This window comes from Podarcis muralis, chromosome 10, assembly GCF_964188315.1.
Source record: "Podarcis muralis chromosome 10, rPodMur119.hap1.1, whole genome shotgun sequence".
Classification (NCBI taxonomy): domain Eukaryota; kingdom Metazoa; phylum Chordata; class Lepidosauria; order Squamata; family Lacertidae; genus Podarcis; species Podarcis muralis.
In genome coordinates this window covers 74,193,892-74,264,579 of record NC_135664.1, presented here as the reverse complement: position 1 = coordinate 74,264,579, position 70,688 = coordinate 74,193,892, and the positions used below count along the sequence as shown (strand labels likewise).

The 70,688-nt window shown below is 48.2% G+C and overlaps 3 protein-coding genes across 5 annotated transcripts in view; all 3 read left to right on the top strand.

The window, feature by feature from the left end:
* ARSA (arylsulfatase A) overlaps positions 1-14,755 on the top strand; it is a 16,968-nt gene extending 2,213 nt beyond the window's left edge. For all 3 annotated transcript variants that reach the window (XM_028746737.2, XM_028746740.2, XM_028746739.2), the window contains 8 exons: positions 1,595-2,619; positions 3,237-3,477; positions 5,531-5,749; positions 8,002-8,171; positions 9,652-9,776; positions 11,057-11,184; positions 12,675-12,777; positions 12,884-14,755. In XM_028746737.2, coding sequence (XP_028602570.2) covers positions 2,393-2,619; positions 3,237-3,477; positions 5,531-5,749; positions 8,002-8,171; positions 9,652-9,776; positions 11,057-11,184; positions 12,675-12,777; positions 12,884-13,197 — 1,527 coding nt within the window. In that variant the 5' untranslated portion in view covers positions 1,595-2,392 and the 3' untranslated portion in view covers positions 13,198-14,755. The remainder of the gene's footprint in view (positions 1-1,594; positions 2,620-3,236; positions 3,478-5,530; positions 5,750-8,001; positions 8,172-9,651; positions 9,777-11,056; positions 11,185-12,674; positions 12,778-12,883) is intronic.
* Positions 14,756-16,074: 1,319 nt separating this feature from the next.
* Positions 16,075-54,448, top strand: LOC114604854 (uncharacterized). Its single transcript, XM_077935630.1, has 11 exons — positions 16,075-16,366; positions 24,083-24,284; positions 26,314-26,582; positions 27,703-27,848; positions 30,832-31,117; positions 31,289-31,359; positions 31,456-33,287; positions 39,758-39,961; positions 43,847-44,126; positions 46,698-46,871; positions 52,783-54,448. Exons 1-11 carry the CDS (start codon positions 16,252-16,254, stop codon positions 53,548-53,550), a joined length of 4,347 nt encoding a protein of 1,448 aa, XP_077791756.1. The 5' UTR covers positions 16,075-16,251; the 3' UTR covers positions 53,551-54,448.
* A 7,031-nt stretch (positions 54,449-61,479) lies between these two features.
* Positions 61,480-67,265, top strand: LOC114604853 (acrosin-like). Its single transcript, XM_028745375.2, has 4 exons — positions 61,480-61,724; positions 64,065-64,330; positions 64,790-64,938; positions 66,549-67,265. Exons 1-4 carry the CDS (start codon positions 61,480-61,482, stop codon positions 67,263-67,265), a joined length of 1,377 nt encoding a protein of 458 aa, XP_028601208.2.
* The last annotated feature ends 3,423 nt before the right edge of the window (positions 67,266-70,688 follow it).

The window sequence follows — 70,688 nt, the reverse complement described above, 5'->3', positions numbered from 1 at the left end:
AGGTGATGGGACCAGTGGCCATGATCTTCTTTTTTTGATGTTGAGCTTCAAACCATATTTTGTGCTCTCCTCTTTCACCCTCATTAAAAGGTTATTTAATTCCTACTCACTTTCTGCCATCAAGGTTGTGTCATCTGCATATCTGAGGTTGTTGATATTTCTTCCAGCAATCTTAATTACGGCTAGGGATTCATCTAGCCCAGCCTTTTGCATGATGAATTCTGCATATAAGTTAAATAAGCAGGGAGACAATATACAGCCTTGTCACACTCCTTTCCCAATTTTGAACCAATCTGTTGTTCCATATCCAGTTCTAAGTGTAGCTTCTTGCCCCACATAGAGATTTCTCAGGAGACAGATGTCTTTCTGGAACTCTCTAGCTTTCTCCATAATCCAGCGCATGTTTGCAATTTGGTCTCTGGTTCCTCTGCCTCTTCTAAATCCAGCTTGCACTTCTGGGAGTTCTCGGTCCACATACTGCTTAAGCCTGCCTTGTAGAATTTTAAGCATAACCTTGCTTGCGTGTGAAATGAGTGCAATTGTGCGGTAGTTGGAGCATTCTTTGGCACTGCCCTTCTTTGGGATTGGGATGTAGACTGATCTTCTCCAATCCTCTGGCCACTGCTGAGTTTTCCAAACTTGCTGGCATATTGAGTGTAGCACCTTAACAGCATCACCTTTTAAAATTTTAAATAGTTCAGCTGGAATACCATCACTTCCACTGGCCTTGTTATTTGCAGTGATATCTAAGGCCCATTAGACTTCACTCTCCAGGATGTCTGGCTCAAGGTCAGCTAACCTGTTAAAGAACAGGAATACAAGAGTAGGAATCAGTGGAGAGTTTTGCTGGTGGAGGGGTTTAGAAAGCAGAGCCTCCAAAATCCGAAGTCCCAACCAGTGTTGTTGTTGTTTAAAAAAATGTTCAGAAATAATCTCAAGGAAGGGTTAGCAGTGACGTGGTCCTGCTTCCAGAAAACATCACAATATTCCGTGTGGTCGAAACATAAAATAATTGTGTGTAGTTTCAGAAGGATTTCTCCGAACTGGATGACAACAAAATGGGAGGTATAAGTGTAAATTGATGGAAACTAGGACAGATCCTGAATTCACACAGAGGCTGACAGCGTCTGACCTGGCAGTGACTTACTGAGAATGGGATCTTGGCATTGTGGGATCATTAACCAAGTGTGTATATAAGCAAAAGGCAAATTCCATGCTAGGGTTCCTTAAGAAAAGGATCTAAAACAAAACTGCGGATCATTTGTAATGTGCTCTGCACATCTTTGCTGTGACCGCATCAAAACCTGGTCAGTATATTGCAAAGGGATATTGCAGAGCAGCACACAGGGCAGGAAAGGAGAAGCGGAAATTCTCTGTGTGGAAAAGTTGCAATGTTTGTGGCTTTTTAGATTAGAAAAGCAGTTAGTCACAGGAATGGTGTGGCAAACATGATCATATTCATGGTATGGACATCTGCAGGAGTTCTTCTGGCAGGGGGGAGGGAAGTTAAACACAGAAAGTGTGGAGCTGGCTATAAATCCCTGTGAAAAATGAGAAGAATAGGGCATATGCATTTTTTTGTCTCTCATTACAGGTTCTATGAATGTTGGAAACATGGGTGTAGGGGAAGTGGAAAGAGCAAAGGTTTCTTTCCCCCCTCTTATAATGCTGGAACTCAGAGCCCTTCAGTGGAGCTGAATGTTGGAAGATTTCAGGACAGACGAAACAAAGTCCTACCTCACTCTGTGTATCCTTAAAGAGTGTTGGCTTCCACCTTAAATGGCTTTAAAAGAGGGTTTGGCAGATTCATGGTGGATAAGCGCTAGTTAGCCACGCTGGCTGTGCTCTTCAGAATCAGGACACCAGTTCCTGGGATTCCCAACTGGGGAGAGGAGCTGTTGTGCTTGGATGCTGCTTGGGACTTCCCTACTGGATCATCTGGTTGGCCCTGTGAGAACAGGATCCTGGATTAGATGGGCCTCCTTTGGCTTGATGCAGCAGCGTTCTTCTTTTGTTTTAAGAGAGTCTTCTTTCTTTGGTCTTCATGTTTTGAGTGATGCACTCTTCAATATCTCCATCCCTGCCGAGCTGTCGGTTCTCCTTGCAGACTTGTCTTCTACAGAGCACCTGCCATCTGCCTCAAAGAGGAGGATTATCCGTGACAACCTCCTAGTGCTGTGAATTTGCTATTCTAGAGTGCAGGTAGCTGAGAAGAGGCAATGGTTGTTTTGAGCTGGAGAGGCTAGAATATTTTGGTTCCTGCCCTGTCTCTGTAGTCACTCCAGCAAAGCTTCTTCTGACTGTAGGCCAACAGGCTTCCTGGCACCAACCTTGACATTAAGTACCTGGGCAGCATCCAGGGACGGTCTTTGGGGACACGCCTTCATTAGCCATGCCTTCTCTGGGACTTGCGCTTCTGTGTCTGGTGGTCCTGGCTCCGCTGAGTTCAGCCAGCCAGCCCCCCAACATTGTCCTCATTTTCGCCGATGACCTGGGCTTTGGAGATCTGGGCAGCTATGGGCACCCCACCTCCTCGACACCCAACCTGGACAAGATGGCGGCCGCCGGCCTACGGTTCACTGACTTCTATAGCAGCAGCCCCGTCTGCAGCCCCTCCCGGTACGCCAATCCCCATCTCCCTTTCTTGATCAATTGTTGGGAGCTAGTTAATGTGACATAAGTCACACCAAAGGGGACAGTCATCTTTCCCGGACTCAGTCCCTCCTCCCCACGCCCCAGATATGCAGTTATACAGACTATGCTAACCGTAAAATGTTCTGGACACCAGTACACACACGATGACTGGTTCTTGCATGTTCTATCGCTCCCTTCCCTTAGTCCTTGGGCAGGGGTGGACTTTGGTAATATGGCACCCTGAGCAAGGACAAAATTGGGCACCCCTTCCAACCTTGAGTCATTATTATTGGGTATTATTATTACCGTATTGGCCCGCAAATAAGCCACACCTTTAAAATGGGGGGGGGGGGGAAGGAAAGACAATACCGGAATATAACCTGCTCCCTTAAAATTGGGTTACATGCTGAAAATTCCTGCGTTTGGTAGAATTGTAACTGTCCAGATTGCCCTAAATTTGGCGCTGCCTGGGGCACCTTTCCTTGAGTGGGCAGGTGACTGCATGTTCATTTGGAGTGGGTGGGGTTTGGCTGGAGCTAGGTGACTGCCTGGCTGTTGGCCCAGAAGTCTGGTGTCTTTCCTACCTGCTCTTACCCCTCCAGGGCAGCCCTGCTGACGGGTCGCTACCAGACCCGCTCCGGCGTCTACCCCGGCGTGTTCTACCCTGGCTCCCGAGGAGGCCTCCCCTTGGCCGAGGTGACTCTGGCGGAGCTGCTGAAGGGGCGAGGCTATGCCACCACCATGGTAGGCAAGTGGCACCTGGGCCTTGGACCGAATGGGACGTTCCTGCCCACGCACCAAGGGTTCGACCACTTCCTGGGGGTGCCCTACTCGCATGACCAGGTGAGATGTGGCCCGGTGGGCAAAGCAGGGAGCAGCGCAGGCTCAGAAGGGGGGAGGCTTGGCGTCGCTGCAGGAAAGGAGGACAGCTGGGCTAGGAGACCCTTGTGCTTTAGGCTACAGCTGAAGCAGTTTTGATGAGAAGGTCTAACTCAGATCTGCTTGGGGAGATGCAAGGTTTCCCCCCTCAATTACAGCATTCGCTGTGAATTTGGTGGTTTGTTCATTTTTTTATATAAAAAAAGAAAAGCACTGAATTCAGCAGGTTCGGATTTCAACCTGACTACCTTGGGATGCGGGTGGCACTGTGGGTTAAACCACAGAGCCTAGGACTTGTCGATCAGAAGGTCGGCGGTTTGAATCCCCGCGACGGGGTGAGCTCCCGTTGCTCGGTCCCTGCTCCTGCCAACCTAGCAGTTCAAAAGCACGTCAAAGTGCAAGTAGATAAATAGGTACCGCTCCGGCGGGAAGGTAAACGGCATTTCCATGCGCTGCTCTGATTCGCCAGAAGCGGCTTAGTCCTGCTGGCCACATGACCCAGAAGCTGTACACTGGCTCCCTCAGCCAATAAAGCGAGATGAGTCCTGCAACCCCAGAGTCAGCCACAACTGGACCTAATGGTCAGGGGTTCCTTTACCTTTACCTTGATATTATATTGGCAATACAATATCACTTAATTCTTTGGAAAATGCTTCTCACAAACAAATCACAGAACTGTAGAGTTGAAGGGATACTGAGATTCATCTAGTCCATTCCCCTGCAATGCAGGGATCTTTAAGCATTAAATTAACAACGCCATGAACTTTAAACATTACATTTCAGAATGTGGCCTTGAGCCCTATTTACTGGGAAGCGACAGCAGGAGAAGGCTGTTGCCTTTGGGCCTGGAATTTGGGGGTTTCCTGGGAGCATCTACATAGTTGCCCCTCTTGGGAATGGGCTGCTGGTCTGGACGGGCATTTGGTCTGCTCTGGCAAGGCTCTTGTTAAGTTCTTCGCTGTGAAATGTTGATGAATTGTGTGTGAGAGAGAGAAGTGCCAGATTTACATATAAGCTAAACAAGCTCTAGCTTAGAGCCCCACTCTCCTGGCCCCCCCCCCAAAAAAAATTAAAGGAAAAAAACTTGCATGTACATTTCAAAAATGTAAGATAAAAAACCAATAAAATAAAACCTACATACAGCAACAGTGTTTTGTGTTGTGTAGGCTCCTCTGATGTAAGTCATGGGCCCCGCCTGCTAGCCTGCTGCCTAAAATATCACTAGTTTGTTCCTTTCTATAATAATATTATAATAATTTATTATTTTTACCCTGCCCGTCTGGCTGAGTTTCCCCAGCCACTCTGGGCGGCTCCCAATCGAGTGTTAAAAACAATACAGCATTAAATATTAAAAACGTCCCTAAACAGGGCTGCCTTCAGATGTCTTTTAAAGGCTTATTTCCTTGACATCTGGTGGGAGGGCGTTCCACAGGACGGATGCCACTACTGAGAAGGCCCTCTGCCTGGTTCCCTGTAACCTCACTTCTTGCAATGAGGGAACTGCCAGAAGGCCCTCGGTGCTGGATCTCAGTGTCCGGGCTGGACGATGGGAGTGGAGACATTCCTTCAGGTATATTTCTATATATAGGGTGCCTACATTCTGCGTGGACTAGTTGCATGCCAACATGTGCAAATGGCTTGAGATACCTATGAGGTCCATCAATTACCATATAGCATACAGTCAACACACAAAACAGTGACAATTTGTTGTTGACAAAGGACAGCTGGACATATCAAGGGCCCCATTACCTTCAGTAGCTTAGGGCCTCATCAAACCTAAATCTGGCCGCGTGTTTGTGTGTGTGTGTGAGAGAGAGAGAAATATTAAGGTTAAACTTCATCATTGCCCATATGGGAGTGGTGCTGGTGGAGCTAGAACAATGAGTGGCAACCCTTAAATGGGCTTCTAAGGCAATGAGCGCCTGTGGTTTTGTGTGCATTCTGTGCCTCTGGCATGTTCTGACTGCTCCTCTCTCCTGTGATAACACTGCCTTTCCCCTTCTTCATCCTGTTTCAGGGTCCCTGCCAGAACCTCACCTGCTTCCCCCCGGACACGCCCTGCTTTGGGACCTGCGACCAGGGAGTGGTTCCCGTCCCCCTGTTCTGGAACCAGAGCATCATACAGCAACCTGTGTCCTTCCCACACTTGCAGCCTCTCTACAACAGCTTTGCCCGAGACTTCATTGTCGCTTGCGCACGGCGCAACCAGCCCTTCCTGCTATATTATGCCTCCCATGTAAGTTCCAGAGCTCTTTGTGCAGGCTTGGGGCAAAGAACCCAGGCAGTTAAGTTTTATTCCTGTCCTTCGGATGGGCTGGAGCCTGTTCTCTGGAGTCCAGCAGAGCTCCAGCGCTGCCTGCTGCTGTGTGAGATGTGCTTGTATGCCACACAGGCAAGAATGAGCGGCCACATGGTCTTCCACCTCTCTTGTTGATGGGAATTTTGATGCACCCCGCTCCCCTCTGAAGCTAATATTACTATTTATTACTTATACCCCAACCATCTGGCTGAGTTTCCCCAGCCACTCTGGGCAGCTCCCAACAGAATATTAAAAGCACAATAAAACATCAAACATTAAAAACTTCCCTAAACAGGGCTGCCTTCAGATGTCTTCTAATAGTCAGATAGTTGCTTATTTCCTTGACATCTGATGGGAGGCTGTTCCACAGGGCGGGCGCCACCACTGAGAAGGCCCTCTGCCTGGTTCCCTGTAACCTCATTTCTCACAGGGAGGGGACCTCCAGAAGGCCCTCGGAGCTGGACCTCAGTGTCTAGGCTGAGTGATGGGGGTGGAGACGCTCCTTCAGGTATACTGGACTGAGGCCATTTAGGGCTTTAAAGCACCAGCACTTTGAAGTGTGCTCGGAAACGTACTGGGGGCCAATGTAGGTCTTTCAGGACTGGTGTTACATGGTCTTGGCAGCCACTCCCAGTCACCAGTCCAGCTGCCACATTCTGGATTAGTTGTAGTTTCTGGGTCACCATCAAAGGTAGCCCCACGTAGCGTGTATTGCAGTAGTCCAAGCGGGAGATAACTGCAGCAGGTGTTTCTTCACAAAGAGCAGAACTGCTGCAAGTCTCTTGTCTTGAGCGGCTTTTGAAAAAGGGTTGGGTGCTTTAAAAGAATAGTCTGAGTTCCCCGTATCATGCTTAGCCCCACCCTTGGGTGATGCATCCTGCAAAATAATCACATGTATGCACATTTCTGATGGTCCAGACCCTTCTCAAAACCTCAAGGCTCTTCTGCTGCCAAATAATGATTTTATAAATATAAAATGCTGCATGTTTCTGACCACCAGGTGCGGGCAGTTAAGAGCACTGCTGGGCTGCCCCTGTCTTTAACAAAGAATTGTAAGGGTTGGAAGGGACTCTGAAGGTCCTCTAGCCTAACCCCACACAATGCCGGACTCTTAACTAAAACATACATGGTAGATGGCCATCCGACCTCTACTTTCCTTCCTCCAAGGAAGGAAAGCCCATCATCTGCTATTGTAGATGGTCTGTTCTGCTACTGTTACAGATAGGTAGCCGTGTTGGTCTGCCATAGTCAAAACAAAAAAAATTCCTTCCAGTAGCACCTTAAAGACCAACTAAGTTAGTTCTTGGTATGAGCTTTCGTGTGCATGCACACTTCTTCAGATACCTGAATCTTCAGATACCTGTATCTGAAGAAGTGTGCATGCACACGAAAGCTCATACCAAGAACTAACTTAGTTGGTCTTTAAGGTGCTACTGGAAGGAATTTTTTTGTTTTGTTCTGCTACTGTATGACTTGCGTCATCAGAAAGTTCTTCCTGGTGTTTAGTGGGAACAAAACAAAATAATGAAGTTAAAACACCATTAAAACACTGCAACAAGGCGATTAAACCAGTTAGTAATGCTGCAGCAGCCTTATAATCAGTTCAAAGGCCTGTGAGAAAATGTGTTTCTTTAAGTTGTCTCCTAGAAGTCATGGGGGGGGGGGCATATCTCCAGATGGAAAGACTTATACAGTGGTACCTCTAGTTACAAACTTACCGGTAATTTGTTCCGGAGGTCCGTTCTTACCTGAAACTGTTCTTAGCCAGAGGCATGCTTTCGCTAATGGGGCCTCTTGCTGCCGCTGTAACCTGAAGCATTTGTTACCTGAGGCATTTGTAACTTGAGGTACCACTGTATATAACAAGGGAGCCACCACAGAGAAGCCCCAGCCAGAAAAATGGGAATGGTAGAGATCAACTTTTGGACAAATTAAGCTGGGGGTGGAGCATGGCGGTACACATAGTTTTAATTTCACAGCATCTGTTCTGTCAACTGCAATGAGCCAGGATGCCTAAAGCAGGAGAGAGAGCTAGTCCCTCCTGCATCGTCCTTGCAAGCTCCCCAGAGGTGTCTGGCTGGACCACCTTGGTCACTGGAACCAGCAAGGCTCTTCCGAGGTTTCCTGGTGAAACTATTCTGCTGAAGTTAGGAACATTGACAAGTGCCTTTTTCTCTACTCATCCACAGCACACGCATTACCCCCAGTTTGGGAGCCAAGAATACGCAGGCCGCTCGCCCAGGGGCCCTTTCGGAGATGCCCTCCTTGAGTTTGATGGATCCGTGGGGCACATTTTGCAAGCGCTGCAGGACAGCGGGGTAGCCGAAAACTCCCTGGTGTTCTTCACTGCCGACAACGGGTGAGGCTGCTTCTCATCTCCAAGATATCTAACCCAGAGCTGGGTCTCAAAGGTTTTTTTGCTCGGGAAGCAGGAAAGATTGGCAAAGACTGTTGCGGATTTGATTAGGACGGACAGTGAGTTGCTGACATTGGAGACTAGTTCTGCTGCCTTAATATACTTTTTGACTACGGCCGAGCTCCTGAGCTCCTTGAAGGCAAATTGCTCCATCTGGCCATAAGATATGGCTGCAGAATTTGGGGAGCTTTGAGTTCCAGGCAACTTATGTGCATTGAACACATGCAAGTTCAACTGTATGCGGTTGACATTGCACAAATTAAACACATGGAAGGCAGAGAGCTTAAAAGCTCTTTTTGCACAGGGTTTCCCCAGTGCGGAAAGAGCAATAAAACTCTCAGACTTGCTTACTGGGCTCTGGGAGGCTCTCGTGAGATCTTGCGATGGCCATGCAAAATCTCGCAAGAGCCTCCCAGAGACCAGTAAGTAAACTCAGTGTTTGAAAGCTTTCTTTCCCATTTGTGGTGAGGGGTTAAGACCCTTTTGGCATGCCGGCTCTGGAAGGTAAAGATGATCGCACAGGGGCACTTCCAAGGCGTTGTTTTGACCATACGCAATTTTGGCTTTATACACACAGCCCTGGGACATTAATCCCTGCGTAAGACGCAAGTGATCTGCACCACGTTTGTTAGAAAGGGGATGTTTTAATGGAAAAGGAGCGAGGTCCCAACCAAAGAAGAATGGTAACTTAAACTGATGGAATATATCTAACATATAGAATAAGAAAACAAGAAAAACAAACATTTAAAGAAGACTGGAGAATGTTTACTGAATATATGGGTGAAAATTGTGTTCATTTGAAAACACTGGTAGCATTAAGATAAATTCGACAGTGCAAATAAGATTTGATGGATGTAGCAATTGATTACAGAACGGTTTAGTTCATGTAAAATATGTAGAGATGTAAGGTATGTAAAAGGACACGGGTAGTGCTGTGGGTTAAACCACAGAGCCTAGGGCTTGCCAATCAGAAGGTCAGTGGTTCCCTGCGACGGGGTGAGCTCCCGTTGCTCAGTCCCTGCTCCTGCCAACCTAGCAGTTCGAAAGCACATCAAAGTGCAAGTAGATAAATAGGTACCACTCCGGCGGGAAGGTAAACGGCATTTCTGTGCGCTGCTCTGGCTCGCCAGAAGTGGCTTAGCCCTGCTGGCCACATGACCTAGAAGCTGTACGCCGGCTCCCTCGGCCAGTAAAGCGAGATGAGCGCCACAACCCCAGAGTCGGTATTGACTGGACCTAACGGTCAGGGGTCCCTTTACATTTAAGGTATGTAAAATGAACCATGGAAATAACAAAAGGGAATTTATTGATTTAAGGTTGCTTAAATGAATATTTTGAAATGTAATTTAGAAAATGTTTTAAATGAAAAAGTGGTGGGGTGGGGGAATATTGCATCCTAATGTTCATTTCCTCTCGCTTGCAGCCCTGAAACTATGCGCATGTCCCGAGGAGGCAGCTCTGGCCACCTCAAGTGTGGCAAGGGCACAACGTATGAGGGTGGAGTGAGGGAGCCTGCTGTGGCCTACTGGCCAGGCCGCATTGCCCCAGGTACGTCCGGCCCTTGCGGCCTCAGGGTTGCAGCAACCGCTAGAGCAGGTGCAGTCCTGCATCCAGGGGTGGAGCAAGGTGGGGGCAATGGGGGCGGGCCGCCCCAGGTATCATTACCGAGGGGGGTGACATTCGGCACACTGCATGCCTGCGATTCCCGCCTACTGCAATCTGTCAGGGGAATTGATGGATCTGGGCCACTTTGCCGGCAGCCTCCCCCCCCCCCCCCCGTTTTGACAGCCCCGCGCTCCCTGGCTGCTTTAGGAGGCAGGCAAGCGAACAAGGGCGAAGGGAATAAGAGAAGGAGAATCTCCCTCAACTCAGGACCCAAAGCCTGTAACCCCAAAAGAAGCTCAAGAACTTTGGCCAACCCTCCCCTAAAAAAAAGGGACACGGGTGGCGCTGTGGGTTAAACCACAGATCCTAGGACTTGCCGATCAGAAGGTCAGTGGTTCGAATCCCCGCGACGGGGTGAGCTCCCATTGCTCGGTCCCTGCTCCTGCCCACCTAGCAGTTCCAAATCACGTCAAAGTGCAAGTAGATAAATAGGTACCGCTCCGGCGGGAAGGTAAACGGCATTTCCGTGTGCTGCTTTGGTTCACCAGAAGTGGCATAGTCATGCTGGCCACATGACCCGGAAGCTGTACGCCAGCTCCCTCGGCCAGTAAAGCGAGATGAGCGCCGCAACCCCACAATTGGCCACGACTGGACCTGACGGTCAGGAGTTCCTTTACCTTTACCCCTAAAAAAACCTCAACAACTCCTGGCAATGACAATGGGTAGATCACAGCCAGTCTTTTTATACTGTCAGTAGATCACAGTCTCTTGGGAGTCCAACTAGATTTCAAGGGAGGAGGGGGTGACAAGAAATTTTCCACACCGGGTACCACCTGACCTTGCTACGCCACTGCCTGCATCTGCCCTGGCTACCCTTCCTGCCTTTTGTTCAGAGGATGTTACAGCACATGTCTTCCCACTCTGGGCTTGGCACCTCATGGTTGCTTTTTAAATTTTTTTTTAAGGACTGTCTCCCCATCCTGGACCTTGCAGGCCATGCTTACAATCCGGCAGGCAGGAGAGGGGTTGCTTTGGCTGACGACGAAACTAGGTGTATTGATTGCCTGTCAGTTACATGGGGGTGTTACAATACTATTTTTAATGGATTTCTAGGGGGTACACCCTCCCCGGGTGGGCTAAAACAAGTCAACGCCAAAATATAAAGTACCATACCCCCATTGTCTTTCGCTGCCCCTTCTTTTCCTGTCTGTTTCTGCATTCAGGTGTGACCCATGAGCTGGCCAGCACCCTAGACATCCTGCCTACCGTGGCGGCCTTGGCTGGGGTTCCTCTCCCCAATGTCACACTGGACGGCTACGACCTCAGCCCCATCCTCTTTGGAAGTGGGAAGGTGAGCTTCCGGTTGGTTTCTCCGTCTCAGCATCGGCCGTCACAGTCAGCGTGAATTGAAATGGGCTGCCGGTTGGGGGGCAGGTTGGGGCAGGGAAGCGGGGTGGTCCGTTGACCCCTCTGCACTCCATCCTGTTTCCGTGGTGCCACTGCCGACTGGTCTTCCGGGATTGCAGCAGTTCCACCACGTTCCCTCTGACACCATTTGAGGGACCGCAAGGCGTCGAGCGAATCTCTGAGGCCGTGGTGCTTGGGGGGAGCTTGCTGACGCTGGAGAGCAGCTGTGCTACCTAGTTTGAGAAGCGTGCTGGATTTAGGTTTGATGAGGCCCTAAACTACTGAAGGTAATGGGGCCCTTGATATGTCCAGCTGCTGCTGCTGGAGCAGATACTTCTGTGCTTCCAGGTAAGGTTAGGTTAAGCATGTGGGAATGTTAAGGATAGTAGGAGAGGATATATCGATGAAATATTATCCTTCCTTCACTCACTCTACATGTAGCAGAGCAGAAAGCTAGTTTGCAGATTAGTTTGAATCTCTTTAGTTAAGCAGATTGGATTATTCCTGGTGTCCCCTTTTATCCTTCTTAAAAGAATAAGGACACAAGAGTCTCTCCTTAAAAGTAACAAGAGGTTTACTCACATTCAGTTCACGGTATGATCCCCAAAGGCAGGCTCTAGCTAGCAGTTACAAATACAGTGGTGCCTCGCAAGACGAAATTAATCCGTTCCACGAGTCTCTTCGTCTTGCAGTTTTTTCGTCTTGCGAAGCATGGCTATTAGCGGCTTAGCAGCTTAGCGGCTATTAATGGCTTAGCGGCTTTAAGAAAAAGGAAACAAACTCGCAAGAACTCGCAAGACATTTCGTCTTGCAAAGCAAGCCCATAGGGAAATTCGTCTTGCGGAACGACTCAAAAAACGGAAAACCCTTTCGTCTAGCGAGTTTTTCGTCTTGCGAGGCATTCGTCTTGCGGGGCACCACTGTACAGAGAAAAGTGTGGCTTACATCCTTTGTAAGGATCAAAGCCCATGCGCTGCTGGCTGAGAGCCAGCAGACAGCAAAATACATTAAGAGAACAGCATCAAGAGATCAAAAATGGCAGCAGGAGAGCAGCGTGGAATCGAGAGAGAGAGATGGCTGCATGACTCGTCTCTTTTATGGAGTCAGCCAGAGCCAGGCCCATCTCCCTGGTCACATGCAGGGGGAGGATGCTCCAGACCAGTGGAACAGGAAGTTGCACTGACCGGATGTCCCCCTGCTTGTGCCCATTCTAGGGAAAGAAGGAATGTTGCATTTGACTGCACCAGTCGATTACACTCCACAAAGCAGACCTGTCGCTGATGCCGTCCCACTCAATGTTTTCTCTCTTGGCAGCCAATGAAGTGGAAAATCTCATGCTTTGCATATTACCCTCCCCATATTGTTGTTCCTTAAATTTATATGCTGCCTTTCAACCAAATATCACAAGGCATATCTTTCTGGCTCCACTTTCAGAGTCCCCGTCAGACCATGTTCTATTACCCCCCAGCCCCCAGCCAGTCGCTCGGCGTCTTCGCAGTCCGTTATGGAAAATACAAAGCCCACTTCTTCACGCAAGGTAAGCCCAGGGCTTGATCCTGCCTTGCTCTCCCTATGGTCATCTGAACCCCTTCCTGACCTGGGATGGCAATGATGGGGCCTTTCTCCTTTTTGTGTCATTGCAGGAGCCTTCCACAGCGACACGACGCCCGACCAGGACTGCCACGGGTTGACCCCCCTGAAGGGCCATGAACCCCCGCTGCTCTTTGACCTGGAGTCAGATCCTGCAGAGAATTACAACCTCCTTCGAGGCGGCTCTGTGGGACCCGACGTCCTGTCTGCCCTCAAGGAGCTCTGTCTGCAGAAGGCGCTTTTCGATAAACAGATGGAGTTTGGGGAGAGTCAGCTTGCGAGGGGCAGCGACCCGTTGCTGGAGCCCTGCTGTTCTCCTTCGTGTAGCCCAAAGCCTTCGTGCTGCAGCTGCGCGTCGGACTCTTAGCCTCCCTTGCATAAGCTCCTGCCACTCGCCGTACTCTGTACATGCACAGCTGAACAGTTGCGAACTCCAATGAGGGCTTTCAGCACCCTTTTCACTGAGGGAAATCCACGTTAGGGACATAGGAAACTACTTCATACTGAGTCAGACCATTTGGCCCAACTAGGTCTGTATTGTCTACACAGACTGGCAGCAGCTTCCTGGGGATTCAAGGAAGGGAAGTCCCCAGCCCTGCCTAGAGATGCAGGATTTGCACTCAGGACCTCAGTACTTTTAAAACAGGGGTCAGCAACCTTTTTCAGCCGTGGGCCAGTCCACCATCCCTCGGACCATGTGGTGGGCCAGACTATATTTTGGGGGAAAATATGACAATATTCCTATGTCCCACAAATAACCCAGAGATGCATTTTAAATAAAAGGACACATTCTACTCATGTAAAAACACGCTGATTCCCGGACTGTCTGTGGGCTGGATTGAGAAGGCGATTGGGCCGGATCCGGCCCACGGGCCTTAGGTTGCCTACCCCTGTTTTAAATGTCCATGGATCCTCAGAGAGGCTGGTCCAACAGTGCGAAAGCAAGGCATGGTCTTAGAGGTGGTTGCAGCAGGCAGCTTTGCCTCTGCCCATGCCAACATACTCTGTAAAACCTTGCCACTTTGAGTGTTCGCGATGACTGATCCTCTTCCTCTTTCTCCTTGGAGGACTTTGTGGGATCAACTTCCAACCGTGCCTCGCTCATCTCCCCCGAGGGCAGTGTTCTGGGTGACTTGCATTTAGGAAAGAATTCCGTCCAGCCAGAAGTTGCCTGGTTTGCTCTGTGTTCTCTTTGACAAATGCCTCTCTGCTCACTGGAATTCGCCAGTCTTCAGGCAGGGCCTGGTAGGGCTTGGCTTATTAAAAACTTCCCTAAACAGGGCTGTCTTCAGATGTCTTCTAAAAGTCAGATAGTTGTTTATCTCTTTGACATCTGATGGGAGGGTGTTCCACAGGGCGGGTGCCACTACTGAGAAGGCCCTGTGCCTGGTTCCCTGTAACTTCACTTCCCGCAGGGAGGGAACCGCCAGAAGGCCCTCGGGGCTGGACCTCGGTGTCTGGGCTGAACGATGGGGGTGGAGACGCTCCTTCAGGTATACAATGTTGAGGAAAGTATCCTGCAACCTCTTGGAGACACTGGCAGGGTCTGCCACAGCAACATCAATCAGGAAGGTGTTTCCCATATTTCCTGCAGGTGACTGGAGAGGCAAATCTTCTGGAAACTAAAAACAAACTTCCTCATGGGAAGCAAATGGTGCACTAATCTGGAGGAAGGCTGTACTCTTAATATCTCTCTGCTTGTGAGCTGATGAAGCATCATGCGGATTTGAATGCCATCCTGGCTTGTAGGCAGTCTTCTTCCTCCTTTCCCCCAGCTGGAAATTGTAACAGTGGTCTGCCTAATAAGGATGTTGCAAATGTGGCTGAGATATGCTTTCAAGGCTCAAAATGCCCTTTATTAACGCAGTATTTTTATTTCACCTTTCATACCGCATCCCAGGAATAATAAATGAAATTGTAATAAACTTGTGCTCACAGAGGTATTTTTTCCAGGAAAAAGATGTAATCAGGTCTGCATTTTGCCAGGTGATTTTGTTTCTAAAAAATGGGTGGGGGTAGTATTATATGGATTATTTGCTGTTCATAGTCTGGTTTAAAACCATGTATATATTTGATTCCCCCCCCCCCTTAAATTGCCTCTGGCTGTTTTAGGAAAGGTGGGAAGAAAATGTAATAAGAGTAATGAATGGCATACAATTTTCATTGGTGATATAACAACAACTTATACAGTCATACCTTGTGTTGCATCCGCTTCATGTTGCGTCTTTTCGCGTTACGTCCCGTGGCAACCCAGAAGTACCAGAACAGGTTACTTCCGGGTTTTGCCACCCGCGCATGCACAGAAGTGCTAAATCACGCTTCGTGTATGCGCAGAAGCGCCAAATCGCACCACGCGCCTGCACAAACACAGCGCTTCAAGTTGCAGGCATTTCACATTACGGATGGGCCTCCGGAATGGACCTCTTCCGTAACACGAGGTACCACTGTAATCAGTTTTAGAAAAATAACTAGCTAGCTAAGGAAAGTGGATATGACATTTGGTCATCTCAACTCTGCCTGGAAGAAGAACCTTTGGGCCCAAGAAATGTCAGAGAAGCAATTGGGAAACCGATTTCAGCCTCACCACTTGGCCAAAGGTCTCTTGAGAGCCAGTGTGGTGTAGTGGTTAAGAGCGATAGACACGTAATCTGGGGAACCGGGTTCGCGTCTCCACTCCTCCACATGCAGCTGCTGGGTGACCTTGGGCCAGTCACACTTCTTTGAAGTCTCTCAGCCCCACTCACCTCACAGAGTGTTTGTTGTGGGGGAGGAAGGGAAAGGAGAATGTTAGCCGCTTTGAGACTCCTTAAAGGGAGTGAAAGGCGGGATATCAAATCCAAACTCTTCTTCTTCTTCTTCTTCTTCTTCTTCTTCTTCTTCTTCTTGGTGATGTGGAGGCATTTGCCAGCCTGGCCCCAAGGTGTCTTGCAGGCTGAGGTGGATCAAAGTTGAGTTGTTCTCAACAGCCCCTGTGATGTTTCCATAGCTCTATGGGTTTCTCTGTGAGCATCCTTCCAAGGGACCTCTGGGGTTATTTGTGAAATTGGGCAGGCTGTGGATTGAGTCCCAACATCTGCTGCTCAGATCAGACCAAACAGAACGGCCTTTCTGGGCTTCCAGAAGATTGCAGGCTTCCAGAAGGTCTATTGTGTAGAGGTTCCACAGCCCAGCCATGATGACCAGACCCCCTCCAGAAGTTCTTTGGAGACACTGTAACGCCCAGTGCTCTACTGCCCGCAGAGAGGTTCTGCCTGCTTCCTGGAGACTCTTTCCTTGGAGGTGGTGCTACCCTGTGCCTGGTCCATAGGGGATGGGTGACCTGTTCATCCCACCCCCTTCCTCGGTGGACATGGCCAGGCTCTGTCTCCTAGCAACACAGAAGGAGAACCCACTGAAGTCGACATCTTGCTGCTGAGGCCAAATGATGTGGAACCGCTACCAGGAACCACAGCTCATAAAGGGAGTCCCAGCTGGGCTGCTTCTGGGGGTCGTGGCCTTGCTGAGGTTGTTGGGGACACATGGCTATGATCCAGCAGGTAAGTGGGGCTTGGGGTCTGTGGCTGGGGGTGAGACCTTTATCTCGTAGTCCCTTTGACCAGGCCCACACTAGAGCTCTCACTCAGCCATCCTCTTTAAGCATGTTCCCACCAAAACACAACCCAGATCTTAATGAAGCCACCCCCCCCCCATTTTTGGAGCTGGCTGTGATCCATGAGAGGTGAATGGTAGCTGTGTTTTATTCAGATTAACTAGGGCAGAAGAGAAAAGCAAAATGATGGTCATCTTCTGGGCTCCTGAGACAAGTCTGGTTAAGGAGGCTCAACATAAGAGAGGCCTCTCTTTCCACCCATTACAGAGTCCTGATAATTTTGGCCCTGTGTCTGAGGCTTTGGCGCAGGCAGATGTTGAAAGTCAGGGCATCCAACCAGCTCTTCAACATACCTGGTGGAATATTATCACGATGCCTGCCTTAGGGCCTGATTCTCTGTTTGCTGTGAGCTGGAAAACCCAGGATTCAAACGGCCCTCCTGGCCTAAAAATTGGTGTTGAAGCAATAATTCATTTCGCACTGTCTCAGTCGGCACTTGGAGCGCTTACTGTTCTCCTAAGTAGGTAGCTGTAGAAATGTCTATATATTGGAGAAGTGAAAGCAAACCACTCTCCCTATCACCCTGAGAGTTTGGAGAGATGATTAATATGTGTTATGGGACATACTGGGTATCCTGAATACCTTTCGTCTGATAGAAATTGCCGTAGATTTGCCCCAAGATGGAGAACAGATCTTTTATGAAGACCAGCCCAAACTCACAAAGCACCTTCAAGTGCCGCAGGAGGTCCTTCCCTAGCTAGATGCTGAAGAAACAAAAAATAACTGTAAAAGGGGGGAAAATGATGTTTCTTGCAAAGAGCATGATGCTGGTGCTCTCGGCATAGTTCCCATCCTAAGATGAGGCAGAAGGAATGAAGTTTTTACTAGACTGAGGGCTCATCCAGACTTCCGCTTGTCCCGCCACTTTCCCCAGGGAAAACTTGCTCTTTACCTCTGAATCGGACCAAACATCAATTGGGTTTCCTGTGGCTTGACATTTGTTCCAAATCAGCGGTAAAGAGCAAATTTTCCTGGGGAAAGTGGCGGGGAAATTGAAAACCTCCAGACTCGTGGCTAGAAAGCATGGGGCAAGCAGAAACCATTTCAGAACCGTCCTTGCTAGGTCCAAGATAAACAGAAGTGCAGACAAGCCCACACACAGTTCCAGGTCCCAATTCCCCTTGGCTTATGACTGCTATGAAGTAAGTCCCATGGAACCTGATGGTCATTCTTACTTGGAGTCAACACACACCATTCCAGGCTACAATTAGTTATCTGCTTTTGGGGATGCAAGTGCTAGCGACTGTTTGAATCTGCCTCTTGCAACCAGTTTGTCTCTCTCTATTTTAGGGGCCCCACCAGATATCCCCTTGATGGATAAGGTCTCTTGTCAGGTCTCAGTTTGCGGTGGGTGGGGGGCGGCATTCTCAGGACAGCAATTTAAAGCTCAGGACTATCAGCTAGTCTAAAATTATTTCTTTTATATGATACAGTATGATACGATATGATAATCTTTATTGTCATTGTCCCAAACAGAACAACGAAATTGAAAAATCTACATAAGACATTCAAAAACCAACAAGCCTGCTATTCCAACTATCCCAACCTGGTTAGCCCCCTAAAAACTCTGATACTCCATTTTTAAAACACAATATACTCCCATAGAGACTCCTTACACTGTGTTTAGAACCAAAATCGCATTTGGATAGAAACTGTTTCTCCGGCGGCTAGTCCTAGTCTTTATAACCCTGGACCTTCTTCCAGAAGGCAGAAGCTGAAAGATATCATTTCTGGGGTGCACACTATCCTGCGCTATCTCTGCAGCTTTCTTATGGCACCTGGAAGCGTAGATTTGATCCAAGGTGGGAAGAGCGCACCCAATTATTCTCTCCGCAGTCTTTACAACCCTGGACATCATTGTTTTTTCCCTGACTGTGCAGCTCTCCCAAACCACACACACAGACCATAGAGACACAGGCTACTGCCTTAGAGCTCATCCACACTTGTCCCATGATTTTTAGGCACGGGTCCATAGTTTTTCTCTTGCACTGTCTCTTTCCCCAGGAAAACCTGTGGTTTACTGCTGAATCAGAAAAAAAAATGCTAATTGGGTTTACTGAGGATGGAAATTTGCTCTGATTCAGTGGTAGACAGCGAATTTTCCTAGGGGAAGTGGCGGGATGGAAGAAAAACCTCTCAGAGCCCTAGAAAACATGAGACAAACGGAAAAGATCATGGGACAAACAGAAGATGAGTGCTTAGGCTGAGTGAGACAGCTGGTCCATTTGTTTCAGGTGTATCTTCATGGCTTCAAATGGGGGCCTTGCCAGCCCTACCTGGGCATGCTAGAGACCAGGGGCTTGGGAAGGGGAGCGGTGGGGGTGATCCACCCCAGGTGCCCTCACGGAGGGAGATGACGTTACAGATAGGTAGCCGTGTTGGTCTGCCATAGTCAAAACAAAAAAATTCCTTCCAGTAGCACCTTAAAGACCAACTAAGTTAGTTCTTGGTATGAGCTTTCGTGTGCATGCACACTTCTTCAGATACCTGAAGAAGGAGGGAGATGACATTCAACATGCCACCCGTCCGTGACTCCCATGCCTACCCTGAGCCGTCGGGATAAAGGGGGAGCTCAGCCACTTTGCCAGCAGCATTCTGCCCCTTCCCCCTTCGTTTTGACAGCTTGGGGAGGCTTGGGAGTCGCTGGCGGTGTGCCGAATGTCCTCCATGGACGGCTCTCTCCGCCCCTGGCTGCAGGGTGCATGCACCACTCTGGGCACCCGAGCAGCTGTCCCATGCCTGGGAGGGCACCCTCCATGCCACGCCCCCCTCGGGAGCACGCCCACCCTGGGCAGAGTGGGCATATGGTCCACCGCTGCTAGAGACTCAACCTAGACCTTGCAAAGTGTGAACCTCACCACAGAGCTATACCTTTGAAACTTTGACCTTTAAGGTTTGCAGCTGTATTATTTTAAAAGGCCACTTTAGAAGCTACAGCACACATCATTCTGAAAGAGGAAACATTTGCAGAAGAGTTCCTCCAACCTCTGTTTCCACAAAAAATTCCAGGGGGGGGGGGGAAACACGCACATACACAAAACTGAAATGAAAACACGTACACACACACACACACACACACCTTCTCCTTTTCCAATTGCCCTTCAAGGTCAGTTCTGTAATTCTGTACCTTGACTGCCAAGTTCCTGCCAGGAGGTCATCCTACACTCGAGTAGGACCTTGGCAGAGACACATGCCCAACTGGCATGTTCCCTCCCTCCTTGTTGATCGTTCGGGAGCTTCAAAAGCTTTCTTCAGCCTGAACATCACAGCTACCGATGCCAACCGACACCGGCACACTTAGGGATCCGCAGAGTCTTCGCAGCTTGCGTAACAGACCTCAGCAACTCAGCATTTTGGCTAATCTACTTTATTTACATCTAAACACACACGGAGCACTGCAAGATGGCTCCCTCTCTCTCTAGCATCAGAGAGCAAAGAGAAGAAGAACAAAGGACAATAGTCCCACTTCATGGAACACAGGAACACAAACATCCTGTCTTCGTCACTTCCCACTCTGTGGAGTCAAAACCTACACCGTCATGTGATAAACAAAAATCCCATGACTACAATCATAGATCAGAAATTCTAACAGTTCCATCCTTCAGCCTTGCTCAGATATTGAGTTGTCTTTTAAAGTTGGCAGGCCCATGTCATTATAGAGCCCCACCCTATGATACATACATAAGTGTCCTCTCCCCCAGTGCCCCCCCCCCCAAGGTACTGGAGGGCTTGCAATACCAGCACCATTTTTCCTAGAAGTAAAGAACTGCACTATCCTATGAAGCTCAGGCTGTCTTATGCCAGAATGTCCCCTTTTGTGGGATATTCAATCTGCCTTTGCACAAGCTGGCCACACGATGGCACCACTGACTGCCAAAAACAGGAGCTGAGACCTCAGAATCAAACTTCCTTGCATACTGAGAAGTTTCTTTTCTTTTCTTTTTAAATCGCCTTTATTATATATCAATTTACATCAATTTACATACAGCTTAGACAATACATACAATACACACCACTACATAGACACACCATAGACATTAACTTCTGATTTTTCTCATTGTGATATTTTACATTTTGTTTATACACATTTCATTATTATTATTATTTTACTTTCCCATTTTCTATTAGGAAAATTTTGCTATGTGCTTTCTCTATATTTAAAGATTCAATCTAAGTCTGTCAGGAGGTAAACATTGTCACAGTAATTCTTAAGATATTCTTTAAATATTATCCAATATTAACTTTCTGTATTGAATTTCCTCTTATTCTCCCTGTCATCTTTGCGAGTTGTAAATATTCTATCCTTTTCACTTGCCAGTCGGTTTCTGTGGGGGTGCTATCACCTTTCCAATTCTTTGCTATTAAAATTCTAGCCGCTGCAGTTGCATACATAAAAAGAGGTCTGAGATTCCCATGATATTCTTGTAAAGAAGCTGGTAAAATGCAGTCTTGACTATGCTACCACTCAGTGGATTTGTAACTGGCTGACTGACCGAACCCAAAGGGTGCTCATCAATGGCTCCTCTTCATCCTGGAGAAGAGTGACTAGTGGGGTGCCACAGGGTTCAGTCTTGGGCCCGGTCCTATTCAACATCTTTATCAACGACTTGGATGATGGACTCAAGGGCATCCTGATCAAATTTGCAGATGACACCAAACTGGGAGGGGTGGCTAACACCCCAGAGGACAGGATCACACTTCAAAACGACCTTGACAGATTAGAGAACTGGGCCAAAACAAACAAGATGAATTTTAACAGGGAGAAATGTAAAGTATTGCACTTGGGCAAAAAAAATGAGAGGCACAAATACAAGATGGGTGACACCTGGCTTGAGAGCAGTACATGTGAAAAGGATCTAGGAGTCTTGGTTGACCACAAACTTGACATGAGCCAACAGTGTGACGCGGCAGCTAAAAAAGCCAATGCAATTCTGGGCCTCATCAATAGGAGTATAGCATCTAGATCAAGGGAAGTAATAGTGCCACTGTATTCTGCTCTGGTCAGACCTCACCTGGAGTACTGGGTCCAGTTCTGGGCACCACAGTTCAAGAAGGACACTGACAAACTGGAACGTGTCCAGAGGAGGGCAACCCAAATGGTCAAAGGCCTGGAAACGATGCCTTATGAGGAACGGCTAAGGGAGCTGGGCATGTTTAGCCTGGAGAAGAGGAGGTTAAGGGGTGATATGATAGCCATGTTCAAATATATAAAAGGATGTCATATAGAGGAGGGAGAAAGGTTGTTTTCTGCTGCTCCAGAGAAGCGTACACGGAGCAATGGATCCAAACTACAAGAAAGAAGATTCCACCTAAACATTAGGAAGAACTTCCTGACAGTAAGAGCTGTTCGACAGTGGAATTTGCTGCCAAGGAGTGTGGTGGAGTCTCCTTCTTTGGAGATCTTTAAGCAGACGCTTGACAGCCATATGTCGGGAGTGCTCTGATGGTGTTTCCTGCTTGGCAGGGGGTTGGACTCGATGGCCCTTGTGGTCTCTTCCAACTCTATGATTCTGTGATTCTATTCTCTTAATTTCCTTGCATACTGAGAAGTTTCCAGAGTAATCCAGACCTGTCAAGGCCTCCGAAGTGTTTACTGGTTTGTAGCACACACAAAGGACAGGTGTTTCTTCGTGTGTGTGTTTTGCAAAGGTGCATTTGCCAACATCAACAAGCCTCCCATACAGCCACAGAGAGCCATCCCAGCTCATCCTTCTGAATTGCTGTTTGCTCCTATTGAGCACTAAAGAGTGGTTTTCCCTGGGAGAAATGAGCAGGCCAAGAGGAAGGGTGGATGAGCCCGTTGCCAATAAAACTAAACCTAACTGTGTTTTGGAGACGTCTGCAAATGCAGCTACACTAAGGGCATGGGTCCAAGACGTTTTTCATTTGTCCTGCCCCTGTCCCAGGAAAAGCCCTCTGTTTACTGATAAACTAGTATAGACATCAGTCCACAGAAAACCTGACTGGTGTTTGTTCCAATTCAGAAGTAAAGAGAGGGTTTTCTCAGGGAAAGCAGCAGGGCAAACAGAAACCCCCTTGGGCGTGTGACTAGAACTCACAGGACAAACAAAAATGTGGCTGAGCCCTAAATATGGAGGTTAGGGGCTCACCAGGTGTGTCTTTTGCCCCAAGGAAACCCAATCTTTACCACTGAATCAGAGCAAACGTCAATCAAGTTCTCTCTGGATTGATGTTTGCTCCAATTTATCACTTGTGAAGGGAAAAAAATCCTGGGTGAGAGACTACTCAACAGCCCAGCTCGTCAGGGTGCAAGTCCCCTGTGGGTCCATGTGGTCAGTAAAAGAAGGAAGCTCCAGCAAAACAGCGGTCAGTAGACCATGATCTTTATTGTTGCGCAACAGATCCCCACAGGAGTAAGAACCCAGAGCATGGGGTGACCTCCTCTTCTAAAACTTCCCTCTTTCCCCCAGAATACACTTCATGCAGCATCATAGATACATCATCACTACATCACTAGCATGTCACAAATGGGGAGGGGTCTACAAGGGTGACCCAAGTTCAACATGAGGTCCCTTTATCAGACACCATTCCCAACACCTCATAAGTCCCCACCACCAAAAGAACAATAAAATTCTTTCCATCTCCTTGCCCTCAGGACTTGTCTGGAGATGGGCTTTCAGAACACCTGACTTGCTCAACTGTGGCTGCGGATGTCCATTGTTGCCCCCTGGTCACTCCCTGGGTGGGGGGCCATGTCTGTGCTCTCACGCTTGGGGAATTATGGCGGGATGCCCTTTCCTGCTTCTTGGTTCACATAGGGATGTGGAGCCCAGATTCCCCTTTCTTTAAGGGTTAAAATGGCGTTGGAATGAGGAGAGTTGGTTGAAGTATGGATTTTCTACGAATTTATAAAGCTAGGTCCCTTCGCTGAGCTGTCAAGTTGAAAGGATACATTCAGGCATAATATTTGTAGCATTGTAACAACTTTAAAGATGTGCCCCCCCCTTCATTTCCGTAACACACTGGAGATGTATGGGTCCAGATGTGGGACGGAGAGGATCTTTGGCCCTGGAGATGTTGCTGAACATGAGCTCTGGCCATGCTCTTTGGAGCTGATGCAAGGGGAAATATAGCTGGTGCAAGTACAGTGGTACCTCGGGTTAAGTACTTAATTCGTTCTGGAGGTCCGTTCTTAACCTGAAACTGTTCTTAACCTGACACACCACTTTAGCTAATGGGGCCTCCTGCTGCTGCTGCGCCGCTGGAGCACGATTTCCATTCTCATCCTGAAGCAAAGTTCTTAACCCGAGGTACTATTTCTAGGTTAGTGGAGTCTGTAACCTGAAGCGTATGTAACCTGAAGTGTCTGTAGCCCAAGGTACCACTGTATGGCTTAATTGGAGGCCAAAATTTGCTGCCAGGATTTCTTGAGCCCCAGCAGCTTAACTTCTTGAATGAAGCTCCACACACCCATATTTCTTGATGCCAGGCTGCAGCAAAGTTCCCTGGCAAGTTTGACCCTGTCAGCTGCAGAGCCTTTCGTCCTCTGGTGCTTTCTTGAAGAAGTCGGTTAGGTGTTTGCTGTGCATCCCTGAAGTCCTGCCTCCCTGAACCGCTTTCAACTTTCTTTCCTTCCCGTCAGACTGCGGGAAACGACCCCTGGCCCCCATCCACGGCGGCAGCATGAGAATTGTGGGTGGTGTCGACGCCCTGGCTGGAGAGTGGCCCTGGCTTGTCAGCGTCCAGATCCCCTCCTCCAAGGGAACGCGGCACTCGTGCGGGGGATCCGTCCTTTCCAAGCGCTGGGTCCTCACAGCAGCTCACTGCTTCAAGACTAAGAGAAGGCAAGTACGAAAGATGGCAGGAAAATGGACGTCTGGCCTGCTGAGGACAGGCAGAATGTCCCCGAGGTGGGAAGGCAAGATTTCTGCCACAGGCTGAAGATGTGTGGTGCCTCTGAGCATGTGCAGATTGCCTTTGTCTATACACAAGAACCTCTCCAACATGTCAGAATATGTGGGGATGTTCAGGGTGGCAGGAGAGGATATATTGTTTATTAATATCCTTCCTAACTTACACTTGCAAGTTCCTTTACTTAGCAGAGTCCATTCCCTTTTACACAGCAGAAAATTAGTTGCAAACTCGTGTGAGTTTCTTAAGACAATACACAATTCCATCTGGCTTGTCCAGATTGAAATGTGTTCTAATATTTTCCTGGTAAGACCCCTTGAATCCCTCCTAATTGAATAAAGGCACCACAGTCTTATTCATAAGCAGTGAAAAGAAAGTTTATTCACGACCAGGCAGAGCACAGTGTGATCCCTGAAGGCAGGCTTAAGGCTTCAAGTTACAAACATGTTAGTGGTGTGAAGTAGGGGGAGGAGAGAGAGGTGGGAACATATTGTTTAAAAAGGTGTAGTCATAGGTATATCTGTGTATTCAAATCTGAATTGTCAAATTGTGTTGTTATTGTTATTATGGCTTTTGTTGTATGTGTCATTTGCGGTTGTTGTTTGTATATAAAAAAATGATTAAATAGATTAAAAACAAACAAACAAACAAACAAACAAACAAACAAGTACAAACAGGATTACCCCATAAGGCAGCCAGCAGTTCAGTCCAGGAAGTTTGCAGGATGAAAGGAAGATGGAAAAGAGAGAGAGAGTGGCAGCATGCCTTGTCCTTTTACCTGGACAGGTTAGGTCACACCCACCCACTAGTCACATGCAAGGAAGGATGCTCCAGGCCAGGAGGAACAGGAAGTTTCAACTGGCTGGACCAAACATCCCCTTGCATGTCCACTCTAGCAAAACAAGGAATGTTGTACTTGACTGCTCCCAGTGGATTACACCCCACAGAATAGTGGGCAGAGATTCTAGGCAGACTCAGCTGCTTGCTAGAAACTGGACACTAGTGGGGGGCTGTCTGCTTCCTCCTGTCCTTTCGCCATGTCTCAGAAACTTTATGTTGCCTCATCTGCACATCAGGTGTTTCTCTGCAGTGGGCCACCCCTTCCCTGCTGCAGAAGCTGTTTGTATAGTGGCTGGTTCTGATACCTGGCTGATTCTCAGGGGTGGGGCATTCAGAGGGACAAGAGGAGCAGCTATTCTGATACATGTACTTTGTGATTTAAATGACCGTCCAGAATGCTGGCAAGCCATTTTGGACTAACTTTAAAAGTATACAGGCACATTAACATGGATCTATAGGTAACTTCAGCCCAGTGCAGTGTCCCAGCAAAATGTGTGCATCAGTCAGTTCTAGTATTTGCTCGGTGCCAGCAACCAACAAAGCCACAATACTGGAATGTTAATATCTGCATGAAGCTGGAATTGGTGTAAATAGTCCAGCTGGCCTCATAGCTTAATAATAATAATAATAATAATAATAATAATAATAATAATAATAATAATAATAATAATTTCTTATTTATACCCCACCCATCTGTTTCCCCAGCCACTCTGGGCAGCTCCCAATCGAGTATTAAAAACAATACAGCATTAAATATTAAAAACTTTCCTAAACAGGGCTTCCTTCAGATGTCTTTTAAAGATAGGATAGCTGCTTATTTCCTTCACATCTGAAGGGAGGGCGTTCCACAGGGCAGGCACCACCACCGAGAAGGCCCTCTGCCTGGTTCCCTGTAACCTCACTTCTCGCAGCGAGGGAATCGTCAGAAGGCCCTCGGCGCTGGACCTCAGTGTCCAGGCTGGATGGTGGGGGTGAAGACGTTCCTTCAGGTATACATGTTTATCAGTATTAGGGTGTCCAGGAATTATTATTTCCCCTGTTTTTGCAGCAGTAGCCAGGGAGAACTCTGTTTAAAAGAACTCCAGAGGGCCTTGCGCTAACCATGTTCTGTTTTACCTGCAGCTCACTGAATCACTGGAGGATTGTGGTGGGTGCCACGGACCTTTCCAAGTTGCCGGACGATGTGCAAATCCGCTCGGTGCACAAAGTCCTCCTCCACCAGGATTACAACCCGCGCACGGAGGCCAACGACATTGCACTGATAAAACTCGAGAAACCTGTGACATTTAGCGACTACGTTCAGCCAGCCTGCCTGCCTCCTGTCACCATGGGCTCTGATACCAGCTTCTCAGACTGCCACATCAGTGGCTGGGGCACCACCTCCCAGAACAGTGAGAGACTGGGAGCAGAGGGAGGCAGGGACTGGGGGCAGCTCAAGTAGGGGTGGAAACGCAGCTGTGAAGATAACACACAGGACAGGGGGAGATAGAGGTGCTGCTGTGGATGGCTGGTATCCCAGTCCCCACAAACTTCAGATCTGGGAGAACAGGAATTAATGAAGGCTTATTTCAGGTCAGATGGAAATCTGGCTGCTTCCCCTCCACACAAAGGTAGTTGTTTTCTGGTGCTTCCTTCTCTGGAAGTGGAAAATAGACCCAACCCACATGTGGGTAATTAATACTAAAACAAATTGGCCAGGCGCCTAGATTCAAAACACTCTCCCGCAGGAGAGAGCCTCCAGCAGAGCTTACAACACCCTCAGAGTTAACCCCCAGAATAGCGCAGAAATTGGAATATTTTGCCTACAGGCAACAGGCAACACCCTGTTAAGTAAGTTTAAAAGCTTTACTTACTAAATTGAAAGGTCTGGTTCATGCATTATTCCATGCAGCAGCAAGGAGGAAGAATTGTCCTGGGTGTAAAATACAGATTATAGTTTCAAGCATGCGGTCTCTACTTTGGAACAAGTTCAGAACATGTCCGTTCTGGTCAGTTACATAACTAGAGGAGAGTGAGCAAAAGAAAGAGAAGCAGATTCGCTTCCCCCCTCACGGAGGTAAGGGGGAGTGGCCTAGCTGGTCTTAACCCCTTCATGCACTAACTAGCACTCATGCATGTTTAACTGCGACTCCCACACCTTCCTCCTTCCATTTTGCTTACAGGAGCTTTAAAAATATCCTAAGGTGCTGAAATGATTTGAGTAGCACACAAAATGAGTGTGTGTGTCTGTAACTTGTTTTGGTTTCTCCCTCTTCCTCTGCCAAGCTACATTTTACATTGAATGCATATTTTAATTTGTGTGTGTGTGATCCTGAACCTGCGACTTTAACAACAACAACTACTGCACACACAGACGCAAATACCTATTTAATGTAACGTGTAGTTTTGCCAAGCTATATTCCAGGAGGGAAATTGCGTGTGTGTTTGTGTGTGGTTAGGGAAGGGAAGAGCTGTGAATTGCAGTGCTTGGAGAAAGCAGAAACCAACCTAATCTGCTGGCTTTGCTGACAGGTGTGAAGACATCGGACATCCTTCAGGAGGCAAGAATCAACATTCTGGACACCAAGAAATGCAACAGCAGCCAGTGGTACAATGGGGCCATGAGTCCTCACACCATATGTGCAGGATATGAGGAAGGGGGCATTGACAGCTGCCAGGTAAGGAATCCCACTGCCGCTTATTCACACTGGCACCGGCTCTCCAGCATTGCTGGCAGAGATAGGTCTTCCTTAGCACAGATGCTTGAGATCCCTCTAACTGTCAGACTGCAGAGGAACTGACCCACAAGGCAGGTTGCCAGGGATGGACAAGACAAGGAAAACTCCTTACCATCTGCTTTTATTCAATATCCACAGAGAGAGGCTTGGGAATGTGGCGCCTCAGAATAATGGTGTTGCTCCTCATGAGTCTCCACTCCCTCCATCTCTCCCACTTCCCCATGAGTCATTGCTACGGGTGTTGGAAAGGGCCTTTAGCCTTTGAGCTCTTTGCTCTCCTACTTTCAAGGCCCACCATGTCTTGGGAGAGGGAGGGTCTGGAATGCTTTCTAAAGACACTGAGTCCATCAGCTGTCACTCCCCTGTGCTTCTTCTCTCCTCCTCTTCCTCCTCCTCCTCTCATTATTTCCCCCTCATCTGCCTCTGAGTTGTGACCTCCCTCAAACCCCTGTTGTAATTCTGAACTGTCTCCTCCTCTGGAAGGGTCAGGCTGGGGAAGAGGTCTCCACCATTCCTCCTCTGCCCAGTCCCTGACACTAACTGAAGATGCCCAGGATTGAACCTTTGATGAGCAAAGCATATGCCCCATCACTGAGCTAAGGAACACCTTTTGCTTTGGGCAACTGCGGCAGTGCCTGTTGGGATGTGTCTGGGGAGATGGGGGCATTTGGCAGGCCCCCAGCTGGCTCCAGCCCTTCGGCTGGCAGCCGGGCGAACTCTGGTTCTCGGATCAGCATCAAAAACTGCGACTCAAGCCTCAGAGACCTTTAGAGACTGAGCACGCAAGCCAGCAGAGATAAAAACTCTTTGCAACGGAAGTAGCGGATAGAGGCATATGTAAGCATATTTATAGCATTTTATTCAGCAGCAGGACAAAGGAAAAACATGTCTGCTTGCCTTTGTGACCAAGCAAAAAGCATAGGCAAAAGCTATATACAATGGAAGTTCCCAGCAGACTGTGCTGGAAGTAAACAGACATTCCACCCATTGGTCCAGGAATGTAGACCAATGGGCATAATAGGGCACTGCTTTCATTATGTTCCTGTCCTGTTGCACGTTCGTGTCTTGTCCTGTTTGCCATCAGGGTCTGATTCTGAATCTGTGAGAGTCAGGGGAAAGGCTGTGAGCTTTACACAGCAGCATACGCTACCATGGGGATAGTGTTAGCCGATCTCTCTGTACATATGTATGCTTACTTCAGAGACCAGATGAATTGAATCTAGTAGTATTTAGCTTTGTCTTGCATCTGGAGATAATAAACAGTTGATATGAACTGTGTGGAAGAGGAGTTTTCCCCTTAACTGGGGACTCTGGAAAAGAACTGTTTTGCTGGGAGCGGGAGATTTCTGAAGACTCCTGGGGCTTCGCATACACAGCTGAGGGCAAGGTGTGGTGAGCTGCCAACTGACTTCCACAAGTCACCAGCAACTTGTGCTTTCTAGACACAGGTCTGAGCAGTTTTCCTTTTGCCCCAGGGAAAACCGGCTCTTTAGTGACAGATTGGAACCAATGGCAATGGGCAAAGCCTGAAGTGCTGTTTGCTCCAACTGAGCACTAAAGAGCATTTTTTCTGGGGCTGAAGCAGGACAAGAGAAAGCATGAATAAGCCCAGGGTTAATCTTTTCCCCTCTCTCTCTCTCTCTCTCTCTTTCCAAGACCGTGTCAGGATGTTGTCGTGGGTCTCAGCTGTTGCCCAGGAAACTATAAAGTCAAGGGAAGGTTTCTTACTGTCCTTTTTTATTCAATATTTACAGAGAGAGGCTGTAGAACCCAGCCTCTTGGATAATCTACACCCCCTCTCCAGTCTCTCCCACTTCCTCATTCGTCACTTCTATGGGTGCTGTTACGTGCCCTCTGTCTTTGAGCTCTTTTCTCTCCTACTTTTAAGGCTCGCTGGGTTCTGGGAGATGGAGGGTCTGGGAAGCTTTCTGATGACACCGTGTCAGCTAGCTGCCGCTCCGCTTCTGCCTCCTCCTCCTCCTCTCCCATTATTTCCCAACTTTCCCCCTCATCTGCTTCTGAGCTGTGATCTCCCTCAAACCCATGTTGTAAATCTAAACTGTCTTTCTCTTCCCCCTTCCTGGAAGGGTTAGACTGGGGATGTGGTCTCCACCATTCTTCCTCTGCCCAGTCCCCGACAGACCTCCTCACCCAAGTTAATCCAATTAAGGGATTAGTTGAGAAAACACTGTAGCCCTGTAGTCATCGGTACTCCAAAAGTGAATTTGTGCCTCGTACCATTGACTTTCAGATGGGGAACAGATTTTCTGAAAATACAATTCAGACATTTTCTCCCAAACCATAAATCTCATGTCAGCATATGCAAAAATTAGGGAGATTAATACAGTTTTAAAACAGACAATTATAAAAAAAGAGCTCAGAACTAATCAATTCTGATAATCAATTTTACGAACAAATGCATTTAGAGAGAGCGTCTGCTCTATTATGACAAATCTCAGCTCTTTCCCTGAAGGTACGTTCCAAGTAACTTCACATTCAGCATGGAAACAGACACGGCAACTTCATTATGTAGTAATAGCGCTATGTATTTAAAGCCCATTTAAAGTACATGGCTTGCCCCAGAGAATCCTGGGAACTGCAGTTTGCTGGAAATTGTAATTCTGTGAAATATAAGTTATGGTTCCCGGGATTCTTGAGGGAAGCCATGTGCTTTAAATGAATGGTGTGAATGTGTTCCTGGTAACATAGTCAGAAGCACAAGAAGGATGGGCGTTTCTTGGCAAGCAATGATGAGATGAATGGCAGAGGGTGAGTCTGTGGTGTCATGTAGCAGCTAAGAAGGTTTATGTGGTCTTTGGTCTGGGTGGCTGGGTGGGCTTAGACTTGTACCTACACCATAAGTGTGAGGGGACCCTGCTTTCCTGAAAGAGCACTTAAGTTCCTTCCTTCCTTCTCTCTGCAGGGTGACAGTGGGGGCCCCCTGATGTGCAAGACAAGCCAGGATTCCCCGTATTACGTGATTGGCATCACCAGCTGGGGAAAGGGCTGTGCCCAGGCAAACAACCCAGGAATCTATACCTTTACCAAAGACTTCCTTGAATGGATCTTGGGGGAGATGGTGGAAGCCAAAGGGCAGAAGGCCAAGAAGAAGAAGAAGAGAAAGTCACCTGGTGGAATAACGCTCCTGCCTAACAGAAAGGACATCTTGATGACACAAGAGCCAGCAACCAACCCGAAGGTGGCCACTGGTCCTCTGTCCACCACCGCTCCTTCAACAGCACCTGAAACCCCCACAGAGGTGCTCACAGTCCCTCTGCCCACAGATGCTCCAGAAACTTCCTCACAGGTGCTCACAGTTCCTCTGCCCACAAATGCCTCTGAAACTTCCTCACAGGTGCTCACGGTCCCTCTGCCCACAGATGCCTCCAAAAAGTCCCCACAGGCGCTCACAGTCCCTCCACCCACAAATGCCTCTGAAACTTCCTCACAGGTGCTCACAGTCCCTCTGCCCACAGATGCCTCCAAAAAGACCGCACAGGTGCTCACTGTCCCTCTGCCCACAGATGCCTCCAAAAAGACCCCACAGGTGCTCACGGTCCCTCTGCCCACAGATGCCTCCAAAAAGACCCCACAGGTGCTCACGGTCCCTCTGCCCACAGATGCCTCCAAAAAGACCCCACAGGTGCTCACGGTCCCTCTGCCCACAGCTGCTTCTCCAAAAGCCCATGGTGCTCACTCAACACATCCCACCAAACGCCGCCCTCGAAGGCCCAAGGCAACTTTGAGGTCCCCGGACAAAGATCCAGAGCCAACCATCCTTGTGGAGCCCCCTTTCATACCCCCAATAATTACACCTCCCCCTATTGAAGCCCCATATGTCCCTTCAGAACGAACTGTCACCCTGGAAGCACCCTATTTTCCCCAAGAAACAGCACCCAAACCTCTAGCTCCTCCACGTATTCCTAAAGAAATACAGCCCACGGCTCTAGAGGCCCCCTACATCCCCCCTGACGTGACTGCATCTCTGGAGCCCCCCTATATTCCTCTGGGGGAGCCTTACACTGCCCCAGAGCCTCCATTTCTTCCCCCACCACCCAAATACATCTCTCCAAAACAAGGCAGTGTCTCATCCAATTCCTCAGATTCCCCGTATGTCCCACAAGAAAGACCATTCGCTCTGGATCCTCCATATATTCCTCCAGAGACATCAGTCACTCTGGAGCCTCCATACATCCCCCAAGAAACACCCCCAGGGGCAACTGCCATTCTGGATCGCCCATACACTCCGCCAGAGAACCCAGTCACTATAGAACCCCCATTCATCCCCCCAGAGAACCCTGTCATTTTACAGGCTCCATACATGCCTCAAGACAAACCAGTCACTCTGGAGCCTCCATATACCCTGTCAGAGACACCGGTCACCCTAGAACCCCCATACACTCCTCCAGAGACGCTGGTCACCCTACAACCCCCATACACTCCTTCAGAGACATCAATCACTCTAGAACCCCCATACACTCCTCCAGAGACATCAGTCACTCTAGAACCCCCATACACTCCTCCAGAGACGTCAGTCACTCTAGAACCTCCATACACTCCTCCAGAAACATCAGTCACCTTACAACCCCCATACACTCCCCCAGAGACATCAGTCACTCTAGAACCCCCATACACTCCTCCAGAGACACCTGCCACTCTAGAACCCCCATACACACCTCCAGAGACACCTGCCACTCTGGAGCCTCCATACACCCCACCAGAGGCACTTGTCACTCTAGAACCCCCATACACCCCTCCAGAGACACCTGCCACTCTGGAGCCTCCATACACCCCACCAGAGGCACTTGTCACTCTAGAACCTCCATACACCCCTCCAGAGACACCTGCCACTCTGGAGCCTCCATACACCCCACCAGAGGCACTTGTCACTCTAGAACCCCCATACACCCCACCAGAGACACCTGTTGCCCTAGAACCGCCATACACCCCTCCGGAGCCGCCTCTCACTCTGGAGCCTCCATATACCCCGCCAGAGACACCTGTGGCCCTAGAACCCCCATATACCCCTCCAGAGCCGCCTCTCACTCTGGAGCCTCCATACACCCCTCCAGAGCCACCTGTCACCCTAGAACCCCCATATATCCCCCCAGAGACACCTCTCACTCTGGAGCCTCCATACAATCTCCCAGAGACACCTGTCACCCTGGAAGCCCCCTACATTCCCTCTGAGATCCCGTACACTGATCCATACCCTCCATACATCCCTCCAGAGGCCCAAAATATCCCAGAAGGTTCAGCTGAGAACCCAGAGGCACCATATAGCATTCAAGTGGCTGCTGACCCTCCCAAGTCTTACAAGCGTTCTCCAGCATTCTATGCTATTCGCATTCCCCGAGCTGCTCCTCCAGGCCGACGCTGGCAACCTTCCAAATAAGAGAGTCCACACATGGGGTGCAACCTGCCTACAGCTCTTTGTCCGCCTGACCCTCAGGCTGTCCTCAACTAGCCAGCTCTTCAAAAGGCCACGCAGCAGTAAGTGCCATCCGTCTCCCAAATACTGTAATTTGCACTTTGATACCATGACCTCCATCCTCACATGCCAGGGCCCAAAGCTCCCTTGGATTTCCAAGATTACCAAAGAGAAGGGATGCGATTAAAGCAGTTGATCGCCAGTCCGTAGCAGATAGCGGGACTTATATTCAGGACTGTCGGGAAGGAGCTCTCAGTGGGAACATATGGACTTACGGCGGAGCAACAGGATGGCACACAGGGTGCAAAACCTGCCCTGCTTTATGTCGCTGGTGGCCTTGGGACTACGAGGTGGTTAATTCAAAGTAAAAGAGGAGGAGATGAGTGAGGGAACATCCACATCACTGAGAATCCACACACAGACCTGCCACGTTGGCTCACCCTCTGCTGCAGCCGCAGGAATGCCTTAATTCCAGAGGGGAAGCAGTCGGAGCAAAATGCTACCACGCTTGCTTGGAAGCACGCAGGTCTGGCATGTGCCTGAGAACCTGATTCCGGGTCCTGCCAGTGCCCTCCCTCACCCTCAGGAACTACGGGCAACTGGAGGAAATCTGGCGGTGTAGGAATTCTGCCTCTTCTATTCCCACTGGAGGACAGAAAGCTATTGCTCCAGTAACTCTGGTTCAGAACATGGTGGGCAAAAACCGATTATAAAAAGAGGGAGGGGAAATTAAATTGGCCTGCGCTTATTTATTTTTAATTGCAAACATTCAGGTTGAAATCATATAGACCTTTCGTTAAGCTCAGTTGACTGTTGCCGGGATGCACTTCCAAGTACGCTTCCATCCGATGGCTCCGTAAATCTCTTTTAAACAACAACTTGGTTAATATTATCCAGTCTAAGCCGGAGCTGGATAGCCCAGCAGTGAATCTCTGAATTAATTCCCTCTGCTAGGCTTTTCTAGCAGAACCAATCCAATCATTTCTCAGATATGAATATTTACACTAGGATGGCCAGATCCAGCCCTCCGGGCTGCAAGAAGTGACCTGCTAGCTCCTGCAGCTTTATCTCCCCAAAGGATCACAAGAACATAAGAATAGCCTACTGGATCAGGCCAAAGGGGGTCCATCTAGTCCGGCATCCCGTCAGATGCCTATGGGCAGAACATGAGCACAAGGGCCTCTCCTCTCCTGAGGTTTCCAGCAACTAACATTCAGAAACATTGGTGCATGTAGATAAGTGTATTCATACATACACCCACGCACCAATATATGCAACCAAACACACCACCAACAGAGATCCAGCCAGATCTAGGCTAGATCTACGCAGTAAAAAAAAACCCCACTTTGAAAACACTCTTGGGGGTAAATCGTTGTAAAGCTCACAATGGAAAATATCATTGTGTTGCGATTTCAGTTCTACACTGGTGTCACAGTGTTATAACGCATTTATAATGTTGTAGTTTGACTAATGTAGCTGAGTCCCTAGGGGCCATTTAAACTTTAAATCCCCTTACGCAACAGCTCCCCCTGTAGGGATTAGGCGAAGAACTGCAGGCATCGCCTCCACTGAAAGCAACGGAGGACGACGGAAACTTGGCAAACCAGCGGGGTCAATTAAGGCTGCAATTAGCAGGAGTTATTAATCTTGGCCAATTTTATGAATGGAAATTCAGGAGAAACATGAATGAACACTACAAATTGTACGGAAATGGTTTAATTGCAAATAAAAGTCAAAGCAAAGATCACACACGTTAACCAAAGAGGTTCCAGGTTGCAGGGTCTGACCCAACCACAAACTGCCATAACCTCCAAGGCACAGGATCACGTAGACCAGCCTTTCTCAACCTGTGGATCCCCAGATGTTGTTGGACTACAACTCCCATCACCCCTAGCTAGCAAGGCCAGAGCTCAGGGATGATGGGAGTTGTAGTCCAACAACATCTGGGGACCCACAGGTTGAGAACCACTGACATAGACAGAATCCAGTCTTGGAGAATTGCAAATAGGTAATGGGGGGAAAGGACAGCGATCAATACACAAATATAGAAGTGGTTAACACAAATAAGGTGAAGGGAATATGACAATGGCTGTGACTGCTCAGTAATCCTGTTTAAGGGATCCAGGGAACTCAAAAATCCAGCACAGATCAGACTATTTGCCAGGGGATTTTTGCTATCACTCCAGCCTCCCTTTACAAGTGGCAATGCTAGTTCTTTGTGGAACTCAGCCAGGAAAGCAAAGCTTGATCTGGCTAGTGCTTAAAGGCACAGGTCCGTGCTTTACAGTGCCGTGCTTAATCACTTTTTTCGTGCTTTCCCCACGGAAACCCACTCTTTACTGCTGAATGTCAACTCACAGAAACCCCGAATTGTTGTTTGTTCCAATTCAGTATTAAAGAGTGAGTTTTGTGGGGAAAGTGCTAAGGCAATAAATAAATAAATAAATTGCTCAGCTGCCTGTACCTAAAAAGCACAAGGCAAAAGGTGAGTGTGGATGAGCCCTTACTGTATTCCCCCCATCCACCCTTCTATTACTTTGAAGAGCACCATGTACATTGATGGTGCTTAACAGCAGTATACTTCACTATTTATCTGCATGCGGTACTCCTGCTTTTGCAGGCGAGATATTTGAGTAAACGCAACAGTAAGTGCACCACCTGAGGGCTCATCCACACTAACCTTTCCTCTGCTCTTTCCAGGCACAGCCCACAATTTAGAGCTCTGTGTCCAAGTGCCCTTTTTTTCACACCAAAGCTTTCCCCACAGAAATCCGCTCTTTAAAGCACAATCGGAGCAAACGGCAATCCATGGGAAACCTGAATTGACTTTTGCTCCGATTCAGCTTTAAAGAGCAGGTTTTTGTGGGGAAAGCTCCCAGGAAGGGCACACACATGCTCCTGGAAGGCATTGGACAAGAGATAAGTGTGAATAAGACATTATTTGCTTAATGAAGCTTCTCTCTGCTGAATTTCTAGAAGCTGAACACACACAAACCCCTGTGTTGCAAAATGTAACAATCTACAAAAATGCAAACGAAACATGCTGGCTAATAACTGTTAGTGAATATACTGTATAATCGGTTATGATGACATTCTAAATATACGAATAAGCCACTTCAAATTTTTGTATCCCTCACACGATCACATTTATGCATAAGAGATCCTCTATATTTTATTCTCTCTCTCTTTTTTAAAAATTATATGATTTTACAAATTCCTTCACACTCATAATCACAAATAATAAACATTACACAAGATTCTTCCGAATATCAAGACTTTCCTCCTCCCCTCCGTGGGTTATTTAAGTAACTTTTTTAAACTGGATATTATAAGTCCATCTAATTTACAATCCTCCATTGTATCCAAAATCTGTGTAACATTACAAGAGTCATTTAAAACCTGCCAAAGAGTTCAGGTGTTTACAGTGGTCTTTCAAATATAATATAAATTTGTCCCATTCTTTGTTGATGTTTTGATCCTCCTGGTTTCTGATTTTCCTGGTTAACCTTGCCATCTCTGCATAGTCCACATTTTATTGTCACTGCAACTCTGTGGTTTAAGAAGCGGGACAGCAGATTGCTCTAGGACACCCAGTAAGCTTGGTGACTGAAGAGGGATTTGAACCCAGGTCCCCGCAGTTCCGGTGGTGCTGTGGGTTAAACCACAGAGCCTAGGACTTGCCGATCAGAAGGTTGGCGGTTTGAATCCCCACGACGGGGTGAGCTCCTATTGCTCGGTCCCTGCTCCTGCCAACCTAGCAGTTTGAAAGCACTGCAAGTAGATAAATAGGTACCACTCCGGCGGGAAGGTAAACGGCGTTTCTGTGCACTGCTCTGGTTCACCAGAAGCATCTTAGTCATGCTGGCCACATGACCCGGAAGGTGTACGCCGGCTCCCTCGGCCAATAAAGCAAGATGAGTGCCGCAACCCCAGAGTCGGTCATGACTGGACCTAATGGTCAGGGGTCCCTTTACCTTTTACCCCGCAGTTCCAGTCCAACCCTACACTGCACATGCTCTATTCTAATACAAATTTAACAAATAATAATAGTAATAATTCTAAGTAAACTATCTTCAAGCACTCTGCGGGGTTATGGCAATCCTCCTCTTCAGCTGGGCATGGTGAACAAAGAGTTAAAGGTTCCTTCCCAGTTTCCCTCTAGCTCCATGCTCAGGTGCTTGAATGTATCCATGGCGCAGCCCTGAGACTTCTCAATGCACCTTCCTGGGGCTCAATGACTCGTTCCAAAGGAAACTAAAGAACAACTGCTGGCACTTCTGTGTGATGTCATATAGAACATAGTTCTATATGATGTCAAGTGGCGAGAGAGCAGGAAGCAGCAATCGCAAAGAGGATGAGAAGGCTGCTTCTCGCTCTCCTGGCCCTCCTCACAACCTGCCCTATGCGTGCCGCAGATGACAGCTGCAGGTGAGTGACCATAGCAAGAGCAGCCTCTGTTCCCCTGGATGATACCACTAGCTCATTGCAAAGACGTCTTTCCCAGAAAGCTGAATTATGCAGACGGCATCAGTTCCACAGCCTGCAGGGCGCATCGCTTTGCCAGGCTGGGGACAGGCTTGGGTGCTACTAGTTACCTAGGGTTGCTGTCTTTCAAAAAGTAAAAACCAGGATACCCCACAAGTTGTTGAGCTTGTCAAGTTGTGGTTGAACATATCAGACGACACAGCGATTCTTCAAACAGCTCTTGTTTATTCACAGGCCAGGTCAGAACTGAACTGTTCAGTCAGCCTGCTTATATAGAGCTCCACTACAATGTAACTGTAACAATTTTCTAAAACTATCCAATCACTGAACGTCACTTTCGATCCCCTATTTGCATAAATATCTACAGTATCCCCCTGCTGGCCCAGGGTGAGAACTTCAGTACATAACAGAGCTTTCTTTTTAGGATGCCGCCGAAATTGTTGATCCTACAAATCACCCCTCTGAGAGGCAGCATAAGTAATGCGGAGAGGTGGACCCCTTCTGGTAGAATAGGATAGCCCACTTCCCCTGAATTTAGAAGAGTTGGGTTCAGCTCCTGAAAGAATTGGAAATAATAATAATAATTTTCTGAACTTCCCGGTTCAGAAAACTGGGCTCAGGGCAGCTAACAACAAATTTAAAACACTTAATTGATGCAACAAAAAACAGCATAAAATACAGTGTAAAATGTGAATAACAAAAAAATCAAAAATCAATTTAGGGAGGAAATCCATCCAATAAACATTAGATGATCACCAGGGCTAGTTGGCTAAATTAGTCCTACTTGGGCCAGCGAGGAGTCCAGGGGAGAATGAGCTGTGGGATCCCAGAGCGGGGAATCTTCATAAAAAGGGGAGGGGGAGGGAAGGAAGGGGAATAAAAGATCAGGCTAAATTCAAATTGAAAGCCAGGTGGAATAGCTCTCTTACAGGCCTTGCAGAAGGAAGTGAAATCCTGCAGGGCAGTGGTGGTATGGGACACAGGTTCTATATCTGCTGAAGTGTATAGATAAACCCCATTTCAGCTGCAAGATGCCCTGTTTTCAGGTGTTCTAACCACAAGCTCTGTTAAAGATAAGCTTCTAAGCGAGTCAGCGCTTACTTAGCTGAAATATGCTCGGAGTCCTGTAGTGATTTCATGCTCTTTATTGCAGCTTGTAAAACAGTGATTGAATTACCCCCCAAACCTCAGGCTTTTATATACATTATTTACACAATGAGTCCCTTCTGATTGGCTGATTCTGCTTCCCTCCTGGAGCTTGATTGGTCTTTTCCTGCAGGCCAATCAGTTGTTGCATTCTAGGATCCTACTTGCCTATTGTTGTAGGATCCAAGCTTAGTACATAACATTATAAAATAATAATAATAATAATAATAATAATAATAATAATAATAATAATGATAATAATAATAATAATAATAATAATAATAATAATTTGTTTATACCCCGCCCATCTGGCTGAGTTTCCCCAGCCCCTCTGGGCGGCTCCCAATCGAGTGTTAAAAACAATACAGCATTAAATATTAAAAACTTCCCTGAACAGGGCTGCCTTCAGATGTCTTTTAAAGATAGGATAGCTGCTTATTTCCTTCACATCTGAAGGGAGGGTGTTCCACAGGGTGGGCGCCACTACCGAGAAGGCCCTCTCTCTGGTTCCCTGTAACCTCACTTCTCGCAATGAGGGAACCGCCAGAAGACCCTCGGAGCTGGATCTCAGTGTCCGGGCTAAACGATGGGGGTGGAGACGCTCCTTCAGGTATACATTAGCTGTTGTAACCTTCTGGTCTTTGGTGGAGGAAAAGCGCAACATTTTCATTTCTGACAGTGATGTAAATCGTCTTGGAGAAGCTATTGAAGGGCAGGATATATAAGCTAACCAAGGAATAAATCCTGCCGGTACCCTTGATGCTCTTTCCGCTGTTCTCCTTTCCAGTGGAATTTGTGGGAGGCGCCCCTTGGCATCCAGCCACAGCAGCTCCCTTCAGATGGGGGGAGGCGTCAACACCTTGCCAGGAACCTGGCCTTGGATGGTCAGCATCCGGACGCCTTTCCGGTCAGGTTATCAGCACACCTGCGGAGGGTCCCTCATCAGCGCCAAGTGGATTCTGACTGCAGCCCACTGCTTTAGAGATAAGAGGTGAGCCAAAGGATCTGGGGCGAGAAACAGACTTGTAGGGTGGCTTTAAAAGAGGACTGGACAAAACCACAGAGGTCAAGCTGTCAGTGCCTATAAACCACAGTTGCTATGCTCTGCCCCTCGTGCTTCTGAATACCAGCTGCTGAGAATCACAAGTGGAGACAGTTGCTGTCTGTGGGAATGTTGAGGAAAGTAGGAGAGGATATATTGATTGCATATTATCCCTCCTCACTCCCACTAGTGAGCTAGCAGCAGAGCACATTCCCCTGTGCATTGCTGGCACCAAGCTGATGGATTCGTTAGAATCACTTTAGTTGAGCAATCCAGACTGGCTTGTCCAGTCAATTGTTCTTGCTAAGTTTCCCCTTTTATTTCCCTCTTAAAAATATAGTCATAAAAGGTAAAGGTACCCCTGCCCGTACGGGCCAGTCTTGCCAGACTCTGGGGTTGTGCGCCCATCTCACTTAAGAGGCCGAGGGTCAGCGCTGTCTGGAGACACTTCCGGGTCACGTGGCCAGCGTGACAGAGCTGCATCTGGCGAGCCAGAGCCACACACGGAAATGCCGTTTACCTTCCCGCCAGTAAGCGGTCCCTATTTATCTACTTGCACCCGGGGGTGCTTTTGAACTGCTAGTTTTGCAGGCACTGGGACCGAGCAATGGGAGTGCACCCCGCCGCGGGGATTCGAACCGCCGACCTTTCGATCGGCAAGCCCTAGGCGCTGAGGCTTTTACCCACAGCGCCACCCGCATCCCATATAGTCATACCTTGGGTTAAATATGCTTCAGGTTGAGCGTTTTCAGGTTACGCTCCGTGGCAACCCAGAAGTAACGGAACTCATTACTTCCGGGTTTCACCACTCATGCATGCGCAAATGCTCAAAATGATGTCACACACATGCGCAGAAGCGGCGAATCATGACCCGTGCATGCGCAGTCGCTGGTTGCGTTCTACTCAGGAAGTGAACGGGGCTCCAGAACGGATCCTATTCGCATCCAGAGGTACCAATGTAATAACACGACAAGTCACATAGTGATTTCATGCTCTTTATTGCAGCTCGTAATGAATGAATTTCCCTCAAAACCTTGGGATTTATATACATTATTTACACAATGGGTCCTGTGTGATTGGCTGACTCTGCTTCCCTCCTAGAGCCTGATTGGGCTGCTCCTGCAAGCCAACCGGTTGTTGTGTTCTAGGATCCTACCTGCCTATTGTTCTAGGATCCAAGCTCAGTACATAACAAAGAGTAAAGCTTACTTACATTCAGTTCACAGTATTGTCCTGAAGGCAGGCTTTATCTTGTAGTTACAGGAACATGTGTAGAGAAAAGAAGTTTGAGCTAGGCCTCAGACTTTCTACCTTGTGGCTTCCATCCTCTGAAAGGGTGAGCCATGTGCTGCTGGCTAAGAGTCAGAAGAGAGGAAGATGGCAAAAGAGCAAAAGAGCAAAAGGGGGAAGATGGCTGCATGGCTAGCCCTTTTGTAGGGTCTGCTAGGACCATGCCCATCTACCTGGTCACACAAAGGGGGAGGAGGCTCCATGGCAGGTATGACAGGAAGTCCTCCCTCTCTGGAGCCACATTCCCCTGTGTGTCCACTGTTGTTGTTTAGTCATTTAGTTGTGTCTGACTCTTCGTGACCCCATGGACCAGAGTACGCCAGGCACTCCTGTCCTCCACTGCCTCCCGCAGTTTGGTCAAACTCATGCTGGTAGCTTCGAGAACACTATCCCACCATCTCGTCCTCTGTCATCCCCTTCTCCTTGTGCCCTCTATCTTTCCCAACATCAGGGTCTTTTCCAGGGAGTCTTCTCTTCTCATGAGGTGGCCAAAGCCTTGGAGCCTCAGCTTCACAATCTGTCCTTCCAGTGAGCACTCAGAGCTGATTTCCTTCAGAATGGAGAGGTTTGATCTTCTTGCAGTCCATGGGACTCTCAAGAGTCTCCTCCAGTGCCATAATTCAAAAACATCAATTCTTCGGTGACCAGCCTTCTTTATGGTCCAGCTCTCACTTCCGTGTCCACTCTAGGCAACAGGAAATGCTGTGTTTGACTGCTTCAGTGATGACACATCCCACACTGTCACACTCAAGTCCTGCTTGCTGACTTCTCACTGGGACATCTCATTGGCCACTGTGAGGACAGGATGTTGGACTAGATGGGCCTCTTTTGCTCTGTTTACAAGACAAATGCACAGTTGTAAGGTTCTGCACTTAGGCAGGAAGGAACAGCTGCACAAATATGAGATGGGAGACACTGGGCTTACTAGCAGTGCATGTGAAAAGGATCTCAGGGTCTTAGTAGACCACAAGCTGAACATGAGTCCACAGTGTGATGCAGCAGCAAAAAAGGCTAACACTTTTCTAGACTGCATCAACAGAAGTCTAGAATCATAGAATCATAGAATCATAGAGTTGGAAGAGACCACAAGGGCCATCGAGTCCAACCCCCTGCCAAGCAGGAAACACCATCAGAGCACTCCTGACATATGGTTGTCAAGCCTCTGCTTAAAGACCTCCAAAGAAGGAGACTCCACCACACTCCTTGGCAGCAAATTCCACTGTCGAACAGCTCTTACTGTCAGGAAGTTCTTCCTAATGTTTAGGTGGAATCTTCTTTCTTGTAGTTTGGATCCATTGCACCGTGTCCGCTTCTCTGGAGCAGCAGAAAACAACCTTTCTCCCTCCTCTATATGACATCCTTTTATATATTTGAACATGGCTATCATATCACCCCTTAACCTCCTCTTCTCCAGGCTAAACATGCCCAGCTCCCTTAGCCGTTCCTCATAAGGCATCGTTTCCAGGCCTTTGACCATTTTGGTTGCCCTCCTCTGGACACGTTCCAGTTTGTCAGTGTCCTTCTTGAACTGTGGTGCCCAGAACTGGACACAGTACTCCAGGTGAGGTCTGACCAGAGCAGAATAGGTGAAGGTAAAGGTACCCCTGCCCGTACAGGCCAGTCTTGACAGACTCTGGGGTTGTGCGCCCATCTCACTCAAGAGGCCGGGGGCCAGCGCTGTCCGGAGACACTTCCGGGTCACGTGGCCAGCGTGACAAAGCTGCATCTGGCGAGCCAGCACAGCACATGGAACGCCGTTTACCTTCCCGCTGGTAAGCGGTCCCTATTTATCTACTTGCACCCGGGGGTGCTTTCGAACTGCTAGGTTGGCAGGCGCTGGGACCGAGTGACGGGAGCGCACCCCGCCGCGGGGATTCGAACCACCGACCTTTCGATCGGCAAGCCCTAGGCGCTGAGGCTTTTACCCACAGCGCCACCCGCGTGAATACAGTGGCACTATTACTTCCCTTGATCTAGATGCTATACTCCTATTGATGCAGCCCAGAATTGCATTGACTTTTTTAGCTGCCGCGTCACACTGTTGGCCCATGTCAAGTTTGTGGTCAACCAAGACTCCTAGATCCTTTTCACATGTACTGCTCTCAAGCCAGGTGTCCCCCATCTTGTATTTGTGCCTCTCATTTTTTTTGCCCAAGTGCAATACTTTACATTTCTCCCTGTTAAAGTTCATCTTGTTTGTTTTGGTCCATACTGCAGGGCTTTTCTGACCTCATGAAGAGGACAGTGAGTGTTGAGAGCAGAGGGAGGGAGATAGGTGGAGATTTCACACAGGCGCCAAGGAAAAGCATGAAGGGGGTCATTGCACCCATGGGTGCCACTCTGGCAACCCCAGTGCTAGCTTACGCTCCCCTTCTTGGGGAAGGGGCAGAACTCAGTGGTAGAGCATGGGCACTGCCATCAAATGGTCCCAGGTTCAACTCTGGTCAGCTGTGGTCAGAGCTGCTGTCCATCACAGCAGACAATACTGGGGTAAATGGGCAAAGTGTTGCATAAGACGCTTCCTGTTTTCTTTCTCTGCTCTAGATATCTAGAAAATTGGGAGCTGCTGTTGGGTTCCACCGTGCTCTCCCGGCCTGGCCCTGATGCGGAGGTGCGCTTCCTCAAGAGGGTGGTGGAGCATGAGAGCTACATACCACAGCAGCAAGTCAACGACATCGCCTTGATAGAGCTGGATGACCCGATCCAGTGCAGTGACTACATCCAGCCTGCCTGCCTGCCAGAGAGCTTTGTGGACTTGTCTGCCATGGCCCATTGCTACATCGCTGGCTGGGGTTACACGCAGGAGAAATGTGAGAGAGATGCAGCAATGCCCTGATGCTCCTTTAGGCCTGGGAAAGGATGGGAAGCAGTGAAACAACCATGCGATTAATCAGAAGGAAGCCCAGTCTCTGCTGGCAGTCTCTCTCCTCACCCCCAAAAAACCCAGCCTCCAAAGCCCTAAAAGCATCAATGCTGCAAAATCTGAAGTTTGCAGCCGAAAAGCTGTACCGTGAGCCAAGGGCATATGATCTCCATACACCTTGGGGCTGCAGCTGGTGGGCTGAGGTCATAACTGAGATGCCTTGAGCTAAGAACGGTTATGTATGCTTTTAAACAGGGGTCAGCAACCTTTTTCAGCCGTGGGCTGGTCCACCGTCCCTCAGACCATGTGGTGGGCCGGACTATATTTTGGGGAAAAATATGAATGAATTCCTGTTCCCCGGAAATAAGTCAGAGATGCATTTTAAATAAAAGCACACATTGTACTCATGTAAAAGCACGCTGATTTCTGGACTGTCCACGGGCCGGATTGAGAAGGCGATTGGGCCAGATCCGGCCCCCGGGCCTTAGGTTGCCTACCCCTGTTTTAAAAGAAGAAGAAAAATGAAGAGAGGAAAGCGAGAAAGGGGTGGCAAAGCCAAGAGAGAAAGAGTGAAGGCGTCAAAGGAGAAAAATAGACACACCGTGTAATATTGAACTTCAAGCGGTAGTCTACAAACTCAGTTTGGCTCTACATCAGTGTAACTGTTGTTGCTTTCCCCAGTGAATCCTGGGAATTGTAGTTCATGAGGATGCTGGGATGCATGTGTTAGAGATCTCTTGACACTCATCCCAGGGTCCCTTGGTGAGATAACTATGAAACCAGTTCAAGTCTGTGGGTTATTGTCCCAATTCAAGTCACGTCCTTTGATATGCAAAGTTGGAACAGGACAAATGGTTTCCAAAAGGACAGAACCATGCACAAAAGTGGGGGCTAGGGATGAAGAGGAAGGAGCGAAGGGTGCACAGATTTATATGGGCTGCAAAGAGTGTACTCAAGTATACTGCACAGTTTAGGCCACTGGTGTCCAAACTTTTTTCAAAGAGGGCCAGATTTGATGAAGTGACCAAAGGGCTAACTAAACTTATTGACCTTTTTTTAGGGTTTGAGTTGTTGAGGTTTTTTTACCACAGGAAATAAACTGCCAGGATTGAACCGGATTAGGCCCCCAAAACAGACTTTGGACATGCCGGGCTTAGGCAAACCTGATGACCTATGAATGTTGTTCAACACCATCTTCCATCAACCCCACCCAGCATCACCCATGGTAGAGGATTATGGGAGTTGGAGTCCAACAACATCTGGTTTGGCACCAGAGTGGCAAGCCCCGGTACAGCCCTTCAAATAATAAGCCCTCAGGAAATGTAGTTAAAATCACTGAATGGAAAATGAAATCATTCAGTGTGTCACTCTGAAGGTATGGCTAAGACACAAACCTCTCATAAACTGTAGCAGTGTTAGAAACAGAGATATGAAAGCTAGAAACTGAGATATGGAAGCTAGGAGCTAAATGACACCTTAAGACTAGGTCATGGGCACAACAACGGAATGTCTAGGCACACTTTTTAATAACAAGAATACAAAGCTGAAAGTGAATGAGCTGCAGCTAAAATATCATGTTTGTTTTTCACATGGTCTACTCTAGTCCTTCCGCTGCCCACCCCCCTAATATTCTTAAGGGGGTCTCTTCTCCTGTCTTCAGAGAGTAGCTGGAAGTGGGGAGGTCCTCCTCTCCTTCCACTCTGCAGTTTTAATCTGAAATTTTAGGTGCAGTACTGTGCCCAGAGCTAATGAAATCCCATTGCAAAATGTGCCTAGAACAATGGGAATTTTTTAAAAAAATAAATTTTATTAGTATTTTCCACACAACAACACAAAAAATATCGGAAAATGATAATACACAACACACAAAAACCAACATTCGAAAACTAAAGAAAGGAACAAAAAAAACAAAAAACCAAAAAAACACACAAATCCATATCTTACAAGTTAATACTATAAAGACTAAAACAACAACAAGATATTGACTTCCACCAATCCCACAGCACCTCCTTTATCTCTCATTGTGTCTTCCTGTTTTCCTGATCATCTCTATCCTAGCATCTAGATATAAATCCCTCTTTCTTATCCTTTCAATTCACAAGGTTATTCCAGACTCAGCCAGATTTCTGTCCTTGAAGCTTGACTTTGGAGGTATTCATTTAGGCACTCCCAGAACAATGGGAATTTTGAACACTGAACTGTAGTCTGTTTTTAGAGATACAATGGCCCAACTGTCGCCTTTGTGCAAGTCGATCTGCACCTATTTCAGAAGTTCTGCCTCTGCACACATTCTGATATTGACTTCTTTTATTGACCCAGTCAAGCACATGGAGTGAGATTCGCCAGGGAATGGGAACCCCCAGCCCTAGTCCCTGGCAAGGAGCTACTGGGTCAAACAGCCTTCTTAGCATAACTCACCACATAGGGAGGCGAAGGATGGCTGGTTCCAAGGATTTTTCCCGGGAATAGAAAATGAGTAGACAACAGAGAAAAAGGCTGGAGCGTTCACTGGACGGGTCCTGTTGCATGTAGAAATTTCGTAACTGTTTTCTCCTTACAGCGAATGCTCCATCCGACATCCTGAAGGAGGCCAAAGTGGAACTTATTTCCCAAGAAAGGTGCAATAGCACTTCCTGGTACTATGGAAGCATCAGAGTCAACAACCTGTGTGCAGGGTTCGAGGCAGGAGGCATTGACACTTGCCAGGTACGTGAATTTGGGCTGCTGCCACTCACCTGCATCTTCCAACTTTCCTGCGTCTTCAGCCAGATACTTCTTCAATTCTCTCATCACCGGCTAGTGCTGAGGAAAAGTTACAAAGCAGGGCTGAGGTGTGCCCCAGCAAGCATCAAGGCCAAGCGTTTAAAAGGGGAGTAGAATCGTTGGAAGTAGAATCTAGCTCACCCCCCCTCCCGCAATGCAGGAATCTCAGCTAAAGCATCCTGGACAGAGGGCCATCCAATCTCTGCTGTAAAACCTCCAAGGAAGGAGAGGCCACCACTGGCAAGGGGATAAAATGAGGGCATCTGCCACCATTGTTTTCTGTGCCATTCAGAAAACGTACATGGTCCCAGTCTCATGAAACCTAGCACCTTCTGCGTGCAAGTCAAAGCGATTTGCAAACGTCCCAGAGAAACAGCACCTTACAAAAGATGGCACCTCACCAAAGCTCGAGTTTTTTGGGGAGGTTTTTTGGATGAAAAAATTCTTTATTGAAATTCATTAATGTCATTACAGATTTAACTTCACACATATACTCTCTCTCTCTCTCTCTCTCTCTCTCTCTCTCTCTCTCTCTCTCTCTCTCTATATATATATATATATATAAATTAGTTTAACTTAGAATGTTAATTTAACCTTCTAATTCCACTTAGATATCAGCTGAGCTAAAATCATATAATGGTACATGAAGTAAAGTAAAACAACAACAAGAAACTAAAGTAAAATAAATATAGATCTCCCATCATTTGCCAATATAGCTGACATTTGTGATTTGGACTGTACTTATAATTATTGTCGTTGTTGTTGTTTAGTCGTTCAGTCGTGTCCACCTCTTCGTGACCCCCTGGATCAGAGCACGCCAGGCACTCCTGTCTTCCACTGCCTCCCGCAGTTTGGTCAAACTCATGCTGGTAACCTCGAAAACACTATCCAACCATCTCATCCTCTGTCGTCCCCTTCTCCTTGTGCCCTCCATCTTTCCCAACATCAGGGTCTTTTCCAGGGAGTCTTCTCTTCTCATGAGGTGGCCAAAGTATTGGAGCCTCAGCTTCAGGATCTGTCCTTCCAGTGAGCACTCAGGGCTGATTTCCTTCAGAATGGAGAGGTTTGATCTTCTTGCAGTCCATGGGACTCTCAAGAGTCTCCTCCAGCACCATAATTCAAAAGCACCAATTCTTCGGCGATCAGCCTTCTTTATGGTCCAGCTCTCACTTCCATACATCACTACTGGGAAAACCATAGCTTTAACTATATGGACCTTTGTCGGCAAGGTGATGTCTCTGCTTTTTAAGATGCTGTCTAGGTTAGCCATCGCCTTTCTCCCAAGGAGCAGGCGCCTTTTAATTTCATGACTGCTGTCACCATCTGCAGTGATCATGGAGCCCAAGAAAGTAAAATATCTCACTGCCTCCATTTCTTCCCCTTCTATTTGCCAGGAGGTGATGGGACCAGTGACCATGATCTTCGTTTTTTTGATGTTGAGCTTCAGACCATATTTTGCGCTCTCCTCTTTCACCCTCATTAAAAGGTTCTTTAATTTCTCCTCACTTTCTGCCATCAAGGTTGTGTCATCTGCATATCTGAGGTTGTTGATATTTCTTCCGGTGATCTTAATTCCGGCTTGGGATTCATCCAGCCCAGCCTTTCGCATGATGAATTCTGCATATAAGTTAAATAAGCAGGGAGACAATATACAGCCTTGCGGTACTCCTTTCCCAAGTTTGAACCAATCAGTTGTTCCATATCCAGTTCTAACTGTAGCTTCTTGTCCCACATAGAGATTTCTCAGGAGACAGATGAGGTGATCAGGCACTCCCATTTCTTTAAGAACTTGCCATAGTTTGCTGTGGTCGACACAGTCAAAGGCTTTTGCATAGTCAATGAAGCAGAAGTAGATGTCTTTCTGGAACTCTCTAGCTTTCTCCATAATCCAGCGCATGTTTGCAATTTGGTCTCTGGTTCCTCTGCCTCTTCTAAATCCAGCTTGCACTTCTGGGAGTTCTCGGTCCACATACTGCTTGAGCCTTCCTTGTAGAATTTTAAGCATAACCTTGCTAGCATGTGAAATGAGTGCAATTGTGCAATTGTGCGGTAGTTGGAGCATTCTTTGGCACTGCCCTTCTTTGGGATTGGGATGTAGACTGATCTTCTCCAATCCTCGCCACTGCTGAGTTTTCCAAATTTGCTGGCATATTGAGTGTAGCACCTTAACAGCATCATCGTTTAAAATTTTAAATAGTTCAGCTGGACTATCATCACTTCCACTGGCCTTGTTATTTGCAGTGCTTTCTAAGGCCCATTTGACTTCACTTTCCAGGATGTCTGGCTCAAGGTCAGCAACCACACTACCTGGGGTGTACGAGGCATCAATTTCTTTCTGGTATAGTTCCTCTGTGTATTCTTGCCACCTCTTCTTGATGTCTTCTGCTTCTGTTAGGTCCTTTCCACTTTTGTCTTTTATTATGGTAATCTTTGTACGAAATGTTCCTTTCATATCTCCAATTTTCTTCATTGGGATGGTTTTCGTTGCTGCCTCCTGTATAATGTTACGAGCCTCCATCCATAGTTCTTCAGGCACTCTGTCCACCATATCAAAATCCTTAAACCTGTTCCTCACTTCCACTGTGTATTCCTTAGGGATTTTATTTAGATTGTATCTTACCGGCCCAGTGGTTTTTCCTACTTTCTTCAGTTTAAGCTTGAATTTTGCTATAAGAAGCTGATGATCTGAGCCACAGTCAGCTCCAGGTCTTGTTTTTGCTTACTGTATAGAGCTTCTCCATCTTTGGCTGCAGAGAATATACTCAATCTGATTTCAATGCTGCCCATCTGGTGATGTCCATGTGTAAAGTCATCTCTTCTGTTGTTGGAAAAAAGTGTTTGTGATGACCATAGTAATAATTTATTATTTATACCCCGCCCATCTGACTGGGCTTCCCCAGCCACTCTGGGTGGCTTCCAAGAAATATTAAAATACTGTGATACATCAAACATTAAAAGCCTCCCTAAACAGGGCTGCCTTCAGATGTCTTCTATAAGTCTGGTAGTTGTTGTTCTCTTTGACATCTGGTGGGAGGGCGTTCCACAGGGAGGGTGCCACTACTGAGAAGGCCCTCTGCCTAGTTCCCTGTAACTTGGCTTCTCGCAGTGAGGGAACCGCCAGAAGGCCCTCGGTGCTGGACCTCAGTGTCCGGGTAGAATGATGGGGGTGGAGACGCTCCTTCAGATATATTGGGCTGAGGCTGTTTAGGGCTTTAAAGGCCAGCACCAACACTTTGAATTGTGCTTGGAAACGTACTGGGAGCCAATGTAGGTCTTTCAAGACCGGTGTTATATGGTCTCAGCGGCCACTCCCAGTCCCCAGTCTAGCTGCCGCATTCTGGATTAGTTGTAGTTTCTGGGTCACCTTCAAAGGTAGCCCCACGTAGAGTGCATTGCAGTAGTCCAAGTGGGAGATAACCAGAGCATGCACCACTCTTGCGAGGCAGCCCGCAGGCAGATAGGGTCTCAGCCTACGTACCAGATGGAGCTGGTAAACAGCTGCCCTGGACACAGATTTGACCTGTGCCTCCATGGACAGCTGTGAATCCAAAATGACTCCCAGGCTGCGCACCTGGTCCTTCAGGGGCACAGTTACCCCATTCACGACCAGGGAATCCTCCACACCTGCCCGCCACCTGTCCCCCAAAAACAGTACTTCTGTCTTGTCAGGATTCAACCTCAATCTGTTAGCCGCCATCCATCCTCCAACTGCCTCCAGACACTCACACAGGACCTTCACCGCCCTCACTGGTTCTGATTTAAAAGAGAGGTAGAGCTGGGTATCATCTGCATACTGATGAACACCCAGCCCAAACCCCCTGATGATCTCTCCCAGCGGCTGCATGTAGATGTTAAAAAGCATGGGGGAGAGGACAGAACCCTGAGGCACCCCACAAGTGAGAGCCCAGGGGTCTGAACACTCATCCCCCACCACCACTTTCTGAACACGGCCCAGGAGGAAGGAGCGGAACCACTGTATGACAGTGCCCCCAGCTCCCAGCCCCTCAAGACCGTCCAGAAGGATGTTATGGTCGATGGTATCAAACGCCGCTGAGAGATCCAGCAGAACTAGGAAACAGCTCTCACCTTTGTCCCTAGCCCGCCGGAGATCATCAACCAGTGCGACCAAGGCAGTTTCAGTCCCATGATGAGGCCTGAATCCCAGCTTGTTCTCTTGGCAGAACTCTATTAGCCTTTGCCCTGCTTCATTTTGAACTCCAAGGCCAAACTTGCCAGTTGTTCCTTTTATCTCTTGAATCCCTACTTTAGCATTCCAATCCCCTATAATGAAAAGAACATCCTTCTTTGGTGTCACTTCTATAAGGTGTTGTAAGTCTTCATAGAATTGGTCAATTTCAGTTTCTTCAGCACCAGTGGTTGGTGCATAAACTTGGATTACTGTGATGTTAAAAGGTCTGCCTTGGATTCGTATAGAGATCATTCTATCATTTTTGAGATTGCATCCCAATACAGCTTTCGCCACTCTTTTGTTGACTATGAGAGCCACTCCATTTCTTTTACGGGATTCTTGCCCACAGTTCTTGAGAGTCCTTTCGGCTTTGGCCCAGCCGCTTCATCAGCTCTGAATCTACTTTTACTTGTCCTCCGCTCTTCCTCAGTAGCATGTTGGACGCCTTCCGACCTGAGGGGCTCATCTTCCAGCGTCATAACTTTTATATGCCTGTTGCCTTTGTCCATGGAGTTTTCTTGGCAGGGATACTGGAGTGGCTTGCCGGTTCCTGCTCCAGGTGGATCACGTTTGGTCAAAACTCTCCACTATGACCTGTCCATCTTGGGTGGCCCTGCACAGCATAGCTCATAGCTTCTCTGAGTTATTCAAGCCCCTTCGCCATGGCAAGGCAGTGATCCATGAAGGTGACTTATAATTATTACCTTACATTTAATATACTTTCTAATACTTTCTTACAACCTAGCACAGAGGGACTTTCCTGGAGGTTTTTAAGCAGAGGTTGGGTAGCCATCTACCATGGATGCTTTAGCTGAGATTCCTGCATCATGAGGCTTGGACTAGATGACCCTTGGGCCCCTTCCAACTCGATAATTTGATGATTTGATGATTCATTGACATTTTTATTATATTAAAACAGGCATAGACAAACTCGGCCCTCCAGATGTTTTGGGACTACAACTCCCATCATCCCTAGCTAACAGGACCAGTAGTCAAGGATGATGGGAATTGTAGTCCCAAAACATCTGGAGGGCCGAGTTTGCCTATGCCTGTATTAAAGCATATTATTATTAAAACTAATATAATGTAATATATAAAAATAATATATTGAGGTAATATTGTTATATAAAAATAATAAGAACAGCATTTTTTTCTATGACTTCTTATTTTGTTATATACTTCCTTTCCTGCTGCATATCTAGGCCCTGAACCACACTTTAATGTGCCATGTCCAAGTGGGTTGTTTTAATTCCTGCTCCTTTCCTCAGGAAACGCTGCTCTTTACCGCTGAATTGAAGAAAACAGCAATCTGCAGAAAAACCCAAATTGCTTTTTGTTCCGATTGAACACGAAAGAATGTGTTTTCCTGGGGAAAGTGGCAGGACAAACAAACGAAAAGCACACAGACCTTGAGCTTGGAAGCACAGACCTGTGTCTAGAAAGGTCAGTGTGGATGAGCCCTGAGTCAGACCACTGGCCATCAGTACTGTCTACACTGACCGGCAGCCATGGCCCTCCAGGTTTCTGGCAGGAGTCCCCCTGTCCACCTGGAGATGCCACTGGGGACTGAACCTGGGACCTTCCTCTGGCAGGGCAGGGGCTCTCTCCACTGAGTGGCTGGCCTTCCCCGTCCTCACACGGCTGTCCTCTCCCTTCCCACTGCAGGGCGACAGCGGCGGGCCCCTCATGTGCCGGGAGGATCGCTCCGAGCGCTACTGGGTGGTGGGGATCACCAGCTGGGGACTGGGCTGCGCCAGAGCCCAGAAGCCCGGCGTCTACACCTCCACGCAGCACTTCTTCGACTGGATCCAGAGCTACACAAGGCCGAACTCACAACCGCCCCCGGCGCCGACCGAGGAGGAAGAGCAGGCGCCTGAAGAAACTGAGCCGCCTCCGCCACTCGAGCCAAATCTGCACATGTCTGAGTCGGACTGGTCAGAGATATTAGCCCCGCCGCAAACGGAAACAGCACCCGAACCAAATCCTCAGCCGCCACCCCAGGAACCCAAACGACCGAGATTGCTTCGGTTTCCACAGCTGCCGCCCGCATCTGAAGCACCACCCCAAAGGGCAGAGCCACAGCCTGTAACAGACACCACAACCACGACCACGACCACCACTACCACCACCACTACCACCACCACTACCACCACTACTACCACTACTACCACCACTACCACCACGACACCCACCACTACCACCACAACACCCACCACTACTACCACAACACCCACCACTACTACCACAACACCCACAACTACTACCACAACACCCACAACTACTACCACAACACCCACAACAACAACAACGACCCCGTATGATTTCAGACCATATATTCCAAAACGCAAAAAGAACAGAGAAATGATCACCAGCGTCAGCTACGGCAGCAGTTGGGGTAGCTGGCCTGGCAAACGGGTGCCATTGCAAGCCTGACGTCGGCATTTGTGACGCATCCCGTCCTTTTATTAACTTTATAAGCGTTCAGTTACGCAAGCAAAGTGTTCCACAATGGAGCGTGTCGGTATATCCAATGTGTTGAACTCGTTGTGCTTAAAAATAAAGACATGCCACGCTTTGCTTGTGTTCGAATGGCGATTGCTCGGAGTCCCAATATTGCAAGCTTTGAAATTTCGGAATTGATGTTGCCTTCGCTGCTGTCAGCGTTGCTGCAGCAAAGTCGACTGCCATTTGCTCCGACTCAGCAGTAAAATGCAGGCTCTCCCAGAGAAAGTAGCAGGGCAGAAAATAAAAGCCACTGGGGCACAGACCTGGAATCCCTAGAAAGTGCAGTATGAAAGGGAGTGTGGATGAGCCCCAAGAGAGGATTACTGGCCTATCTGCTTTTTGTCTGCATCTCCTCCCTCCACTTTTCCAGGCATCCTTTTGACCTCAGGCTTCATGGTCCATCATATTGGCAAAACCTATTGGTGTTTCGCAACTTTCTGACTAGTTGCAGGACCTTAGCCAGACCTAGCAGAGTAAACGCAGAATCCATGGAAGCAATTGGCAACTTGGCTGCAGACAGGATGGACGAAGCAGGAACCAGGAACTTGTAGTTAGGTGTTTATTATATACAGTGGACTATTTACAGGAACAGAACACGAATCTTTAGCTAGTTCTCTCTGACACGACTCCACTTAGTAGGCCATCACTCCCTTGAGAGAGCTTGACCAATCATGGAGCTGTCCCCATGCCTCTGTTATCACCAGGCAGACTTACTCCTTCACATAACCTTTTGGCTGTCTGCCAAACCTTAATTGACTCTGTGTGAGTAGCTGCATGTACACAGTTTCCCAACACATCTTTCCATTTATCTATAGGTATTTATGATATTTCTAGGCCATTATTCCAAAATGACTTGACCACATACAGGTCTTGTCAAATAATATATTTATGAGAGCAGCCACAATTACAGACATATCAGGAGTCCAAGTTCCCAGCTTGGACTCAGTAAGCATAGATAATTAAAAAGGAGGATTTATTGCAAAAACAAACAGCTCCGGATGGCTCTAACAAAGCCTCCAGCATCATTACTCAAGGTGACTCTTCTGAAGACTCCTTCCGGTGTCGACAGAAGACATTGAACTTAGGAACTTTACGTCTCTTGTTTTGCTTCCTATCTAGCTGCCCTCCCATTTGCTGACTCTTCTGACTTAGTGGATCAGCTCCAACCTCTTTTCTGAGAGGCTATCTCTGAGTCTATTCGTGCCTATTTGTGCTTCCTACGAGCTTTGGCTGTGTTCTAGCCTTCTCTCAACTACTGCCTTATCATCCTGCCTGTCAAGGTCAGGAAGAGCCGAAGTCTGCAGCTGCCAGCTCTCCCCTGCCTAACATCTAAGCCTGTCTGTTACTGGCTGCTTTCTGCAGTTGGCTGCAAACCTTTGCTTGGAGCTGGCTCATTCCTGACAAGGCATCCCAAAACTTTTCCTCTCTTTTGTGACAAACTCAGATGCTTCAACTCCTACCAGTTGAAAAACAGGTATACAATTTCTCCTTCATGGAGCAGGATGATTGACACAACACACTGCAATATTTTACAAAATTTAATTTCAAAATAGACAAACCCGTATTGCACAATTTTGGTACCACAAGCCTTTCTCTTTCTCTGTGGCATGTTCTTTTCTGGTAGTATTTAGGAATGTTTGGTTTTAATTACTCTGCTGTTGATTATAAAATCTAGAGGGTAGAACACAGAACAAGGAATTCCATCCACTTTTTCGTCTTGCACAGAACGCGGGTACAACATGATGAACATTTCGGGGTGGGGTGTGGGGTGCTGCAGTCTCTTTTGACCAATAGTTCAGACATGGAAAGAACACACCAGAGTCATGTTTGGCTCAGCTCAGTTTATTTAATTTATGCCCTCCTTTTCTACGTGGGTTTCTAAAGCAGCTTAAAAACGGAGGAAACACAAGATAAAATAAAACCCACATTAAATCAACCAACAATCTGATAGTCTGAGATCTTGCCCACAATTCTGCTTGTCTTGCTGCTTTCGCTGGGGAAAACCCATTGTTTACTGCTGAATCAGAATAAACGCAAATTGGGTTTTCTGTGGAGTGGCGTTTGTTCCGATTCAATAGTGGGTTTTCCCAGGCAAAGAGCAGGGCAAATGAAAACCTCTTGGACCTGGACCTTGAAAACACAGGACAGGCCGAAGTGTGGATGAGGCCTCAGAGAGTTCCATGTTTTTGACAGAAGCACTGCAACAAGATGTTCCTTGGACTTGGCCCTGATGTCTCACCAGAGGCTGTGCCAGAGAAAGGAGTACTCCTGGCAGAAGCAAACTGCCGTGTGACCCCATAACCCGTGCCATGGGCTGGCAGGACAGGGCTAGGATCTCATGTCTTAAGGATGATGATGATAATTAATAATAATAATTTATTATTTATAGCCCACCCATCTGGCTGGGTTTCCCCAGCCACTCTGAGCAGCTCCCAACAGAATATTAAAAACACAATAAAACATCAAACATTAAAAACTTCCCTAAACAGGGCTGCCTTCAGATGTCTTCTAAAAGTTAGGTAGTTTTTTATCTCCTTGACATCTGATGGGAGGGCGTTCCAAGAAGGCCCTCTGCCTGGTTCCCTGTAGCTTTGCTTCTCGCAGTGAGGGAACTGCCAGAAGGCCCTCGGGGCTGGACCTCAGTGTCCAGGCTGAGCGATGGGTGTGGAGATGCTCCTTCAGATTTACTGGACTGAGGCCATTTAGGGCTTTAAAGATAAGCACCAACACTTTGAATTGTGTTCGGAAACGTACTGGGAGCCACTGTACATCTTTCAGGACTGGTGCTATATGGTCCCGGCCGCCACTTCCTGTGATCCTGGATTAGTTGTGATCCTGGATTAGATCCTGCCACATTCTGGATTAGTTGCAGTTTCCAGGTCACCTTCAAAGGTAGCTCCACGTAGAGTGCATAGAGTCCAAGTGGGAGATAACCACAGCATGCACCACTCTGGTGAGACAGTCTGTGGGCAGGGAGGGTCTCAGCCTGCACACCAGATGGAACTGGTAGACAGCTGCCCTGGATGCAGAATTGACCTGTGCCTCCATGGACAGCTGTGAGTCCAAAATGACTCCCAGGCTGTGCACCTGGTCCTTCAGGGGCACAGTTACCCCATTCAGGACCAGGGAATCCCCCACACCCACCCGCCCCCTGTCCCCCCAAAACAGTACTTCTGTCTTGTCAGTATTCAGCCTCAATCTGTTAGCCGCCATCCATCCTCTAACTACCTCCAGGTTTCAAAAGGAGTAGCAGAGACTGGAGACTGGAGCAAATGGGGTGACAATGGGATAAGTGTTGCTACACCTCTTGCCCATCACATGAGCAGACAAAAGGCTATGTGCAAACTTGCTAGGCTTTGCAGATGGTCTAGAGTTGCCCTCATTGGCTTTGGCCACAGGAGACCCATGGAAAACCAATAAAAATGATTTCAAATGCCAGAAACCACCCCTGTTGGATGAGGATTCCCACCCCCTGCCCAACCAATGATTTGAACAGACTCCCAGGCTGTGATGTATGGAAGTACATTCCATACATCCCAGTAGTGATGTATGGAAGTGAGAGCTGGACCATAAGGAAGGCTGATCGCCAAAGAATTGATGCTTTTGAATTCTGGTGCTGGAGGAGACTCTTGAGAGTCCCATGAACTGCAAGAAGTTCAAACGCATCCATTCTTAAGGTAATTAGCCCTGAGTGCTCACTGGAAGGACAGATCATGAAGCTGAGGCTCCAATACTTTGGCCACCTCATGAGAAGAGAAGACTCCCTGGAAAAGACCCTGATGTTGGGAAAGATGGAGGGCACAAGGAGAATGGGACAACAGAGGATGAGATGGTTGGACAGTGTTCTCGAAGAGACCAGCATGAGTTTGACCAAACTGCGGGAAGCAGTGGAAGACAGGAGTGCCTGGCGTGCTCTGGTCCAGGGGGTCATGAAGAGGCGGACACAACTAAACGACTAAACAACAACAACATGTGGCACATACAGAACTGCCTTATAGTTAGTTGGAACAACGGTCCACCTAGTTTAGTATTGTTTGCACCGACTGGCAGCAGCTCTCCACATCTGGAGATGGCAGTGGGGATTGAACCTAGAGTCTTCTGCTCCTGAGCCCCATCCCTTCTTGAGGACAATACTCTTGGGTTACAATGGCTATGGCGCAAGAGGAGAGCCAGGGGTTGTTCTGCTGCGTTGCCCAGCCAACCCTGCCTCAGGCCGGCCCCTCACAGAACTTCCATGGGAGACCCTCATCCATTCCGCTGAAAGAGAACGGCAGGCTCTTCCAGAGTGATGTCATACTTGCCTTGTGCTGATTGGCCGGGGCTCCAGAAGCGCATGGTTTGTGATGTCACATGAGCAAAGGGAACAGGCGGCGGAAGCTGCCATCTGTCGAGACATGTAGGATGAAGTGGCTTCCTCTTCCTCTTTTGGTCCTTTCCGTATTCTTCTCTGAACATGCTCTAGGTGAACTTTGCAGGTAAGTGGCATCAGAATCCAGTGGGAAGGTGGGAGGGAGATGAAAGCCCCAGCCCAGCCCTCCTGCTCAGACAGGCATCCGTTGTGGTGGACACCAACCCCTGCTTTTGGCTTTCGTATCAGGTCACACATATTGCAGTTGCTGCAGATACTTTCTCCCCTGCTTCTGTCCCTGGCTGGTCTTTCCTGGAGCTCCATAAATTTAGGGTTCACCCACACTTCCACTTTCTCCGTGCCTAAAATCTAGGGGTCCAAGCAGTCTTCCTCTTCCCCCAATCCTTTCCCATGGAAAACTCACTCTTTAGTGATAGATTGAAACAAATGGCAACCAGGGTGGAATCTGAATCACTCTTATTGCAGTTATTTGTATTGCACATAGGAACGTAATTGGATGAATAAAACCGACTCTTCTTCGACTAAAAATTGCCCAGTCCAAAAATATGGTTCATAAGCTTTACTAACAGAACTTGTTCCAAAACACACGCAAAAACAAAGTAAGTTACAATAGTTGCATGATATCACAGCCCAAGCACAGGCACAGCACCTTGGAAATATAAAATTACTTCTTCCAGAGAGGAAAATAAAGCCCTGTCTCTCCCACAGCCCCCATTACAGCTGGAGGTTGTGCTTTCCTAGAGAGAATCACCTCCTCACGTCTTTTCTTCCAAGGTGATTGAGAGAAAACAAGGACCCAACTCCCACAAAATGTAGGTTTGCAAGTGAGTACTAATTGAATACACCCCGTGGGACCTAAAGGTTAAACACCTTGTGAAGAGTAGCAGAGATACATTCAAAGTTAATTATCAACCTGTTGGGTTCTCTGCAACTCCTTTGTTTAGCTGCAGTGGAAGTTTCCATGCTCTGCATTTAGCAGCACACATACAGAGTTATTTTCCATTTTAATGGAAATTTAATTAAACAATTTAATTAAACAATTATACTCAACGTCACTCCCCTCCGACTGTGTGCTCAAGAGCACCTTTCCCTAGGAAAAAGCAGTGTGACAAGAGGAAAGCCTCTTAGCCCCATGTTTTCTAAGCGTGGCAGAAGTGGAAGTGTGGATTAGCCCAGAGCAATCGGCAATCGTCTTTTTTGTGAGTTGCTATTTACCCCCATGGGTTTCCCTGGGGGAAAAGAGCAGGGCAAACAGAAGTGCGAATGAGCCCTAAGTAAGACATTTAAAGATAAAGTTAAAGGGACCCCTGACCGTTAGGTCCAGTCGTGGCCGATTCTGGGGTTGCGGCGCTCATCTCGCTTTATTGGCCGAGGGAGCTGGCGTACAGCTTCCGGGTCATATGGCCAGCATGACAAAGCTGCTTCTGGCGAACCAGAGCAGCGCACGGAAACGCCGTTTAACCTTCCCGCCAGAGTGGTACCTATTTATCTACTTGCACTTTGACGTGCTTTCGAACTGCTAGGTTGGCAGGAGCAGGGACCGAGCAACGGGAGCTCACCCCATTGTGGGGATTCGAACCGCTGACCTTCTGATCAGCAGGTCCTAGGCTCTGTGGTTTAACCCACAACGCCACCTGCGTCAGACATTTAGATCATTTTAAATGAAGTGAATCCCTTTTCTGACATCCTTCCTGTTTTTCTGCCAACCCCTGTGCCTTTCAGCTGTGTTCCAACCAAGAACATGCCTGCAATCCTAACCACACTTACTTGGAAGTAAGCCCCATTGAACTCAATGGGACTTACTATTGAGTAGGTGTGATTAGACATGGGCTGCAGGGCACCAGGCAAACACATCTAGGGAGGGAGTTCCATAACTGAATCCTGCTTTCTGGTTTCCCATGGGTGTTTGGCCGGCCACCGTGAGAACATGATGCTGGACTGGAAGGGCCATTGGCCTGATCCTGTAGGCTCATCTTATGTTGCCACGTTCTTACAACTTGGGTGAGTTAGGGGCTTCCCCTGCATGTGAAGACAGATTCCAGCAGATGGAGCAGAAGAAACCAAGAGTGGGTCCAACGGTCAAGAAAGCAGTTTCTGCACATGCTGGAGAGGGAAGTGAGGGGCAGGTGGTGGTGGTGGTGATGATGATGATGATAATTTATTATTTATACCCCACCCATCTGGCTGGATTTCCCCAGCCACTCAGGGTGGCTTCCAACAGCACACTAAAATACAATAACCTATTAAACATTAAAAGCTTCCCCAAACAGGGCTGCCTTCAGATGTCTTCTAAAAGTTAGGTAGTTTTTGTTCACTTTGACATCTGGTGGGAGGGCGTTCCACAGGGCAGGTGCCACTACCAAGAAGGCCTTCTGCCTGGTTCCCTGGAACTTGGCTTCTTGCGGTGAAGGAACCGCCAGAAGGCCCTCAGCACTGGACCTCAGTGTCCAGCCTGGACGATGGGGGTGGAAACTCTCCTTCAGGTATACTGGGCTGAGGCCATTTAGGGCTTTAAAGGTCAGCACCAACACTTTGAATTGTGCTCAGAAACATACTGCTCATCCACCTGGGAAGGGAACCCATAGAGAAGAAGAAAAACTCTGGTCCTAAACCAAAAGGCTCAGGAGTAAACCCTATACAAATCTGGAGTGGAATCCCTAAGGTGGTTGGGTGGCATCTTGTATGCCTCCTTCCAGCAACTCCTGCAGCCCAACAGGTGCCAAACCTCTTGCTCTGCTCTCCTTTGGACCACATTGTTATGCCTATTGATGTGGTTGCTCGAGAGCGAACAGGCAAGTCCCCACTGGTCTTTTCAAAGGCTTTATTATTGGTACAAAAACATTTACAGTGCAGAAAGCCTCAATTCCATGTCTGGCTCAGTCACTAGCAGAATCTGAGAGTGGGCGGTCCTTAAACTTTCCCCAGCAGAGTAGTCTCTTGACCCCCATCCAACACCTCCCCTCTCTGCGTGAAAACCTACTGCGCAGGGAGGGCTTGGGTAAAGGGGGACCTCCCTCCTCCCCGCTTTGCTCAGGCAAGGTGTCCTGGCTCCGCCTTGCATCTTCCGAGCCCTGCATCTCCTCTCCACTAGAGGCATGGCTTCCTTCCTCTGCCGATTAAGTGCTGCTTCCCACAATCTTTGGGGGCTCTCTGTAATCCATCCACCTTTTCCCCTCTTGCCCCTGAGCCAATGGCAGTTCTCTGACACACATCAACGAGGCCGAGAGGGGCACATTGCCCAGGCTTGATCCCGGAGAGGTCACTTCAGTCCTGCTAACGCAGGTACACCCCATTGTCTCTTGAGAAAGACCGATGTCAACAACAACTCGGGTGCCATCACAGAGAAGTCCTTTCCCCACAAAGTTGCCTGCCTCACATCCCAAGGTGGGGTTGCTTGGGAAAGGGCCTCTGGCGAAGGCTTGGCTTGGACAGGTTCCTGTGGCAGAAAGTGGACCTTTCGGGTCTCGTGTGCCTCTCACCTGTCACACATGGCATGTGTGGGCTGCCCGCGCTTTGTGTCCCTTTCCAGTGGAGTCTGCGGGAGACGTCCCTTGGCGCCCAGCCATGGTGGCTCAGTTCGGATTATCGGAGGCACGCAGGCTCTCCCCGGGACGTGGCCCTGGCTCGTCAGCATCCAGGTCCCATCCAACCAGGGCTACAGGCACACCTGCGGAGGCTCCCTCATCAGCTCTCGCTGGGTCCTCACTGCAGCGCATTGCTTCTTAGACAGAAGGTGAGCAGAGTACCGGGGGCAGCTGCATGCAGCAAGGGGTGGGGGACTTTGCTGTAGAGTCTCCAGATGTGCTGGCCCTGCAGATCATTCAGCCTGGCAGATGTAATGCCGGCTGAGCTGTGGAGCTCATGTCAGGAACATGGCCCCCCAGAGCACAGCGGAAGAGTCGGCCTCAGAAATTGAGCTAAGAGAGTAAGAGGCCGACTCTGCAAATGAGAAGTGGCTGTCAGAGTCCAGGAAGGGCAGTTCAGCCCCCCTCCTTCCCAGGGAAGACGCTGTTTGCTCTCAAGAAGAGGGAGAGTTGGAAGGCTGCCAGAGCGTTGCCAGGCAGCCAGCAGATAAGCCAGAGTCTGAGGCTGCGTCATCTGGGAGTGGAGAGGAGGCAGTACTAGAAGTCCCCGTGCTAGAAGACTGGAGGGGCTCAGAGAACAACGGAAGGGAAGGAAAAGAAAGGCAGGATTTTGGCGTCCTTCCTGTTGGGAGAGGGACAGTGATTCAGACTGATCAACCACTGTTAATACGAACAGGTGGGAAGCCGTGCTCTGGATGTGTTTTTCTTGTAAATAAACCTACATAATGTCGGAGAGACATTGTTGCTTATCAGGCTGCTTGCCTACCAGAGATCATTATAGCTCATTACATCCTTTAAAAGATTTTTGCCCCTCACCACAGCCAAAAAAAGGGAGTCGGTGAGGCAACAAGTGGCGTGACGGTGGTTCCCTCCTTCATATCTGAAAGGCATGGCACAAAAGGAAAGGGGGTTGGGAGGGAGGAGAAAAAAAGAAACTCAGGTAGTAGTTTCTAGCTAAAGATCAGCATTTAAAATCGGCATTTAAAATTGGTACAGTGAGGTGTGTGCCAGAAAGCCCCAGATTGATGTCCTTCATCAGCCAGGAATTAATGGGTGCTTCTGGATAGTTGCAGTCCAAAACATTTGGATGGCACCAGAGTGGCAAGTGCTGGCATGATACAGATTTTGTCACCTCTCATAGCATTACAGTTCCCAGAGGAGGTGAAATTAGCATTAACCTAGTTTAAGTCTATGGGGTACCTAAGCCTAGTCTGAACCCTGTGATTTTATGAACTGTTTTGTATCATTAATTCCACATGGGTATGGTGCATTGCAATGATTGCTTATGATCTGTTCTGCTAGCCACCCTGAAAGCACGGTTGCCCTACATGTGCTGCTTGTACAGAAGCTAATAACAATAATAACAGCAAAAGCAATGGCCATTGTTATCGCTGGCATTATTATTTGGGTGCCACGCTCATGGTACTTATCTCTCTCCATAAAATGCCCTGAACAGTGCTGTAGGCAGCCAGGAATTTCCATGTTCAAATCACAGAATCATAGAACTGTAGAGTTGGAAGGGACCACAAGGGTCATCTATTCCAACCCCTGCAATGCAGGAATTGTTCATCCTCAAAACCACGATGCTGAGATTACGAGTCTCATGCTCTACCGACTGAGATAATATATAGCATATATATTATATTATATTATATTATATTATATTATATTATATTATATTATATTACAATTATATATGATGTTATTATATGAATATTTCCTCAGCTACCTAGAGCAGGGGTCAGCAAACCTTTTCAGCAGAGGGTCGGTCCACTGTCCCTCGGACCTTGGGGGGGGGGGGGCTGGACTATATTTTGGGGGGGAAATTGAATGAATTTCTATGCCCCACAAATAACCCAGAGATGCATTTTAAATAAAAGCACACATTCTACTCATGTAAAAACACACTGATTCCTGGACCATCCATGGGCCAGATTGAGAAGGCGATTGGGCCAGATCCGGCCCCCAGGCCTTAGTTTGCCTACCCATGACCTAGAGGGCGGCAACACGAGAACAGGGCCTTTTCTGTGTTGGCTCCCCACTTGTGGGATGCTCTCCCCAGGGAGGCTCGCCTGGCGCCATCATCACATATCTTTAGGCACCAGGCAAAAACGTTCCCCTTCTCTCAGGCCTCTGGCTAATTAAACCATTTATAGCCTTTTAAACTGTGGTGGGTATTGTTTCGTTTGTTATGTATTTCTGTGTTTTTATATTGCAAACTGCCCTGTCGTCCACCGGTGAAGGGTGGCATAGAAACTTAATAAGTAAGAGAATAGCAGCAGCAGCAGCAACAACAACAACAAACAAACAAACAACAACAATTTAAAATTGTCCCTCCCTCACACCATCCTTGGAATACCATTCAGTCTAACCGCTTTTCATGGGGCTCCTGAATCTCTCCCCAAAATCATAGATGAATGGCACACGGTACAAAGAGAACCTCTTTCTTCCCCCTTGGTAGTCCAGTTTTCCATCTTTCTCTGCTACAGGTTTCTCGATCAATGGAAGCTGGTGATGGGAGCCAACCAGCTTTCTGACCCTGGCCCCAACGCCCAGGCGCGCACCATCAAGGACCTGATCGTACACCCGCAGTATATCCAACGGATAAACCTCAACGACATCGCCTTGATGGAGATGAGCGCGCCGTTCAACTGCAGCGACTACATCCAGCCGGCCTGCTTGCCTGACATGGACGTGGATGTGATGTCTCTGACGCATTGCTACGTCAGCGGCTGGGGAGTAACAGATGTGTCAAGTGAGAGTCCGGGGATGGGATGTACATCAAAGAGGGTCTCACAGGGGAAGCGTTGCCTGGCAATGCCTGGTGGGAGGACACCACATCTGCTACCCTATGCGTACATAACTGGAGACCAGCCACCTCTTGGATGTACTAGGAGTCCCTAAACTAAGAGTAATGTTGTGGTTCACCCAGCTCCTGGACTGGGTAGGGTTGGTGGGTTGCTATATTCCTACCTACCAAGGAGTGCAGCCAGATGGCCAAAGATGGCAGGACTGGGAAGCAGATATTGCTTCTCCAGACGCTGTAGGACCTCCCAGCTGATAAGAGGGGCCAATGGGAATCATAGCCCAAAACCACCTGGAGGACACCAGGTAGGTGAGAGCTGGTTCAGAGAGTTCCCGGATCAGTTGTTTTGACTTGGAAGCCAGGTTGCGTCCCGAGGCGAGATGCTAAAGCGAGACTTCCTGCTTGCAGAGCCAGGCATGACCTCGGATGTCCTGCAAGAGGCCAAAGTCAACCTCATCCCTTCCCACATCTGCAACAGCACTGGCTGGTACAATAAGCGCATCCACCTCAACAACATCTGCGCTGGGCACGAGCAAGGAGGCATCGATAGCTGCCAGGTATGCAGTGACGCAAAGCCAGAGGCTGCTTCTCCAGGGAGGAAGGCAAGCCGGGGGGAGGGGCAGTACGAGGGAAGCCCCCTCCTCTTGGAGGAATGGCCTAACTCTGCCCCATCCAGGGAAATCCGCTTTCCATCCCATATTCAGACAGCCTATGTTATTATCTTCCTGCCTTTCCCTCCAAGGAGATCCAGGTGTCAGACGTGGTTCTCTCCCTCCTCATTTAATCCCCATGACAACCCCACGAGGTAGGTTGGGCTGAGAGGCAGTGACGGCCCCCTAAGCTCACCCAGTGAGCTTCCTGGCTGAGTGGGGATTTGAACCCGGGTTTCTCTCAGGTCCTAGTCTGACCACTACGCCACACTGCAGCTCTCAGCAAGGAGGGCAAGGCAGGCAAATGATATCATTCGGGGCTCTCTCTCGCCTGCTCCAGAAGATGTGCTTGGCTGTCCCTCAGAATTCCCCATCCTTCAAGGTTTGCCTCTCCCACCACAGAGTCCTCTTGCTCCCAGATTATTCATCTTTTTGGCATTGGGAACATAGGAAGCTGCCTTATCCCAAGTCAGAACATTGGTCCACCGAATCTCCATTACATGCAGAAGGTCCCAGGTTTGGGCATCTCCAACCAGCTTCTCTGCCTGGGGACTTATCCACAATTACCTTTCCTCGGCTCTTTCCAGGCACAGGTCTGTGCTTTAAAGCTCTGTGTCTGATCAGCCCCTTTTGTTTATTTTTTGCTCCAAAGCCCCATTCTGGAAAGCTCAGCGAAAGCAAACACAGTCCTTGGAAAACCCAAATTGACGTTTGCTTCAATAGAGTGCTAAAGAGCAGGTTTTCATGGGGCAAAAAAGACACGTAGGCTGGATCTACACTGACCTGTTTAACATTATTAGAAGGTTATTAGATATGTCATTCTAAAATCCAGAACTTGTTAATTAACAAGGCATTCTTGTTAATTAAAGTGGTGGTTTTTTACCTTGGTCTTTTTCATCAAAATGCAGTCTTCCTGCTGCTGGTTGTTCTGCTGTGTCCTTTGGTGCCACGCCTTAATAACACATTATGAATGTTAAAAGCGGGACATCATGTGTCCATATACATTTTCAGAGTCATTCCTTAACCCTTCCTTAACATTTGAAACCATGAGTGTAGATCCTCCCTCAGATTCAAGGCTTTAAAACATGGAAAGAGCGCCTGGAAAGAGCGGGGCAGAAAGGAAGAGTGAATGAGCCCTCAGACCTGGAGAGGTGCTGCCAATCAACGTAGACAGTTCTGAGCTAATTGGAGCAACAGGCTGATTTAGTGTAAGGTGGCTTCCGGCGGTTGTATGGCTCTCTTTTGCTCTGCCCTTCCCAGAATTTCACCTCCCCACTAAAATAGAGCTGAGGCAAAGCCTGAGTGAAACAACCCCAGCGCGATATTCTCTGCCCATCTGCAGAAGCCCTGCTTTTCGTGTGACCCCGTCTCTCTTGCATGTGAGATGAGGGATGCCTCCATCCTTTGTGGTCGTCATGAGAGCTCCTTGGTGCTGCTGCCGGCGGATGTGCAACCCAGTTCTCCTGAGTGCAGCTGCACCCTCTTCACTTGTCTCCCATCTTTTCCTCCTGCCTCAGGGTGACAGCGGAGGCCCCCTCATGTGCCGGGAAATGAGGTCCGAGCGCTTCTGGGTCATCGGAGTCACCAGCTGGGGGACGGGCTGTGCCAAGGCACAGAAGCCGGGCATCTACACGTCCACACAGCACTTCCTTGACTGGATAAAGTGGTCAACCAAGGAGGACTTCTTCCAGGGCGGCTTTGTGGGGAAACCTACAACAATAGCCCCGCCCCCGCCCCCGCCCCCGACACAGAGCTCAACATCCCAGGTGTGGTGGCCCACGGGCCCCTACATCCAAATGCCGCTTGAGACCTTTGCCAACCCTTGGAAGAAAACCACCAGGCAGCGGCCGGCGTCCCCCAATGAAATCCAGCAGTTTGAGAACTGGGCTTACACCCAGCCGATCATGACAACCCCCCCTCCCCTTTGGCAGCAGCCGCCAGCTGAGACTGAGCCCCCCCTGCAGCCCGTGCAAACCCAGCCACCCTGGGGGGCCTACGGCTGGACCCAGACGTGGACCGTGGCTCCGACCCGGCCAGCGTGGAATATGTGGGTGCTGACTAGGCCGCCCCCCAGAACCTACCCACCATACACTGTGCAGGAATACCCTTCATGGAACATACAGGTGACCAAGCCTCCCCCCAGGACCAGGCTCACGCAGAAGTGGACCTTTGGTAAGCCTTCTTGGGTGGGCACTTACTACTGGAACATTAGGAAGAACAGGCCAGTCAAGTAGCCGGACAGTCCATCCCGGCCCCTGGCCACTCAGCTGCCCTGCCCTCCCTGCCCTGCCCTTTTCAAACTAACCCTGTACAAGCTGCTGCAGCTGTCAGCTCCATTCCCCTTCCTGCACATGAAATCAGACCTCGCAAGCCGTCTCCCAGGGACAAAATTGTTATCTTTTAAGTACATAGAGATACAGACACACACATATATGCGCTTTTTTGGCAAGCCACAGAAATTGCTGGAGGGATGGGGCAGGAAACAGGCAAGATTTGCATGTAGGGGCAAAGCTCGCTTCTGAGATCAATCTGCTCCAGAGGACCCAACGCTGCTGCCTGGACTCTGCCCCCCTGGGGCTCACTAGAGGGGCAAGGGGGTTCCCAAATGCACCCCAGACATTTCAGTGCCCTTGTGCATCCACACGGAAGCCTTCGTGGGAAGACCTTGTGGGTCCAGCTGTCTCTCAGCAGCTGTTCTGTAACGTGCAGGGCACATCTGCAATAAATTGGTGCTTTCTCAGCCGGCTCTCCCTGCTTATTCTGTTGCTTGGTACGAGATTATGAGTGGGAGGAGCTGTCCATTTCATTCCCTCATTTTCGCAGTCTCACGTTCCGTTCTCCGCATGTCCATATCAGTTTGAGAATTCTTCATTCATTGGGGGGGGGCGGGGGGACGACACATGCAGCATTTTAGTGTGAATTTCCTCTAATGTATATGTTGGTGAGGTTGCACTCGGTCATATATGGGGAGTTCGAGGGTCGTGGGGTGGCGGGCAACACTATGGCAATACGAGAAGCTTCTGAGCCAAGATGATTGAGCAGGAGGTTTTCTGTCATCTCTCTTGGGTGGTTTAGTTGAGATGGCTGCATTGCTGGAGGTTGGAGTAAATGACCTTTCCAACCGGTGCTTTTTTCCTAGACATGGTACTCACCATGAAGTTATTACCGCAAGTGCCACACTTTTTAGCAACAACAAGAAAGAGGTGCATGCACGCACTGCATGCCCTTGAATTTTAAGTTATTCTAAGTTTAGGTCAAGTCTGCAGCAACTGGATTTCTTATGGACAGTGCCAATCCTGATTCTATTGGATTTGTGAACATTATGCTCATTTGCCTTCAGTAGCAGTAAAGATTTGCTGAGTGAAATACAATTGCCTCTGGTCTTTAATATATATATATATAAATCCTGCAACGTGTTAAAGTTGTTACTCTGCTAACTATACATTGGAATCTGCTCTGGATCCCTAAAGGTAAAGGGACCCCTGACTATTAGGTCCAGTCGTGGCCGACTCTGGGGTTGTGGCGCTCATCTCGCTTTACTGGCCGAGGGAGCCGGCGTACAGCTTCCTTCCGGGTCATGTGGCCAGCAGGACTAAGCCACTTCTGGCAAACCAGAGGAGCGCACGGAAACGCCGTTTACCTTCCCACTGGAGCAGTACCTATTTATCTACTTGCACTTTGACATGCTTTCAAACTGCTAGGTTGGCAGGAACAGGGACTGAGCAACGGGAGCTCACCCCGTTGCGGGGATTCGAACCACTGACCTTCTGATCGGCAAGTCCTAGGCTCTGTGGTTTAACCCACAGCGCTACCCACATCCCTGCTCTATAAATGTTAGTATTCATCCAAATACTAAGTAGAATTTCAATGGCAGTTTCTGAGCATCGTTTCTAACCTCAAGATATGAAGGTCTTTCAGATACTGTATATACTGTATATACAGTGATCTTGAGGTGGAAAATGCAATCAAAGAGAAGATGTTCTAGACTGGCTGCATATGTCTTCTAAACACAGCAAAGAGCTAACATTTATAGATACACTTAATGACTGTCCTAAAACAGTAATGGAATTGACCAGAAGAACATAAACTCTGAGTTTTATCTCAAGTGACAGCCAGGATCTGGTTAGAGATGAAAGTGTTGCTGAACTAATTGGGAAGAGTGACCACAGTGCTGTCAAATTCAATTTATATATGTACTGGACAATTGCAAAGTAAGTTCATTGTAGTCACCTTTGACTTCAAAGAAAGGGACTTCCCAAAAATGAGGGAGCTGGTAGAAAGGAAGGTGAAAGGCAAAAACCCTGCAGAACACTTAGGGGTTATTCAAAATCACAATAAGGAGATCTCAACTATAATGTATATTGCACTTCAGGAAAAAATACAACCTGGGCCAAGAGGATGCCAGCATGGCTAAAGAGCATAGTCTAGGAACCAGGGAACCAGGCACAGGGCCTTCTCGGTGGTGGCACCCTCTCTATGGAACACCCTCCCTTCAGATGTCAAGGAGATAAAGAACTATACAGCTTTGAGAACACATCTGAAGGCAGCCCTGTATTGGGAAGCTTTTAATGTTTGCTGCTTTATTATGTTTTATATATTTTGTAAGTTGCCCAGAGTGGCTGGGGAAACCCAGCCAGATGGGTGGGGTATAAATAATAAAGTTGTTGTTGTTGTTAGGAAGCTATTAGAGGCAGGAAGGCTTCCTTGAGGAGAAAACAAAGGAATGCAAACTTTTGCAAAAAAAAAGGGCAAGCTGAAAAGAAGGAATATTTAAAAATTGATGCATCCTCATTTGGGCATCTTGCCCTGGTGCTTCTGTTAATATTAATTAAAAAAGAGAGAGAAGGAGGAGCATAAAGCAGCAATTATGTCAGGCTGCCCACATGCTCTCTGGACAGAACCTGGATTCATGTGTTTTATGATGTCATGAATTCTAAGACAAGGTGGTGTGGTGGACCCCGTAGCCTTGGGAGCTGCCCAAAGGATGAGATGGTTGGTCCTCTCTGTTCTGGTCCTTGCTACATTCCAGCCCACTCATAACGCCACTGTCAGCAACTGCGAGTAAGAGGCCAAAGGTGGCATTTTGTAAGGAAAGACAAAAGAGGGAAGAAGTTTTTTTATTGGTCTTCTGTCTGCCTGTCCATCTACCAGGGTTGCTCTCCTTCCATTTTGCCTTTGAGGATCTTGTGATATTTGAGATTTCATCCAACCCTCTTGAGTAGACCCATTGAAAGCAACGAACACATTAATTTTGGTGAATTAATTGTGGTGTTTACCACCTATAGCCACGGCATCCAGAGAGATCTCCCAAGGTTATGTCATGTTGGAGGCAACCCAAATCTTGATCAAAGATTGGACTGTAGAGCAGTCCAAAGGGGAAGGTCCTAAAACACAAACTATTGCATATACGGTATTTATATTGTGCCACTTGAAGCAACTGGATGCATACAAAACTGACTACTTTTGGTATAAAACATTGTCCAGGCCCATATGTTTGATTCAGCGCTTTACTTGCAGAACTTTATTCAAAACACGACAGAAACATCAACAATGCATCTAAATAAATTTACAATATCTTGTGCATGTCCAGCACAGGCTCAGCATCTTATAAGAAATAACTTTACTTCTTCCAGAAATCAAAACTGTGTCTCTCTCCC

What these genes read in the sequence shown, in the direction of transcription:
- LOC114604853 (XM_028745375.2), top strand. Translation starts at nt 61,480, where the DNA reads ATGGCATGTGTGGGCTGCCCGCGCTTTGTGTCCCTTTCCAGTGGAGTC. An exon ending in CATTGCTTCTTAGACAGAAG is followed by an intron (nt 61,725 to 64,064) that starts GTGAGCAGAGTA and finishes TCTCTGCTACAG; the next exon opens with GTTTCTCGATCAATGGAAGC. An exon ending in GGGAGTAACAGATGTGTCAA is followed by an intron (nt 64,331 to 64,789) that starts GTGAGAGTCCGG and finishes TCCTGCTTGCAG; the next exon opens with AGCCAGGCATGACCTCGGAT.
- LOC114604854 (XM_077935630.1), top strand. Translation starts at nt 16,252, where the DNA reads ATGATGTGGAACCGCTACCAGGAACCACAGCTCATAAAGGGAGTCCCA. An exon ending in ACATGGCTATGATCCAGCAG is followed by an intron (nt 16,367 to 24,082) that starts GTAAGTGGGGCT and finishes CCTTCCCGTCAG; the next exon opens with ACTGCGGGAAACGACCCCTG. An exon ending in CACTGCTTTAGAGATAAGAG is followed by an intron (nt 39,962 to 43,846) that starts GTGAGCCAAAGG and finishes TCTCTGCTCTAG; the next exon opens with ATATCTAGAAAATTGGGAGC.